The sequence below is a fragment of the Phacochoerus africanus genome, chromosome 6 (genome assembly GCF_016906955.1).
Source record: "Phacochoerus africanus isolate WHEZ1 chromosome 6, ROS_Pafr_v1, whole genome shotgun sequence".
NCBI classification, from domain to species: domain Eukaryota; kingdom Metazoa; phylum Chordata; class Mammalia; order Artiodactyla; family Suidae; genus Phacochoerus; species Phacochoerus africanus.
The window spans coordinates 17,516,281-17,584,565 of record NC_062549.1 but is presented as its reverse complement, the minus strand read 5'-3'; the positions used below and the strand labels follow the sequence as shown (position 1 = coordinate 17,584,565).

General features: G+C 41.0%; 1 protein-coding gene across 1 annotated transcript; it reads right to left on the bottom strand.

Moving 5' to 3' along the window:
• Nucleotides 1-28,219: 28,219 nt before the first annotated feature.
• LOC125129064 (hyaluronan synthase 2) lies at nt 28,220-58,506 on the bottom strand. The gene is made up of 4 exons (XM_047783342.1): nt 57,860-58,506; nt 44,459-45,085; nt 31,639-31,740; nt 28,220-29,889 (listed from the first exon to the last, which is right to left on the bottom strand). Exons 2-4 carry the CDS (start codon nt 45,083-45,085, stop codon nt 28,960-28,962), a joined length of 1,659 nt encoding a protein of 552 aa, XP_047639298.1. The 5' UTR covers nt 57,860-58,506; the 3' UTR covers nt 28,220-28,959.
• Between the last annotated feature and the right edge of the window lie 9,779 nt (nt 58,507-68,285).

Sequence of the window (68,285 nt, the reverse complement as noted above, 5' to 3'; positions counted from 1 at the left end):
CGCAGACATGGCTCAGATCTGGCGTTGCTGTGGCTGTGGCACAGGCCAGTGGCTATAGCTCCAATTTGACCCTTAGCCTGGAAACCTTCATATGCCACAGGTGTGGCCCTAAAAATACAAAAAAAAAGAATATTCCTCAACCACCAGTTCCATAATTTCTTGTCCAGGTATCTAAAGGTAATGGTTGTGGGGGTGACCAAACCAGCTCTAAAAGACCTTTTGTAACAAAGTTAGAGAAGATGAATAGAAGAAAACTAAAACACTAACTTCAAAAGATTTATGCACCCCCCTGTTCACTGCAGTATTACTTACAATAGCCAGTATAAGAAACAGCATGTGTTCAGAGATGGATGAATGAATAAAAACACTGTAATGGACATATACAGTGGAATTTTATTCCGACAGAGGACAGATGCCATTGATCTCTCTTGCATGTGGAATATGAATAAATAAATAAATTAATTAATTAAAACAACCTCACCAATACAGAGATTGGATTGGTGGTTGCTGGAGGAAGGGGATGGGGAGTGGAAGAAATGGGTAAACTGTTGGTTTTCATCTTAGAAATATTTCCATTTTAAAAAGTCATAATGTTACACCTCCATTCTGAAATAATTATAGTCAATATTTATTGAACACTATCTACCAGGTGCCTTGCTAAGCCCTTTAATACATTTCCTTTAATCTTCACAGCAAGCCTAGGAGGTCTTGTTGACCCCATTGCATAGATTAGTATTCGAAAGCTCAGAGAAAAATATATAACTGCTTACTTATGGAGCTGGTATTCACACAAAGGATGATTTGACCCTGGAGACTACGGCCTTGACCATTCCACCCTATTACATCTTTTAATTAAGATATTCTTACAAATGTGGGAGATGATACCACTTTACTGTTTTGGACGGAAGTAGTTTCCTCCAAGTTTCTAGGAAATGTGAAAACTAAAGCACGCCCTTGTCAGGTCCCAATAACGGAGAGAACAAAAGTTATCTTTTGGATTTTTTTTTTTTTTTTCTGTTTTTCAAAGTCCCCAGTAATAGAAAGCTAATGAGCACTAAATCTTAGCTTGTCGAATTTTTTATGTAATAAAAATGAGATTAAACTTAATAACTCCCTTGATACAGTGTAAATATCTTACTGGCCTCAGTGTTTCAAATTCAAATTCAAAGACCACATGACTCTGCTAGAAAACCACTACCACAGCCTTTTTTCCTCCCTCACAGAGTGGAAAAGGTGTATCCTTGGGCAGTTATCCAAGTGAAAAGTTTCTGTAGTGAAAAGCTGAATCATGTTACGTAAGAATATATCCTCAAACATAAATTTCCCCAAATACTTTTCAAAACATTTCTCATCCCTCCTTTAGTATCTTATCAGAACATTGAGGTTTTCATCTTGTGCATTTTATTGTTTTTGGTAAAGTTTTTATTTGAACTCTTTCAGCATGATCCTTCAGGACAGCCTTTTATAGAGCATCCGTTTGGCATCCGTGCACTGTCGATCATTGCTCTAAACCAATTGAAATAACCAGTTGGACTTTTTTTTTTCTAACAGAAAAACAAAATATTAAGTAAAACAACGCCTTTTTGATGTGTTCATGTCCATTTTTGTAAGTTCTAGGTATAAATAACTTAGAAAAAAAATGTTTACCTTGTTTAGAAACTCTACCTTCCAGTGGATTGCTAAGTAGTCTGTAAGAGTAAAGGTTAAATTCAAGTGTGTGATGGAAGGATTGTTATCGTAGTATGAGTCAGAGAGTAAAGTCTAAGATTCACTGGATTTTTTATCTAACTCATATCAAAGAAATGGTACTCAGGAATCCATTCTCAGTAAACTCCACCTAGGTTAGGGTGGTACAGACTTTAAAAGCCCAGGAATCAGCACATCCAGTTAAGATAATAAAATGGAGTAGCTAAGCAGTGAATTAGGGAAACAGTACGTTCTGGTTTTCATGCTATCCACTCCAGCCTTCACTATCAGCATGATTCAGGCAACTTCCCAGGATGGGATGTTATATATAGAACCGTATATATGTGTACCGTACCTAGTTCCAGTAAGCCCGCAAAAAGCTATTATTCCCATCATGAAAATGAGGCTCGGAGAGTAAATAGCAAAAGGGATTTGGCTCTTTGTACTAATCCTTCTTCAGGTAACTGTGATGAGGAGCCTGTGCACAGTGCCACCTTATAGCCATCCTTCTAGATACTCAGCTATGGATTAAGATCATTAAAGTGAATAAAGTTAACGAAACCCCTAAGCATTTGACGTTCAGAGATATTATTTTTCCAAGGACACAGGTCTCATTCTCTAGAACCCTCAAGTGGTTTTTCTAAAGTCAAACAGGTAACATGAGGTGGAGCTTGGGCTTGACTCCATTTCTCCCCTGCCCTGCTATTCATAGTAACCAGCAGAGAGCTAACATCACTGAGCTCTAACTCATGATAATTCGCTTTTAGGTATTTAACCAAGTTCCATTTTTAATCCAGTAATTAGGTGGTTAATGTAATTAGCTCAATTTTACAGATAAAGAAACTGAAGATGGCAAGTAGCTTGTTCAGGGTGACCCACCTTTAAAAGAGCCAGTAGTTTATTCTAACACGGTCTGGTTCCAGAGTCCAGTGCATGGTCCTGTGCACACACACATAACATACACACACACACACACAAACACACACAAGTCATTAAGATCAAAACCCAGGAGTTCCCGTCGTGGTGCAGGGGTTAACGAATCCGACTAGGAACCATGAGGATGCAGGTTCAATCCCTGGCCTTGCTCAGTGGGTTAAGGATCTGGCGTTGCCATGAGCTGTGGTGTAGGTCTTGGACGTGGCTCAGATCCTGCATTGCTGTTGCTGTGGCTGTGGCGTAGGCCGGCGGCTACAGCTCCGATTAGACCTCTGGCCTGGGAACCTCCATATGCCGAGGGAAGCGACCCTAGAAAAGCCAAAAAGACAAATAAATAAATAAATGTCTCTTTAAAAAAAAAAAAGACCAAAACCCAAAGCAGTGTGTGAATTAATGGAAAAGGAAATATTGTAATAATACTAGATATCAAATTGACAAAAATGATCTCATTATCACTCATGCCCCAAACAACACCTGAACTCATAAAAGTGCTCAGATTCCAACTTAATTTCTGGAAATGCTCTTGGGAGATTCTTGCCTTTTCTTTTCTTTCTCCCCCTCCCCCAGGTGATTAAAGCGTGGTCTTAGTATGTAGCACATGCATCCATGTGTGTGACAGGGAGAGAAAGAGGAAATACCCAATGATTATAATAGCAATATGTGGTATGATAACATAAGGGAGAGGCACTGCTAAGCTCTCCCCCATGGATTTCAGGGATCTTTATGAAAAATACTTTGCTTTGAAGCTGAGTTTGTGAAGCTTGGGTGTTCCAGCAATCAGCACCGCAATGAGAATTGTAGGTGTGGATAAACTATGACTTTGTGTGGCGTTATGGTTCTTTGCCACAGAACTCTTAGCACCCACGACAACCAGCAACACAACTTTCCTCACCTCTCTGCAGTAAACTGGACACGTTTGCTTAGTACATATGTACCAATAACAGAGAAAATGATATCTCCAACCTTCAAATGTTTAGGGGTATAATTAACTTTATTCATAATATACTTACTAAAATAGGTGACTTAAAGAGTTAGACTTTTATTGAAAGTATAAAAGGATAGGTAAAATACTAGGAAAAACTTTGATGGAGTAAGACAGCTTTTTAAAAAGAAAATAAGATGTTCCCATTATGGCACAGCAGAAATGAATCCAACTAGTATCCATGAGGATATGGGTTCGATTCCTGACCTCGCTCAGTGGGTCAGGGATCCCAGCGTTGCTGTGAGCTGTGGTGTAGGTCACAGACACGGCTCAGATCTGGCGTTGCTGTGACTATGGAGTAGGCTGGCAGCTGTAGCTCCCATTAGACACCTAACCTGGGAATTTCCATATGCTGCAGGTGCAGCACCTAAAAAAAAAAAAGAAAAAGAAAAAAAAATTGTATCTACAAACAATTTGATGGGCATAAATATTTGTTCTGGCCAATTGTATATTAAATACACATTTTAAGCCTTTCATCATTGGCGTGTTTGAATGTGTGCTGACATTTAAAAACTTTTGTTAAAATGACCTTTAAAAAAATCATTATTCTGTTTAAAACGTCCATAGGCACGTTATCATATGCCTTCAGTGCAATGGAGAAATCTGCAGGGGGAATAATAAAAAATAAAAAAATTTAAAAACAACCTTGAAATCTACAATGGGCAGTGAAGTTGTTTTGCCTCTCTTCCCTTCTTCAATTACCCACCCCTTGGCTTTAAGGCTGAGCTGAAAAATAGGGTATACTGAGGCCTCCAAGGTCAGGGAAGCCCTTGGTGGCCAATCAGGACTTCCAGGTCTATGGCATCACACCACCTCCCTGGGTGTTGCTCAAAGGCCATCCCCGGCCAACCCAGTGGATTAGAGCAGTGTAGCATTTCTGGGCAGCTGTTCAGGAGACTCTTGGCAGTCAGAGTCTCCAAGGGCTGTCAATTAATGGGGCAAAGAGTGATCTGAAGGGCTTCTACATTCCCTCCTGGGAACAGAGCTGTAGCAACTCACTTGACCTTGAGGCGCGTGAGAGTGGGAAGTCCAAGTTCACATCAAGGGCATTGAGAGTTGGAAGGAGAGGAATTGGACGAAGCTGGCACTTAAAGCTGGGTGTACTTAAAGCTGGGTAATAGGACCTAGGTCTTTTAAATCCTCTTCCCCAGTGTCATCTGCTCCCAGGCCTTCTTTCCAGCCTACGTACCCCTTCAAAGCCATCTTCCTTACATTGCGCTTAGATGGCCAGAGGAAAAGTTTGTCTCTCCTCCGCATTCTCATCCTCATGTCTACCTTCCATTCAGACCCTCCCTCCCATTCACAAGGACTCATTTCAGGGCCTCTTGCTCATGCTGGGCCAGAACCAGCAGACAAATTCTGCTCAATTTGAATCAATTTATTCCAGCCAGACTCTGGTGGGGGAAGGGAGGCCATGACTCTGAGACAAGACAAGGAGGAGGTACACTTACTCCCTAATTTTATGTGGTCAGTATGTCCCTCTCTTAATTTATATGTTTTAAGTATAAAAACACATTTTAGGGTGTTAGGGTGGACCCATTTCATATTGGGCCACATGAGTTGAGGCTTTAATGAACAAGCTTGTAGAGTTTCATTTAACCACATTTGTGCATCTGTTTCATGAGAACTTAGCATCATTGTGATTTCTTGGCAACTGAGCTCTTTTTACCTAGAGAGAAGTGAGGAGAAGCAGAAGGATATTTGAAACAACAAATTTCCAACTGTTGGAATGATGTCTGTGTGTTTGTGTAATATCTTCCTGGACAGCTGCCTCTGTTCTAACAGCCCTGGAGCCCTGCCTTCAACTGACCAGACACTCTCTGAAGCCCACTGTGTAGGGTCTGTAGAACCCATCAGGCAACCCACACCTCATATCTACAAGATGCTCATTTTATGTTTGTCAAATGAAAGATGCTCTAATTAGACAGGGGTGATTCTCACCCTGGGGACTCTCTGTAGTTTGTTTCAATTATTTTTCATGAACAATTACTGATTATCCTCACAGCTCATGGTTCCATGGGCCTGGATTAAACTCTGGCTCAGAGATTGTCTGTGGCATCTCAGCAGGTTTCTTAGCCTCTTTAATGTGCACATGTCTTCAGTGGTAAAATTGTAAAATGATACCCATCCAGCACATTTGTTGGGGGAGTCAGCTAGTAAGGATTTGAGGTATAAGCCACATTTAGAGAGGAGGATAGAGAAGTTCTTGCCTTGACTCTTTCCTTTTTCTCTGTCCCTTGTCTTCCCTCATCACCCAATGGCTGTGGGGCCCTAAATAGAGGTTTATTTCCCAAGAGATGGGAGCTTCATTCCATTTCCATCAGTTCAAGGTGATGAGAGATTCCACTGTCCCGGATACCTGTCCTCAAGAGAGTGATCTATGCTCAGGAAGGACAGTTGTATACACATTATTAGTGTCATCATCACATTCCCATAACTACCCTATTGTCATCACCTTAATCAGCAATTATGGCTAGCACTTATCAAGTGTGTTCTATGGTCAAGGGCCTGTCCTAAAGCCTGTTTTCATAGAACTCACTTGGGAATCACCATCAGCCTTTGAGTTAGGTACTGTTCTTCCTATCGGACTTGGAGAAGCAATACAGCATAATAACTGGACAATTATTCACTGGAGTTAAACTTTCTGGGTTTCATTCTTACCACTGAGGGCTGGCCTATGACCTGGGTCAGTCATTAATCACTCTGTGCTCTATAACTATTAATAAAATGGTGGTTATTAGTATGATAAGAGTACCTGCTTCGAACAGATACTGACTCATGGATCTTGAAAAACTTATGGTGTCCAAAGGAGACAGTTTGAGGGTGGGGAGATGGGCTGGGAGTTTGGGATGGAATGCTCTAAAATTGGGTTGTGGTGATCAACTATAAATGTAATAAAATGCATTGAGTTAAAAAATAGAATACAAAAAAAGAGTACTTGCTTCATAAGAACATATAAATTGGAATCATATATAGTGCTTGAGCATATTTTACAGAGTAAGAATTATACAAATGTTTACTATTTTTATCTCTGTGTATTAGACAGGGAAACAGACTTAGGGTTTAACTGGCTAGACTGAACCTATGCAATTTTTAAACACTGGCCCTGAGATTTTACCATGGGCAATCTGATTCTGCAGCTTCCATTCAAAACCTCTACCCTCTATGTCTAAATAGTTTGATCGCTAAACCCATAACCACCAGAGAACAAGTACCATGTCATCTAAACCTAAGGGCCTGAAACTGGCACAGAGACGCCATGGCCTCACACTTGCCCAGACTGGAGTGGAAGTGAAATTCAACTTGGTCTGGAGATTTCCACGGTGTTCTCTGAACAGGATAGAGACACCCTGGTGTAAACCCCTTCAAATCCTAGGGATTGAATTGCAGAAAAGGTCAAGGGCAGGGAGGTGGGACTCTCTCATTTGCCCTGTGAAGCCTGAGCTCAGATGGAGATGGAAAGGGCAGCCAAAGATCCCTCCTTGCCTTCCCTCTCCTCCTGGATCCAGTAGCCTGAGCCTCGGGACAGGCTGTTCTGAGTGTGGGTGGAGAGCAGAGGTTGGACACCCAGGGAGGCTTAAGTTACTAAACTGACGGTGGAATCCCATGCCTCTGGTGGAGGGAGCCAATGGTCTGGCTTCCCTGCCTGGGTACTTAGCCTGGGTGTTGAAATCCACAGCTTTGTCAAGCAGCGAGTCTCATAATCCTAAACTAGGCAGTCACCTGGCCGCTCTTTCCCAGATGCATTTAACAACAGCTGTGAGTGAAGTTTAACAGAGAACTTGGACTATGATTTAAATTACTGACTCTCTATTTTTTAAGAATAAGCATAAGCTGGAGTTCCTGTAATGGCGCAGTGGTTAACGAATCCGACTAGGAACCATGGCGTTGCGGGTTCAATCCCTGGCCTTGCTCAGTGGGTTAGGGATCCGGCGTTGCCGTAAGCTGTGGTGTAGGTTGCAGACATGGCTTGGATCCCACGTTGCTGTGGCTCTGCCGTAGACCGGTGGCTACAGCTCTGATTCGACCCCTAGCCTAGGAACCTCCATATGCCATGGGAGCGGCCCTAGAAAAGGCAAAAAGAGAAAAAAAAAAAGAGAGAGAGAGAATAAGCATAAGCTTTTTCCTTTTTGTTATTTTGTATTATGTCCTTGAGCCAAGATTTTCTGGACTTCAAGAGTGTTTCTTGGTTGGGTTTGGGGTTTGTTTGTTTGTTTGTTTGTTTTTTCTCAAATCTGGCATCCCAAGTATTGCATGGCAGAGTTCATTCAGAAGGAATCTCCAAGCCTTCTACTTGGGGGTCCAACCAGCCCTAAATGGAAATCTTGATGACCAGCCCTGGAATAGCCTAAAATTAAAACACAAGCTTTGTAATGGGGGCAGGTTGCCTGGGACGCTCTTCTTTTTTATAAGGAACTAAGTGTACTCACTTAGGTTTTCCAGAGTGCTGTGTTCTTGGCTGAACCTCTAGAAAGCAGTGTACATGGCATATGGCTCCTTAGTTTTCTTTTTTAATTTTTTTTTCTCAAAAACAAAGATAGGTATCTTTAAGAAATCTCTTTACCTAAGTAGTAACCTCTGAACAAATAAAAGTCCTGTCTTCAGGAGTTAAGTCAGAGACAGTCAGTGCCTCCCTGAGACCCTGCTTCTTAGCTTTCACTGGCTCCCTTTCCACAGGTCCTGGGCTGAGACCCACCTGGCTGTGGCTCTTTATTTGGGGCATGGGCTCGTGTTGATTTTTGTACACTGCTTCTCAAGTTCTGACCCTGATACACAACTCACTTTTAGGGTGTACAAGCCATGACTCAGGCTCAGAAAACACCTTGGCACACTTCCATGAATCTTTCTGAGAACTTTACATAATCTCATGAAGAAAGGATTTCCTATGTTACTTCATTCATTTGTCTTTTTATTCCCAAGCTCTCCATAAAATTGATAAAGAGCTATGATTATAAAATATTTTTTGGAAACTCCTTTTCTCATCTAAGCTTCAGATTTTTCTCAAATGTATGGGTTAGATCTAATTATGTCCAATGTTTTTTCACTTCAAAATTATGTTTCTATGATGGATATTTTAGTATCTACTTCCTATAAAGGAGTTTCTTTAAGCTCATGGAAGAAGTAGTAAAAATAAGAACACATGGGAGTTCCTGTTGTGACTTAGTGGGTTACAAACCCGACTAGTGTCCCATGAGGATGCAGGTTTGATCCCTGGCCTCGCTCAATGGGTTAACGATCCAGTGTTGCTGTGAGCTGTGGTATAGGTTGCAGATGGGGCTCAGATCCCGCATTGCTGTGGCTGTGGTGTAGGCCAGTGGCTGCAGAGATGATTTGACCTCTAGCCTGAGAATTTCCATATGCCATAAGTGTGGCTCTGAAAAGCAAATAATTAAAAAAAATATTTTTAAATAAGAACCCACAGCAGGCAAAGCAAACTTCTTACAATTCTTCCTTATGCTCAGCCAAATTTAGCTCATAGGACTTTTAAAATTCGAAAACTATCAGCACAATTCTCAGAAATATGAAGTGAGAAAACAATAATACCAATATTTAAGAACAGGAAAGAAGAATATTTGGAATTTTATCATGAAATCCTGCTCATTAACAGTGTTAAACCATCTACAGCTCCAGGACCACTGATCTCCTCCTTTCTCTTACCCTCCTTTCATTTCCCTCCCTCTTCTTCCTATTTCTTCCTCTCCTCTCTTTTCTTATGTTTCATTGCCTTCTTTTCTTTTCTTTTCTTTTCGTCTTTTTAGGGCCCGCAGGATATGCTGGTTCCCAGGCTAGGGGTCAAATCAGAGCTACAGCTGCCGGCTTATGCCACAGCTACAGCAACGTGGGATCCGAGCCACGTCTGCAACCTACACTGCAACTCCGGATCCTTGAACCACTGAGCGAGGCCAGGAGTTGAACCCACAACCTCATGGTTACTAGTCGGGTTCGTTAACCACTGAGTCATGACGGGAACCCTCATTGTCAATATTAAACAGTATTAACACTTAAATATTCATGTGTTCAGCATTGTACCCAAATAAAATACTATGATAAATACTGATTTATTGCCTCTCAGCTCTGAATGTGTCCATTTTTCCTGTTCTATGAAACCGTTGAAATCGATGCTCTTTGCCAGTGAGAATGCTGTTTAAGCTTCCTATGTCGGGAGAGCTGTGGTCGTCGGGTCTTTTCAGGAGGAAGGGAATTTGCTTCCTGGTGTGTGTTCTCCGCTTGGAAGGGCCTTTGTACAGCACGTCTCCAGTGTGGATGTCTGCCGTGAGCCTCTCTCCCGAGCTCAGCTCCTGCAGCCAAGGCAACCTCTCCAGGCTTTTGGTGCCACAGTGCAGTGGTTTCCCCAGCGCCACGTTCCCACATGATGGACTCAGCTTCTCCAGTGTCCAGCTCCTGGAGTGCACGACAGCAGGCCGTTCCCATCCGCTAGCAGCTTTCTGTGGCGTGCCTCTGGAGGGTTTTTTTAGTGGAGGGCCTTTGGCAAGATACTTCCCTAGGAAGGGCTTTTCAGAGACCCCTAGAGGACCGATTTCTGTCAAGTTCGAGAAAGGGGATTTCCGGCAAGTTGTGCGGCATGGCATCACAGGGACTTCTCAGCCTTCTGGTGGGACTCAGCCGTGTCCTCTCCAGCAAGATCAGGACCTCAGCCCAGTGCGTAAGGAGGGTTGTGAGCTTTCTTGGGGTCTCGATCTCAACTTTGCCGACGTGGCGATTGTCCACCAATTCTCCATCATTACAGTTTCATTTCGTCCTCATCTATCCACCCTTATACTCCGCTCTGACTTACAGTTAATAATTATTTACATTAAACTTTCCCTTTCAAGTATATAAATAATAAAGATAATCAAATGGAGAGCTGAGGAATTCCTGCCGTAATGAAATGGGATTGGTGGCCTCTCTGCAGTGCTGGGACACCAGTTTGATTTCACGGTTGGCACAGTGGGTTAATAAGGATCCAGTGTTGCCGCAGCTCTGATGTAGGTGGCAGCTGAAGCTCAGATCTGATCCCTTGGTCGGGTAACTCCATAAGCCCCAGGATAGTCAAAAAAGAAAAAAAAAATAGAGAACTTATTAATATAGTTAAGTCAGAAAGGGGAACAAACTCTGACTTCTTCCCTAATTACTCTTTTTTTTCTCTGAATTATTATCACTAGAAAGTTCTGGGACGGAGTTGTTTTTTGTTTTGTTTTGTTTCGTTTTTGTCTTTTTGTCTTTTCTAGGGCCACACCCATGGCATATGGAAGTTCCCAGGCTAGGGATCTAATCGGAGCTGTAGCTGCCAGCCCACACCACAGCCACATCAATGCCAGATCTGAGCCGCGTCAGCAACCTACACCACAACTCATAGCAACACCGGATTCTTAACCCACTGAGCGAGGCCAGGGATCAAACCCTCAACTTCATGATTCCTAGTCGGATTCGTTAACCACTGAGCCATGACAGGAACTCCTAGGACGGAGATCTTAATCCACTGTTCTCTGTCTATCCTGACTGCTTTGGTGATCTCATCAAGGCCTCTGGCTTTAAGGACAGTTCATGTGCTGGTAACTCTCAAACTGATGTTCCTAAATGTATGTTGTATTTGACTTATTTTCTAAACCCCCACTGCCCACTCATCTCTCTACCTGGATGTCTAATAGAAATATTAAAATCAACCTATCTGATCTTTTCTCCAAAGTCAAATCTACCCACAGTCTCCCCCCATCTCCATTGATAGCAGCTCCATCTTTTCATTTATGCAAAACAAAATCTTAGGATCACCCTTGACTCCTCTTTTCCTCTCACAGTCCTCATCCAGGAAATACTGTTTATTCAAAATCTAGCATTCTGGTACCAACATTCTAGTCTGACCGTTATCACTTGCGAGGGGAATTGCTGCATCAGCTTTCCAGCTTGTCTTCCCACTTCTATATTTGCCCTTCTGTGGTCTATTCTCTGTACAATACCCAGAATGGCTCCTAGGGTTTAGAGGAGTGGGGTGTGTGTGTGTGTGTGTGTGTGTGTGTGTGTGTGTGTGTGTGTGTGAGAGAGGATGAGTGTGGATATGAAAGGTCAACACAAGGGACTCTTGTCATGATGAACTCTGCTATATCTTGACTGAGGTGGTGGGCAAATGAACTCACACGTGTGGCAAAACCCTATCAAACTAAATACATAAATACGCATACACACAAAACTTATACACACGTGCACACACAAACAATCTGTGGGGATCTGAATAAGATCAATGTGTTGTATCAATGGCAATTTCCTTATTGTGAAATTATGCTGTAGTTTTGCAAGATATTACTATTGGGGGATGAGGAATACTGGGTAAAATGTATAACACCTCTCTCTCTATTCTTTCTTTTTCTTTTTTTTTTTTAACCTGTGGCATGTGGAAGTTCCCCAGTTGAATTGGAAGTGCAGCTGCGGCCTATGCCCCAGCCACAGTAACACTAGATCCAAGCCATATCTGTGACCTACACTGCAGCTTATGGCAACACTGGATCCTTAACCCACTGAGCCAGGCCAGGGATCGAACCTGTATCCTTAGGGACACTATGTCAGGTTCTTAACCTGCTGTGCCACAATGGGAACTCCTAGATCTCTCTTTATTCTTTTTTCTTTTTTAATTGGGGTTTAAAAAAAAAAGTGGCTAATTGAGTTTTTTCTTTAGTCTTCCTGTGATATAATTGACACACAGCACTGATATAAAGTGTACAGCATAACCATTTGACCTACATCCATGACAAAATAATTAGCACATTAAATTTAGACACAAAATAAAAGGAAGAGAAATACAATTTTTCCTTGTGAAGGGAACTCTTAAGATTCACTCTCTTCACAATTTTCACATGTAACACACAGCAGTGTTAATTATATTAACCACATCCTACACAATATTCCGTTGTATTTATTTATCTTATAACTGGAAGTTTGTGCCTTTTGACCTCCTTTATCCAGTTTTCCCTCTACCCTTTTTCCACCTCTGGTACCCACATATACAATCTCTCTTCCTATGAGTTCTCGTTTGTTTATTCATTTTTTGAAGTATGATTGACCTACAACACTATGTTAGTTCTTGGTTCACAGCATAGTGATCTGTTATTTCTACATAGTCAGAAACGGTCACCATGAGTATTGGAGTTACCGTCTGTCACCAGACAAAGATATTCCATTATTATCTACTACATTCCCCGTGCTGTACACTTCATCCCCATGACTCATTTATTTTGTAACTGGAAGTTTCTACCCCATTGATCTCCCTTACCTATTTGACTCATTCCCCCAACCCCTCCTGTCTGGCAACCACCTGTTTATTGTCTGTAACTATGACTTTGTTTCTATTTTGTTATGTTTGTTTATTTGTTTTGATTTGAGTCCACATATAAGTGAGATCATATGGCGCTTGTTCTGCTCTATCTGGCTTATTTCACTTAGTGTAATACCCTCTAGTTCGTTCCCTGTTGTTAAATATGGCATGATCTCACATTATCGTTGAGTAATATTCCATTGTATATAAATAGCACATCTTCTTTATCCACTGGTCTATTAATAAGCACTTAGGTTGCTTCTATATGTTGACTGCTGTAAATAATGCTATGATGACAGAGGCATGAATATATCTTTACTAATTATTATTTTTGTTTTCCTGGGAAAAATGCCCAGAAGTGGCACTGCTGGATCATATGGTAATTCCGTTTTTAATTTTTCGAGGAACCTCCATACTGTTTTCCATAGTGGCTGCATCGATTTACATTCCCATCAACTGTGCACAAGCTTTTCTTTTTCTTTACATCCTCACAAACACTCGTTATTTGTTGTTTATTTGGTAATAGCCCCTCTGACCGGTGTGAGGTGAAATTCCATTGTGGATTGATTTCCATTTCCCTGTTAATTAGTGATGTTGAGCATCTTTTCACCTGTCTTTTGGCCATCTGTATGTCTGCTTTAGAAAAATGTCCATTCAGACCTCCTGCCCATTTGCCTTCTTGACGTTGAGTTGCGTGAATTTTTGTATATTTTGGATAGTAACCTCTTATCAGAGATATCATTTACAAGTAACTTCTTCCATTGAGTAAGCAGGCTTTTATTTGTGTTAATAATTTCCTTCACGGTGCAAAGCTTTTTAGTCTTATGTATCCGCATTTATGTTTATTTGCTCTTGAGTCCCTTGTGTGAGGAACCCAACAAGTATCTCTAAGACTGATGTCAAAGAGAATACTGCCTGTGTTTGTTGTTTTTTCCTTTCTTCTTCTTTTTTTTTTTTTTTTTTGGTAGTTTTCTTCAGGTCTTAAAGTCTTTAATCCACTTTGAGTTTTTGTGTATAGTGTGAGAAATTAGACTAGTTTGATTCTTTTGCACACAGCTGTGTAGTTTTTCCAAAACCATTTATTGAAGATCTTGTCTTTCTCCCATTGTCATAGATTAATTGATGATATAAGCGTAAAGTGTGGGTTCATTTTGGGGCTCCCTATTCTGTTCTATTAAAATATGTCTTTTTTGTCCCAGTAGTATACTGTTTTGATTACTTTGCTTTGCAGTATACTTTGAAATCAGAGAGTGTGATACCGACAGCTTTGTTCTGCCTCAGAATTCTTTTGGCTGTTTGAAGTCTTTTGTGTTTCCATACAATTTCTAGAATTATTTGTTCTAGTTCTGTGAAAAACACCATTGGTGTTTTGGTCGAGTTCTGTTGAATCTGTAGATTTCCTTCATTTTCATTTGTATAGAACACCCTTTTTCCCATCCCCTCACTTCCAGTGTATACGTGTCTTTATATCTGAAGTAGATCTCTAGTAAGCAGGGGTCTTGTTTCTATATTCATTAAAATAGTCTACGTCTTTTGATTGTGTCATTTAGTCAATTTACATGTAAAACAATTGATAGGGGAGTTCCCGTCGTGGCGCAGTGGTTAACGAATCCAACTAGGAACCATAAGGTTGCGGGTTCGGTCCCTGCCCTTGCTCAGTGGGTTAACGATCCGGCGTTGCTGTGAGCTGTGGTGTAGGTTGCATACGCGGTTCGGATCCCGTGTTGCTGTGGCTCTGGTGTAGGCTGGTGGCTACAGCTCCAATTAGACCCCTAGCCTGGGAATCTCCATATGCCGCAAGAGCGGCAGAACAAATAGCAAAAAGACAAAAAAAAAAAAATGATAGGAATGTACTTATTGCCATTTTTTTAATTGTTTGGGGGTTGTTTTTTGTAGTTCTTTTTTGTTCCTTCTTCCTTTGGACTCTTCCTTTGTGACTTGATAGTTATCTTTAGTGTTATATTTGGATTATTTTTTCTTTTTTGTGTGTGTGTATTATTACTGTGTATTATTTATTTTGTGGTTACCATGGCATTTATATGCATGGCCTGCTGGTGTATGGAGCTCCTCAGGGCCTTGGGAGTTCTGGGCCTGGTGGGGGGGGGGGGGGGTGGGGGGAGGATAGTGTTCTGTGAATGAGGCCAGACACTAGCATGGCTAGCTTCAGTGCCCAGAGGGTCATGGTGCTGAAGCAGGCTGGCTGGTGAGTTGGTCTGTGTCCCAGAATATCTGGTTGTGGGGTCTGGGTATTCCAGGGCTGGTGCCGGTGCCTTGTGGCTAAGTAAGTTCATGGTGTTAATAGGCTAGAGGGAGGACTTCAAAAGGGAACTTGCTAACACCAGTGACCTCATGGCAGGACAGGCTTCCAAAAATGACTGCCACCCACTGTGGGAGTCCTGGTTGCTTTCGGATTCTCCAGGAGGTTCTCCCAAGTTCACCAAGTGAGCCTGTCCCAGGTTCTGTTCAAATCACTGCTTCTGAGCTTGTCTCAGAGCTTGTGAGCTTTTACCTGTGCCCTTTGAGAGGGAAGTTGCTGATTCCTGCAACTTTCTAGCTCTCCTATACCCAAGCCCATTTGCCTTGAAAACCAGAATTTCTGGAGTCTCATACTCCAGGAGCAGGACCCTGGGGCTGTAGAGCCCAGTGTGGGGCTCAGACTCCCCCCCCCACACACACACACAGACACCCTTTCGGATAACTTCTGATATTGTAATTATCCTCCCGTTTGTAGGTTGCCTGTGTGGAGGTGTGGATATTAACTATGCTCTGTCTCTATCCCTCTTACCTGTCTCATTATGGTTCCCTCTGTATGTCTTTAGTTGTGGAAAATCTCTCTTTTTTTTTTTTTTTTCCTAGTCTTCATTCATTCTCATTGATAGTTGCTCTGTAAATAGTTGTAGTTTTTGGTGTGCTTTGGAAGGAGGTGAGCTTAAGGCCTTCCTATTCTGCCACCTCGGCCACTCCTCTCTGACTATTTCTAACAACGGCATTAAGTCTACAATCATCTTAAAATGAAAAGTTTAATTTAAAAATGTTGGCTCTGGAGTTCCCACTGTAGTGCAGTGGATTAAGAATCCCACTGCAGTGGCTCAGTCACTGCAAAAGTGCAGATTTGATCCCTGGCCCAGCACAGTGTGTTAAAGGATCTAGCATTGCCTCAGGTGTAGTTCAGATCCAATCCCTAGCCTGGGAACTTTCAAATGCCATGGGTACTGCCATAAATAAATAAATAAATGCTTGAAAGAGAAACGCATTGTGGTTGACAGGTGCAGGTCATTTGAGTTTTATTACTCCAGTAAAAGGATTTATCTTATCTAGGAAACGATTATCTTGACTTTTTTTTTTTCTTTTTGCTATTTCTTGGGCCGCTCCCGCGGCATATGGAGGTTCCCAGGCTGGGGGTCGAATCGGAGCTGTAGCCACCGGCCTCCGCCAGAGCCACAGCAACTCGGGATCCGAGCCGTGTCTGTGACCTACACCACAGCTCACGGCAACGCCGGATCGTTAACCCACTGAGCAAGGGCAGGGACTGAACCCGCAAGCTCATGGTTCCTAGTCGGATTCGTGAACCACTGCACCACGACGAGAGCTCCTGGAATCTGCATTCTTAATAAGCAAACTATAATAGAAGCAGTTCTTATTTCTCTGCTTTAGGACAGAGGTACTTAGGCCCACAGATACTGATAGTATTGGCTGTTGGTGAACCACAGTTGAATCGCTCCCCAGGATTTTCCCAGTGCTGAAATGAGCCTCTTCTTGCCCATGGCTGAGTCTTTTCCCCTGTCTCCCATCCCAGAATACTCTTCACCCAATTGCTGGTTGATAGGGAAGGAGGAGGGGAATTAACAAAAATGTGGCCTCCTTGTCTAAATTTAGGACAAATCTGGAAGGCCATTCAATTTCCAGAAACTCTGAGGGATAGGCTGGGGCCCTAGATGCAGCCACATCTTAGGACAGCTTTTCCCCAATCCATTCCTATTTCTCACACTTACTTTTCATTTTTTTTTTTGTCCAAAAGTATACCCAATAAATGATCTGGAAAATAAAAGCCTTAATTTCAAGGTCTTTTTACTGAGGAACTAGATGGAAGACACACTGTAAATACTCGGCACTTTCCAAGCTCTTATCTCCAGACTTTAGGGAAAATCAAATACAACAAAAAGCCCTGGCCTGGACGATGGTGTAAACGTCCAGGAATCTTTTTTAATCTCCTTGGGTTGCCACTTACACTCTTACGTCATTCAAAAGGAGCAGCAGAGGACCATCTAGAAAGGGCCCTGTAAAGGGAGCATGTTGTTTGTGCAAGGGACAATAGAAATAATGTGCACAAGAAGCATCAGCAAGAACAAAGCCACAGAGGTGGTGCTAGGAGAAAACTACTACCAAGCAAGAGGACAGCTTCCGAGGTAGCTCGGCGGGGTGCCCAACATGCAGAGGCACATTGCACCCTCTCGTGGAAGGAAGGACTGGGTAGAAACTGCAGAGACCAGGTGTCCCATAAAAAGCAGAGATAGTGGAAGACAGAGGAAGTTAGCACTCCAGCAGTCACGTTCACCAGAGTTCACCAAGAGACTCGTTATCACTGACTTGTGGGTTTACTATTAGAATCTGAGACAATGTGTGTAATCGATACACACAAAATAGTCTGCTCTTCCTCCCTCGTCTTCCGAATTCTCTCCATGGTCTCCATGCAGAAGAGGGTGACCCCGAGTTCCCGTCGTGGCTCAGTGTTAACGAATCCGACTGGTATCCATGAGGACTCGGGTTCAATTCCCGGCCTTGCTCAGTGCATTAAGGATCCGGTGTTGCTGTGAGCTGTGGTGTAGGTTGCAGATATGGCTTGGATCTGGTGTTGCTGTGGCTGGGGTATAGGCCAGCAGCTACAGCTCTGATTTGACTTCCACACGCTGAGGGTGTGCTGCTAAAAAGCCAAAAGAAAAAAAAGAGAAGAGAGTGACCCTGCTTCACAAGCTGTATCTGTACAGATATATGAGAAAGCATAATGGGCTGAGGTGAGCCAATCACAATTTCTCCCTCAATGTCTTTATAATGAATTTCCTGCCACATTTTAGATACTCCAAAGCATTTATTTTGTCAGATGAGAATTGACTGTATTAAGTGTTCTTCTGGAAGTCAAAACACACTAGACAATTTCAGCAATTGACTTGCTCTGCGTCTAAAGGAGGCCACGCATGTATTTAGAGAAAATCTTAAGGCTGTATTGAAGCCCCAAATTGGGTGAATTTATATGTATTTTTGAGAAGTAAAGGTCCTTGGTATTTGAACTAAATGTTCCAACCCTTGGTCTAGTGGTTTGGTAAGTAAGGGGGTTTTAGAATGGAAGTGAACAGAGTTCCCGATGTGGCGCAGTGGAAATGAACCCAAACTAGGAACCATGAGGTTGCAGGTTCCATTCCCGGCCTCGCTCAAGGATCCGGCGTCTTCGTGAGCTGTGGTGTAGGTCACAGACACGGCTTGGTTCTGGCATTGCTGTGGTTGTGGTGTAGGTCGGCAGCTACAGCTCCACTCAGATCCCTAGCCTGGGAACCTCCATATCCTGCGGGTGTGGCTCTAAAAAAACAAACAAACAAAAAAAAAAAATAGAATGGAAGTAATGGTTGAGTGAAGGAAAAAAAGAAGAAAGAAACCCTAATGGAATTAGTAGGAAGTAGGAAGGAGAAAAGAAAATTTAGTTAAACTCCAATTATGTGGAAAGTATTTTCTCTAGGTACTTTTCATATGCCATCTCGATTAACAATAAATCTAAGAGATAAGTGTTGTTACCATTATCATTTAGATAAGGAAATAAGGCTCAAGTTTCTACAACTGCTAGGTAGCAATGCTATCAAATACAATAAATCTGTAACCTAAACCCACATATACCATGAGACGAAGCTCAAACCTCTTCTGGCCTTGTTCACTTCCAAAGTAGGTAATAAGGTAACCATTTGTTTGGGTGCAAGAATTTTAAATCTCCCTTTGGGACATGTTATGCTATTTCTTTTCTTTTTTTGGGGGGGGGGTTGTTTGTTTGTTTGTTTTTGTCTTTTTATCTCTGATCCCGTGGCATATGGAGGTTCCCAGGCTAGAGGTCCATTTGGAGCTGTAGCCACTGGCCTATGTCACAGCCACAGCAATGCCACATCTGAGCCCCCTTTGCGACCTACACCACAGATCATGGCAACACCGGATCCTTAACCCACTGAGCAAGCCCAGGGATCGAACCTGAATCCTCATGGTTACTAGTCAGATTTGTTTCCACTGAGCCACGACAGGAACTCCTGATGTTTCTTAATGGTGCTAAGAATTTCAGGTACTCTGGTAGATGACCCAGGGTGGCTTTTTCTTTAAAGTCTAAATATCAAAGACTCATAAGCCTTAGAGCTTATAGTTTACAATTCCTTTTAGCAGGAATGGGTTTCAGCAGGGTCTCAGTGTGTCAAGTTTAAGAGTAGAGTAGCTGCTCAGAAACTGCGGATTTGAGGTTTTCTGCATTATAAAGCAGGCCTAAAACATCTGGTGAAAGAGACCCAGATGTTAGCCTCAGGGGTTATAGCCAGCTGTGAAGTCTTGACCAAGGTGCTAAAATCACCTGAATTGTAGTTTATTTCTTTGAGAGAAGGATCCTGTAGTTTCTCCACTTTCCCTTTCTTTCTTTATACCAACAAAGATTCATTCCAACAAAGATTTGAGGCAGCTGCATTGTACTAAATGAACTTGACATTTCCTTTCTACATTGATTTTGCTACCAGCTTCATAAAACTGGCCATTCCATTCTGATTCTAAACTATCCTTCTTCCAGGATTTTTATTTCCCTAAAATTTTCCTATGTTTTTTGTTATTCTTGTTTTTTAATTAAAGAGAAACATTACATATTGACTGGGGGAGATTGTGTGATTATACAGCATTCCCCTGACTTTGTTCTAAGACAGAACATATACATACTGTGATCTTTCTTTGATCTGGTTAAAAATGACTGCATTTGATTTTGTGACTCAACACTCAGCTCAATCCAAGCCAGACAATCAAGTGCACCCTTTCCCTGAGTTTATAAAGCAACTGTCCCTTTTTTGAGTCACTGCTCTCAAACACTGCCAAATTTGTTCCAAAGATCAGGCTCACCCACTCACTATAATTTCTCCCCCCATCTCAGGATGGAAATCCATGTTGCCCTGAATAGCAGAGCTAAAACAAGTCACGTAGGTTTGTCTTAGCTACAGCATGGAGAGCTTTCTGACAGCAGATGGGTCAACCGAATGCTTTTGAGGAGAGTCTGTTTGTGTGGCTCAGAGGCTGAGCCAAAGGCACCTGCCAGCTCCTCCCCCTTCCCTCAGTGGTTCCACACCTGGAGCTGATAAACTCCAGTCATGAGCAGGGTCAGCTCTGAGTGCGATTTCCGGATCTTGAGTGAAAACCAACCCAACTTGGGATGCCAGGCATTCTATACCAGTATTGTCTAAACTATGTACTGCAGGATAATTGTATCAATTCAGAGGTTAACCACCATCCTTGTGGAAAGAATACCCTAGATGTCAAAGTGTAAAGATTTCTGTATGTGATTGGCCTGCCTTGCAGATTTGTAAAGCTCATCAGAATGTGAGAATTTCTGCAGTGAAGACTCGATGTTCTCAGTGTTTCCTAAACACACCTGAAGATAACACCCTTTTCCTCCATGGGAGATTTTTCAAGATCTCAGAGCACGGGTGTAGCAAGCACTTACTCCGTTAAAAGTCTTCCTAGCATATAGTAGACACCTAATAAATGTGTGTAGAAAGTCCAATAAGTACATGAATGGGTGAAATCCAATAAGGTGAGGACATATATTTCTAGGCACAGACTTGTCCTGGCAGTATGTTCTTGCTGACAGAAATACATTTAACACCACTTAACCCATGTTTATTGGGTTCCTGCTGGTTAAGAAGCTTTATGTTAGGTGTTGAGGACTGCAGATTCTAGAGCAAGATGATGGTACCATAATATCATAAGTGAAAGAGTGATAGTAAATATGTGGCCTAGGGAATATAGGTGGCAAGTGTGCGAGGAAGATTTCTGGAGAAGAGACTGAGTTGAGTCTTAAATGACAAGTGAGAGTTAGCCATGCAAAGAGATGACCACGAATATATCTGATGTGTATGCATAGGAAAGTAGTCACATGTGCTGTATTTAAGTAATTATTAATCATACATTTTATGTTTTGAAGACAAAACTTACTATCAGAAATGCTTTTATTGGGTAAGTGGACTAGCTTTATATGACAGGAAACCAGATAACCCAGGAACATGTGTCAAAAATACTTATCCCAAACACATCAAGGAAAACAGAAACCACAAACTCAAAATAGGAAGTGCAGCATTTAACACTTAACTTGTTAAGAATGTAACTTTTGTCAGTGTCTGCGCATCCTCATTATAGGAGTTCTAGTGAATTGCCACTCCAGCTTTCTCACAACTGAAAAAGAGGGAGTTCCCGTCGTGGTTAACGAATCTGACTAGGAACCATGAGGTTGTGGGTTCAGTCCCTGCCCTTGCTCAGTGGGTTAAGGATCCAGTGTTGCCGTGATCTGCGGTGTAGGTCGCAGACGCGGCTCGGATCCTGCGTTGCTGTGGCTCTGGCGTAGGCCGGTGGCTACAGCTCCAATTAGACCCCTAGCCTGGGAACCTCCATATGCCACGGAAGCGGCCCAAAGAAATAGCAAAAAGACACACAAAAAAATAATAATAATAAAAATAAAAAAGAGCCCCCTACCCATAAATGTTCCTTTGCCTAAAATGATGAAACTCTGTCTTCTCTTTCTGCCATAACCTATAAGTCTAGCCAGGGCTGCAGGAGTCCTTTGTAAGTGGAAAAGTTAGAGGCTTGACTATTTTATAGGACTTGGATCCTATGGCTGTTTCTCGAGCTGTACTGGGAGTTTCATTCGCTCACTCATTTATTCAGTCCACAGCTTTTTACTGAGTTCCTACCAAGTGACAAACTATATGCTGAGATCAGAAGATGGACTGCTTATATAGCCTCACACTGTTTTTTTTCCTCCATTGAGTTAACTGTCTAATCATAGAGATGAAAATTAAAAATTAAGCACTAAAATGTTCTATAAAGTAAAATAATAGGGGAATGGACTTGTTCATGGTAGTTGTGGAAGGTTTCCTTGAGGACGTGATGATTGAACTGGGGCTGAAGTATAGAGTAGAAGTTAAATAGTTCCCTTGTGGCTCAGTGGGTTATTGTCACTGCAACAGCTTGGATCGCTGCTGTTCTGTGGTCTGATCCCTGGCTAGGGAACTTCTACATGTTTCAGGCACGGCCAAAAGAAAAAAGAAAAAAATTAATCAAACAAAAGTGATAATGGGAAGGATGCTGGTTTAGGAAGAGCTTTTGAAAATGCCCAGGAGGGTAGGAGCCTGGCTTATTAGAGAAACTCAAAGAATTCCTTAAAGGCAGGAATAATTTATTATTTTTGAAATCCCAGCAAAGTCTAGCATGTAATCACACCCAAAATATGTTTGTTGAATGAATACCTTAACTTGGTAGATAATACCAAAATAATTCTCTGTCTGTTCACAGAGACATCAACCCCCTGCCTCAATCAAAAACAAAGTGCAGGATTTCCCCTTGTGGCACAGCTAAGGATCCAGTGCTGTTCATGAGACAGCATGGGTTTGATCCCGGGCCAGGTGCAATGGGTTAAGGATCCAGCTGTGGCTTGGATTCAATCCCTGGCCCTAAAATTCTGTGGTGCACCTGAAAAAGAAAAAAAAAAAAAGTGCAGCCCTCACCTCACAAAGTTTTTCCTGTAAGCAAAGTGAGAAGAATGCTGCCGATTTTCTTTCGAGAAAATCCATTACTTGAATCCATTCTTCTTTCCTTTTCCTTTCATGTATTCATTTGCTTATTCACCAAGTTTTATCAAGCACCTGACTCTGCCAGTTAGCAAAGAAGATTAAAAAAAGATGAAAATGTAGCCTCAGCCTCAAAAACATTTTCGTCTGCCCAGATAGTATGATATGCACCAACGTTCAGAACACAGGCAGAAGAAAAAGCCCGGGCTGCATGACAGAGATAAGATGAAATATTATGAGAGGGAGGGGGATGAGAGCTCCCTTTACGCTGAGATATTTGGGGAGCAAGATGGCAGTAGGCATTGAAAAAAGGATGTAGAAGAATGTTCACAAGTAGATAGGAGAGAAGGGAAAAGCCATTTCAGGTTGAGAGCAAAATGCAAAGATAAGGTCAAAGGGCAAAGTGTGTGCAAGAGGGAGGAAAAAAAACCTAGTTTTGTTGAACCATGAAAATAGAAGAAGGAAGACGTACACGAGAGGATATAAGTAGGTCATCATCAATCCTGAATCTTTCTTAAACATTTAATATTTTTATCTTTTTGACTTTGCGATGAAGTTCAAGCTTTGTGTTCAGAGTTAAGTCTTACAAAGATAATTTTGATAGAAATGTACAGAATCCATTGGAGGAAACTGAAGCGAGGAAAAATGAAGTAGTTGGGAGATGGGTTTGTTTATTTGTTTATTTATTTTGGCTTTTGTCTGTTTAGGGCTGCACCCCACGGCATACGGAGGTTCCCAGCCTAGGGGTCAATTGGAGCTATACCTGCCAGCCTATGCCACAGACACAGCAACTCCAGATCTGAGCCACATTTGCAACCTACACCACAGCTCACGACACGACAGACCCTTAACCCACTGAGCAAGGCTAAGAATGGAACCTGCGTGCTCATGGATACCAGTCGGCTTCGTTAACCACAGAGCCACCACAGGAACTCCAGGAAGTGTTTTTAACAGTTCAGATAGGAGATACAGAACATCTTTATCAGCGTGAGATGAATTTGAGCAATACAGCAAAGGTGGAATCAAACAGTTGTGGCGACTGCTGGCCACAGGGCATATAAAAGAAGTGGAAGATAGCATTTCAGCAACTGGTGGGAGGTGATGCCGCTCATTAACTAAGGATGTGAAACAAGAGGCAGATTTGGAGGGAATATGATGAAAGTAGCCCAGGGCCCTGAAGAAAAATACCCATTTATGTAACGCACATTTGAACCAACTAGGAGTCTAAGCATAACAGTTTACGTGGGATATTCAAATCCAAACCACCATAAAGTAGCTCACTTTACAATAATGTTAGCACCCCATTCAAAAACGATCTGCATGGACTAGGATCTTTCAAATTTAGTTTAATACCACCCTCTAGTTTTTCTCCCAGTTGGATTATTGTCTTCGAAGACCCACCTTGAAATTTACTTTCTGTAGTTGTCTCAACTCTTACTTCAACACAGCCTACAGCTTAAACTTGCTAATTGTTTTAAAGTCACATATCAAAATCACATCTCTATTGCCCATATTATTTTCCATATTATTGCTTTCATCTGAAAATTTTGTTCCCACCCAATTTTTTAGGAATCACCCCAGGACTATACTATGTTGAAGCCTATCTTCACAGAACTAATTGTCCATTTCATTCTTTCTTTTTTTTGTATCCCCACCCAACTGTTTATACACCTATTGTTTCATTTTTCATCAAATGCATGTGTGATTGTATCCCTCTTACTTAATTATAAGTGGTTTTTTTGGTATAGAGAAATGTACACCTCTTGATTTCTTGATGATGACAAGTGTTCAGAAAACTTAATTAAAACCAGATTTCTGCCAACATACATTCATGATACTAAAAGTAGTAAAATTCAGTAGGAAAATACCAATATTTGAATTCTCATAGGTTATATTTAGTCTAAAGGAAACAATATCAGACACTAAGTTAAAGCAGAGCTTCTCAGCTTGAACATGAGTAAAAATCATCCGGTTCTAGGGCCCAGCTTGAGATTTTGATTCAATAGATCTGGGGTGGGGCCATGAATTTACATTTCTAACAAATTCACATGTGATGCTGATGCTGCTAGACAGAGGAAGGTGTAGTGAGGAGCACTGGTTTCAAGAGTCAGTCTGACGTCAGAATGCCTGGACTTAAATTCCATCACCACAATTCAGTGGCTTTACGGTTTTAAGGTGTCAAATCTCCTTAAGCCACAGATTCCTTACCTCTAAAATGGCAATAGTAATGGACCCCCTTGGGACTGATGTGAGAACTAAAATAGCCCATCTGGAGTTCCCGTAGTGGCAAAATGGAAACGAATCTGACCAAGAACCATGAGGTTTCGGGTTTGATCCCTGGCCTCGCTCAGTGGGTTGAGCCGTGGTGTAGGTCACAGACGCAACTCGGATCTGGCGTTGCTGTGGCTGTGTCAATAGGCTGGCAGCAACAGCTCCGATTAGACTCCTAACCTGGGAACCTCCATATGCACCAGACAAAAAAATAAAAATAAAAATAAATAAAATAGCCCATCTATAAAATGTGCTTCTTGGATTATCTGATACATGGCATAGGCTCAAAAATTAGGTGTTGGTAAGAATACTTAATGATACAAAAAAGCCAACAGATTCCTAGAGAGCAGGGGTTATTAAACTGTGGCCTGAAGTTAGATCTATCTGTTTTGGTAATGCTAGCGAACTAAGAATAGTTTTAAATTTATTATTATTTATTATTATTATTGTTGTTGTTGTTGTTTTCAGGGTTGCACCTGTGGCACTTGGAGGTTCCTGGGCTAGGGGTCGAATCGGAACTGCAGTTGCTGGCCCTTGCCACAGCCACAGCAACGTCAAATCTGAGCCACATCTGTGACCTAACACCACAGCTTGCAGCAGCACTGGATACTTTAACCTGCTGAGCAAGGCCAGGGATTGAACCTGCATCCTCGTGGATGCTGGTAAGATTCTTAACCTGCTGAGCCACCATGGAAATTCCATGAGTAGTTTTAAATTTTTTAAATGATTGAAAAATACCAAAAGAAAAATATTTTCTAACATGGGAAATTATACAAAATTCAATTTTAGTGCCCATAAATAACGTGTTATTGAACACAGCCCCACAAATTTGTTCACATATTGCCTATGGGGGCTTTTGTGCTACAATAATGGAGTTGAGTAGTTACATGACGGAAACCATATGGCCAGGAAAGCCTGCATTGTATACTCACTCTCTGGCTCTTTACATTAAAAGGTTGCCAGTCTCTAATATGGCACAAAGTGACTTTATCAGTAAATTATTGAGGCTAGAATCATCACTATTTCTGGTCTCTAAAGTGGTAATAATATTCAGTGGCTGTAGTGTTTTGTTCTTTAATATAGTCGTACCAAGGTAATGAAGAATTCTGAGGAACCGAGTAAAGAGAATTGGGAGATAGGATGAATCTGAGGGAGAAGTGGTAAAATGAAATAATTACCATTAAAGCTCCTCAACCCAGGAAATGCTATCAGATGTCCCAACCCACTTTTTAAAGAAAGCAATATTTATTGTCCTTTTCTGATTATAAACGCAATACATGATTACGGTATTTGGAAAATACAAAAAAATGTACACAGAATATAAATCGGTCATATTCCCAAGAGTAGAGATAACCATGCTTAGACATTTTTGTTTTTACAAAACTGGGGTGTTACTGTACAAAATGGTTATATATTTCTAATGTAACATTTCTCCAACATCCTCATATTCTCTCAACACTGTCTGATGGGCAATGATATTCCATTGTTTGGAAATGTCATAGCTCATTTAATTATCGCCTCCTTATTGGGTCTTAAGACTGTGTGATGGTTTGTAAATAATGCTACAGCAAACTTGCCTATGACTTCCAAAAAAAAAAAAAAGAAATCTATGATTTTTTTCCCACGATGACAAAGTATTATAATAAAACAACTTCTGCCTAAATTTGGGCTGCTTTCCAGGAAAAGAAAGAGAAGATTGGAGACATGGGTTGTTAATCAGGACAGTCTCTCTCTCATTTTTCCAGATTTCTAACCATACCGAGATTTCCACATGAAGACCAGTAACATTAAACAACTTCTCTTATCTTTGACCAACTATGTTTATTTATTTTTCTCTACACCCCACTCTTAAATCCATACCCTTACAATCAAAATAAAACATTTTTTTTGTTTTGTTAATTCCCCCTTCCCTTAGAAAGAAAGGCAATAATCTTATCAAAAATATTTTATTTACAAAAAATTCAATTATACTATACATCCTATACTGGAAATACATTGAATAATTGCTAAAATAAATACAGGCAATTAATTCAATCTTTTATAAGAATGAGAGAATTTTGACATTTGAATGTTATCAAAGCTTAACTTAGAACATAAATAGTTAAAAAGGCAAACTCAAGTTTTAGTCTCATTAAATGGCATGATGTGTTTTCCACAAGCTCTCCAATCAGTGAAGAGTCTGAGCTGAAGAATGTGATGTACCTTTTTGTACTCTGAAGGTAGAACGTGCAGTTTTTTCTTAGGCAGAATAGATGGAACATAGAAGTCTGCATAAAAAGAAAGCAGAAAGGCAGGGAGCACATGGTTGAACACCTCTCCCCATTTCTGCTTCATCACAATACTTTTTATGCAACTATTCATGTGTTCAATTGTTTTTAACACAGGTCTACACAGCACCAGCTACAAGGCAAGATGGGTCATGTCAAAAATCAAAAATGAATAACAGGCCTTGGCGTATCTAAATTAACCAGACTCATGGTACCTGTCTATCAGGTTTTTTTTTTATGTGCCAATACTGGATACAACTCTTAAATCCTTGATATCACATCATCTAGGTAAACACACTTATGTCGGCCAAGAACAGGAGAGGGGAAGAATTGTCTGTGTAATTCAGAAAAAAATGTTCCCTAGAAAGTAAAAGAGCATGCTTAGAGCTTGATTCTGCCAATTCTGAATCTGTATGCTTTATCCAGATTATAATGTATCCCATTCACCCGTATAAACCTCATACTAACAAGTAAAGTGACTTGACAAGCTGGAAAAAAAAAAAAAAGTAGGTAGCATATACCTACAGGGCAGGATTCCGTGAATACAGGTCATGGAACAAAATGATGAACTGCATCGTATCTGTCGAAATTATACAGATAATTTTTCCACTCTCCGATTTTACTTAGCCTGAGAAAACGGTGTGAGAACACACTGTGTGAATCTGCAAATCTTACTTATTTTCAATACTCAGGTTTTGTCCAGTGCTGGATGCTTAGTGATTAGAACTAGCATTCCCTTTTCTTACTATTATGAAAAAATTGCACTTTTCTACCCCTTTGGCCTTGATTTTTCAATGGTTTCTTTTTTTGTACACAAAAGTATGAATTTCTACTCCTGAAGGGTGACAGGTATATTGACCTTCTCTAAAAGAAATGAAAAAGGTAAAATATTGAAAGTTTAAATACTTTTTCACAGAAATAAACTATTCCATTTTAAAGGTAGAGAGAGAGAGACACACATTTTATTCTTTCTATCATGAACAACATCAGTCAACCAAGCTTCACATTTTGGGCAGGATTTTTTTAAGTATGAATTTTTTCAGAACCTATTTTATTTCTTTTTTTTTTTAAAAAAGGAAGAACAGGTGTATTTTGGCAAAGAAGTAAAATATAAAATATGCAAAATTTGTTTTAAAATTGGCATACAAAATTTTAAAACACAGTACAATTATATAAAAATACAGCACAGCCAATGGCCTGTAAAATTTCCTTTGGCATTTCATTTGGTAGAGTTAAACAGAAAAACCTTTCTTTAAAAAAAAAAAAAAAATTAGCTATCGACACAGTCCATAAGTTAGGTTGTATATGTTGAAAGAACTTTTCCTTGAGTTTCCGAAATCCTTTTCTTCCATGATAACCCACATAAAGCATGACTAGTGAGGTATATAGGGCAAAACACTGTTAGGCGGATGTACAGTAAGGAAAAAGTGCATAAACAAAGAATTCTTCCCATTTTCCTAGAAATAACAGGTTAAATCTGAGTTCTTCTTGATGTATCATTTGACTTTGGCAGAATTAAAATAAACCCATAAAATGTCTTTGTTCAAGTCCCAGCAGCAGTGATATGTCTCCTTGGGTGGCATTATCTGATGCCACAATACTGTACAGTCCCTAGAGGAACTAAGGTTTTGTGTGTGTCTGCAAGTGTAACTGCAAACATCAAACAATGTAAGATCATACATCAAGCACCATGTCGTACTGTTGTCCCTTCTTCCGCCGGCCACATTTATTGATGAGAACCACATACAGTGTCAAAAGCATGACCCAATAGCATGCATAGAGCAACGTTCCAACAATTAAAACTGTCTGTTTGGATTCTGAGAATGGCTTTTTAGATTCCTTATAAATGGTGAAAATCACACCACCCAGGAGGATTGTAAACCAAACTGACACTGGAATGAGTCCTATGAAATTCACAACGATGGTTTTCCTTCCAGATGTGCCCCAGCCAGCTTTGTTTATCGTTGCAATGGCAAACATCTTGGCGGGAAGTAAACTTGACATGTACAACACCGAGTAGAGGGACATGAAGACCATGACGATATTTCCTCTAAGGCAGCTGGCAAAGGATGATTTTATGAGACCTACTAACTGGACAGTTAACAAGAAGAGGAGGATGTTCCAAATTTTACCCCTGTAGAAGAGCTGGATTACTGTGGCAATGAGGAAGAAAGGGAAGAACCCGGTGATAACTGCCTCATAGGTCATCCACAAGTGATGCTTATGAAACCACATCGCATTGTACAGCCACTCTCGGAAGTAGGACTTGCTCCAACGGGTCTGCTGGTTTAACCATCTGAGATATTCTATCGGCGTCTCAGTAAGGCACTTGGACCGAGCTGTGTATTTTGTTGCATAGCCCAGACTCAGCACTCGGTTCGTTAGATGCCTGTCATCTCCAAAACTACATTGGCTGCCCATAAACTCTTGATTGTACCAGTCTTCCACAAATTCATGCAGTAAGGAGTTTCTGTACATCCCCAGAGGTCCACTAATGCACTGGACACATCCAAAATAAGACTGGCAGGCCCTTTCTATGTTAAAAGCCATCCAGTATCTCACACTGCTGAGGAAGGAGATCCAGGAATCATACTTGTTTAAAATCTGCAGGAAGAAAAAAATAAGTAAATGAAGGTCAACCTCAGCTAAAAATGCCACCCAAATCTGCTCCATTGTGAGTTTAGTGCCTGGAATGATGTTTCTTTAGCCTTCAGTGTGGCTTCTTTCTTCTTTTTCACATGATTTTACTTTACTTTATGTACCACTGGATTAATTTGTTAAGCTGTGTGTTATATGTTAAGACTCACTGACAATGTTTTTTCCATTTCATCACTCTGTACTCTTTTTGCTGTGTGTTTTACTTCTTGCGTTTGTTGTTACGTTAAAATATTGAGTCTTTTTAGGCATTAGTTCTCAGCTCTTACGTTCTTCTCCCCCTCTTTCTTACCATCCAATATTTGAAAAATTTTAAGTCCTATTCTCTTCTGCTCTGTTAATTTTTTACTCATCCAGAGTTAAAATTTTTAACTCTGGTTAAAATTTTTCTCATAATTTCATGCTATGAAATTTGGAATGAGTAAAAAATTAGTAATGAGTAAAAACAGTATTGTTCTCCTTCATCTCCTTCATCCCCATCTTTAGCAATGCCAGTGATAAAAGGGTTTGCTATGGCTTCACCCCAAAACTTGAAAATCCCGAAATAATGTTCTATATAAGGGCTATTAAAAATCATCAGCTTTCGGGGCAGTATTTCTTAATTCTCTCCCCTGTTTCAATTTTGTTCAGTTTTTATCTGGGTTTTGCATGCTTCTTGTTCGTCACCCAAGTATTCCTTTGTCCATCTAGTGCATTTTCTTTGCCTTCACTCGTACCATGCAGTTACAAAAGGGGTCATACAGCAGCATGATGCCTAAATTCCATGCGCTTCTCACCTTTTACTAAAGTTTAATTGCACTTTTGCACAAGACTCACTTTATTATTCATATATTTGTTGTCCTATTCCACAAAGTTCAAATCACTTTCATTGCTATTTACTTCACTAATTTTTTTTCTCCATTGAGGGCACATAATGGGAAATAAGTAATAATTGGAAAACTCAGGTTAATTAATTGTTTCTTTAACTTTCTTTTTAGGGCTGCACCTGTAGCATATGGAAGTTCCTGGGCTAGGGGTCAAATCACAGCTGCAGCTGCCAACCTACACCACAGTGGCAAAACTGGATCCGAGCCACATCTGCAACCTATACCACAGCTCACAGCATTGCAGATCCTTAACCCACTGCATGAGGCCAGGGATAGAACCCCCATCCTCACGGAGACTATGTTGGGTTTTTAACTGGCTGAGCCCAGGGAGCTCCTCTTTGACTTTTTCACAATTGCAAATCTGAGTTGCCACTTCCCTTTTTTCCTTTGTTTTCTAATTTGGATTTTTGACCAACCACACATTGCTCAGCTTTTAAATACATAGGTACACAATATAGAATCCATTCTCTACCATACTTCCATTTTTTTAACCCTCATACTAAATGAGTTCCGACATCTTTTTATCAGAACGTTAAGTTGTAGCTCAAGAAGATATGGGAGATATCATTACATATTTATATCATATTTTATATAGCTTTTCAGCCACTACATACATGTGTTATAGGATTAAGCAAAGAAATCCTAGATTATTTCAATTTAGATGGCAGAAGAGAAAGCAAAGCAGATCAAAGGCACATTCTAGTGTTTCTTCAGCACCAGAAATAATACCTGGCATAGAGTTTAATGTGTGATAATAAATGTATGTTCAAGGAGGCAGTGAGTGAGGGGGTTCCTAAAAACGACTCCTGCGAAAAAGGGAAGCCATATGCACCTGGACATCTCCTCCAACACCTCCAACCATGGGGTCTTCTTCTAAAACTTTCACCATCTCCACAGATGAGGCAGGGTCAAGCATGGTGTCTGAATCGCAAACCTGCATGGAAGGTAAGAAGTGAGTTAAAGGAAAGAAGATGATGAGTGTGCTCCATACAGTCAAAACGGGGCATATTCATTATGTTTTCAGCCTTATTGTCACCAGGCCTCAACAAGCAAGTACAATGGGGACTATAATGGGGACGATAGAGTTTGTTATATTACAGCCCATACAGAGAGCTTGCAAGCTCAGTAGTTCAGTTAACAACACTTCAGAAGAGCTGAAGTGATGAGGCAGGCATGTCATGTTGATGACCAGCGTTGCCCAGTTTGCCAAGGATGTTCCCAAGTAATATCCTAGGTTTCCAGGAGGTGAAAATGTGTTCACTGATCACCACAGATGTCTCTCCTTTTTTAATTGCCTAAGACAAAGCTTTCAAATATCTTATCCCTCAGGTCTGAATGATGACCAGAAATTCCTATGATAATACAGAAAAGGAAGCACTTTTAACAGTGATTATATTTTAATGTGGTGAATATACTTCTACAGCTGGTTGCGTAATTCTGAAGCAAGATGTCCATTCTATCAGAATGAAAATTAGCTTGATGGTCAGACCACTTTTTTATTCTAGCATGTTCAATAGTCACCTAGCTCTTTATATACAAAAGCACATACAAGTTACCTTAAACTATTCCAGAAATGCTACTTGTTATTCTTAAAAATAAACTTTATATAGGCCAGATAGGCAATCTGGAAACCAAACCAGCTACAACTTCAAGAAGACTATTAGGATTGGTCTATACCCATGAACTGCTCACAGAAATTTCTACTAGAGGCCAAAGGTGCAGGGTTATAAATTGTAGTTTTCTTTCCACGCTGATTTATAAACTTACTGGAAAATGAAAAAGAATAAAGGAGATGAGAAACCAGAATATTACTGTGTACTCATAAAGCTTACGTGGAGAATAGGGCTTAAATCTATGGAGTAGCAGCCTTTGTAAGTATGTCCCCCAGAATGAGTCAGATGCATTAGTTCCAAATAGCATTTAAGTGGGCCAGCCTCCTAAGGACACCTTTAAAAGGTATGCAGATGCCTACTCCTTCCACATTCAACAATCAGATTTTTTTTTTTTTTTTTTTTGCTTTTTAGGGCTGCACCTGAGGCATATGGAAGTTTCCAGGCTAGGGTTCAAATCAGAGCTGCAGTTGCCAACGTATGCCACAGCCACAGCCTCAGCCTCAGCAGTGCAGGAGCGGAGCAGTGTCTGTGACCTTCACCACAGCTCAAGGCAACGCCGGATCCTTAACCCACTGAATGAGCCTGGGCTCGAGCGTACATCCTCATGGATGCTAGTCAGATTCGTTTCCACTGAGCCACAATGGGAGCTCTACCAATCAGATTAAGTCACTTCTTTTAAGGAGAAATTAGGTAGGTTATACCTATGGATGGAGTTTAATCAAAGAAAATCAGAAGTGGGAAAAGAACAGCCATCTCATTATCCTGACTAATACTCATAGCATTGTATTCTTTTCTGGAGAATGCAGCCAGGCCCTAATAGATAGAAACTGATCAAAGCTGACATGTAATGAAACAGGTTCACAGCCACATGCAAGCAAAAAGTGATATGATCAGTAGAGATAGGAGCGTTATCTCCAATTCCATTATTTTCCTATGTAGTCTGGCTATATGTATGAATTTAATCAACATTTAGTCTATTTATATCACGAGTAAATATTTTTACATTTCTCCAAATGACTTTATAAAAATAGAGATTTGATATATCAGTTTGGAATGAAAAAAATATGAAAATAATGTTTAGAAGCATGAACTCTCAGAGTTGATGGGAGCTTTATATATGTATATGGCGTGAGTCCCTCACATATATTGTAGGACATCCCAACATTTAAAAAAAAAAGTCTGTCTTAAAAAATGTGTCTGTCTTAATTTTATTAATAGTTCTTTTTTCTGAAAAGCTATTAATATATATTAAGGAGGAATGTTGATGAAAACAGTAATTCAAGTGCATTCCTACAACTTATGACTTAAAAAGTATATAGGGTACGGCACTAATGAACCTATCTACAGAAAAGAAACAAACTCATGGACTTGGAGAACAGACTTACGGTTGCCAAGGGAGAGGGGGAGGAAGTGGGATGGACTGGGATTTGGGGGTTAGTAGGTGCAAACTCTTGCATTTGGAGTGGATAAGCAATGAGATCCTACTGTGCATATAGCACAGGGAACTATATCTAAACACTTGTGCTGGAACATGACGGAGGATAATGTGAGAAAAAGAATGTGTGCATATATATATATATATGTACGATATATGTATGACTTGGTCACTTTGCTATACAGCAGAAACTGACATAACTATATCTAACCACTTGTGTTGAAACATGATGGAGGATAACGTGAGAAAAAGAATGTGTGCATATATATATATGTACGATATATGTATGACTTGGTCACTTTGCTATACAGCAGAAACTGACATAACTTTGTAAATCAACTATAATAGAAAAAATAAAAATCTTATTAAAAAGTATATAGGGTATCCAATTAAAAAATGAATTCATCACCTCCCTGAACCTGAACTTATAATTTTAAAATTAATTTCTGAATTGTTTATTTTGCTTATTTAGAAACATGTATTTTCTAAATAACTTCCTGGCCCTTTGGGGGGAGCATTCTGTTTTGGCCTAGCATGGTCTTACTTTAGAGGAAGAAAATTAGACAGCCGCTAGGGATTAGTATTCCATTCAGCAAAATAGAATTTTACTAGTACTAGGATTTGTGCCTGAGCAATCCCAAAGCCTCAGAAACCTAAACAAATTCCCCCAGTAGCATGTTTTGCCTCTCTTGCCTGTTGATCACTGTTTTGTGTACACGGCACAAGCCTGGCAGCCCAGTAACTAGCAGAGTAAAAAGTGAAGGCAGAAGTTCAACCCACCTTTCAACCTCTCAGCATCCTGAGAAGTTATGGCCACACCCACCTCTATTGACTCAAGCTGGAAAAGGGAAAACCAGCAAGCTAAAATAAGACTAAAAACAACAGGAAGGGGGCAATCTAGAATTAATGTTCAAGTAACTCCGCCTGCTAGCCAGCAGAAGCAGGCCAAGGGAACTGCCTCTTTGCAATGACTAAACTTGAACCAAACTTCTACATATGTAAATTGGTGCCACCCCTCCCAGTTTCCAACAGCAAAGTGCCAGAAATTCTCTGAGAGAGATTGTTGACATGGAGAGTTTAACTGTCAGAAGAGAAAGCTCTCAGGAACCTCCTGGGAGGGGTTGGTTGTAGTGGGATTCATGCGTTTTCAAGAAGTTCAGTTTCTGGATGTTATTTGGTGATAGAATGCCAACTAGAAAGTCGCCCTCTATGACAGTCTGTGAAGGTGTCTAGTTCATGGACAGAACGGTACTGATTTACAAGTGTGTTAAAAAGTGTAACTTTAGCCCTTCTGAAAAACAGCCTAATAGAAACAGGGTTTCTAGTTCTCTCCTCCCCAATTAATGACAAGTGTGTAACTTCATAAATGTTGGCTATTTAGCTCTAGGCTAGAAGCTGTGAGAGACATACATCAGTTCACAAAGAGCTTAACCTCACACTGAGAAAAACCACAGGACATGATTTGCACAGGAAACGATTAGAGAACAAATCAAAACATCTTTCTGTCCACACTGAATGTATCACTCTAATTTGTTTAAACTACATGATCGCTGGTCGTAGGACTTCTCACTGGGAGATATAAGGGAAGCAAACTCATCAAATTTTGATTAACATGAATGCAAAATGTAAAGACAAAAAGATGTTCATGGGAGGAACCAGCCTGCTCCGTCTTAACCACAGAATCATCAACTAAAGTGCAAATGACCATGGCTCTTCCTTCTTCCCTATTCTAGGCAAGATTTAATGCTCACCCCTTTCTCCCTAAAACAGGAGTTAGCAAACTAAGGTCTACACGCCAATTTCAACCTGCTACCTGTTGATATAGCCTGCAGACTAAACATGGCTTTTACCTATTAAAGTAGTTGAAAAAAAAAAATCAAAGAAGTGGCACATGGAAATTATAGGACCAAATTTCTGAGTCCAAAAATAAAGCTTTATTGGAACCCAGCCATGAAAATTCATTTCGATATTATCTATGGCTGCTTCCACACTGAAAACAGTAAAGTTCAATAGCTGCAACAAAGGCCATATGCCAGGCAAAGCCTACATTTACTATCAGGGATTTGGCAAAAGCAAAGTTTACCAATCCTGGGCTGGGTCTAAAATTACTGATTGTGGGGAGAAGGGTTCTCTTTTATAAAATTTAATTAAAAAGTTAAAATATCTTCTAAGCCCCAATTTTAATTCAAGCAGATTTTTTAAAAGATTCCCTCTTTCTCCATGGGTTATAAGTAAGCGTTATTGCATTAAAAGTATAAAACATTAACAAACTAGATTTTTTTTTCTTTCGCCAAGATTTGCTTATTATAATCCTCAGAATCCAAAAGACTCAAGTCATGAGTCCAGTATCTCACTACTTCTATGACCTTGAATAAGTCATTCACTATCACCATGATACTGGAGTGAGACATGGAATATAAAAGTCCTTTGTAATTACAAAGGATCATAGGGAAGTCCACCATTAGTATAGGGTAATAATCTTTAGATTTTTATACTGTAAGTAAAAGCCCACACGTAAAAGATAATGACGATCGTTACCACAAATAGATGACACAGTAGAGAGAATTACTAAAAGGAATATGGGAATTGATTATATATCAAGAATCTCTTGGAGTTCCCGTCGTGGCTCAGTGGCTAAGGAATCTGACTAGGAACCATGAGGTTGCGGGTTCGATCCCTGGCCTTGCTCAGTGGGTTAAGGCTCTGGCGTTGCCAGGAGCTGTGGTGTCAGGTCGCAGATGCGGCTTGGATCTGGCATTGCTGTGGCTCTGGCGTAGGCCGGTGGCTACAGCTCCGATTCAACCCCTAGCCTGGGAACCTCCATATGCCGCGGGAGTGGCCCTAGGAAAAAGACAAGAAAAAAAAAGAATCTCTTGGATTTCCCATTGTGGTGGAGCAGTAACGAACCCAACTAGTACCCATAAGGAATCGAGTTCAATCCCTGGCCTAACTCAGTAGGTTAAGGATCTGGTCTTGCTGTGAGCTGTGGTGTAATTTGCTGATGTGGCGCAGATCTGGTGTTGCTATGGCTATAGTGTAAGCCCGCAGCTATAGCTCCAATTCTACCCCTAGCCTTCCATATGCTGTGGGTGTGGCCCTAAAAAAAAAAGAGAAAAGAAAAAGAATCTCTTACCACAATGAAAAAATTCAAATATGTCTGAAACTATCTATGACAGTTAAATATAGACTATCATTGCCTATTACATTACTTATTAGACTAAATTCACTCCAACTTACCTCACTCATCAAGTTAATCTACCTTACCGTAGTTTAAATAAAAATCTCCCATTACTTATTCTACCAAAGGCCTTTCAAATTCTAAGACCCAAATCTAAAATGCCAAGTTCTCCATATTTCACTTTTTTAAACATATTTCCTTTCAGACCGACTGGTAGCTTCTTCATCTCTGCCTTCCCCACACTGCTTCAAAGGGCATGGAGAGCTACACAACAAGAGGAAATCTTAATTACTCTGAATGCCTTCAGGGCGCAAACAGGTTGAAAATAAATCATGACTCCTTCTGTTGCTACTGCCTTCATCCTTTGCTGGCTTGTAAAGCTCAACCCTTTCTTAACCTTGACCTTTCCTCTTAACCTAGTAAGACTCTTCCTTCTATGTTTGAAATTTACTTTTAGTCATGATCCCACTACCTGTTTCCCTTCCACAACTTAATTACATAGTAAATGGAAATTCCCCCCTAACTCTTCCTTCCCCCCAGATATTTCCTTTGTGAAAAGAGGTTGGCCAGAATTTAAAAATTCACCAATAGTTATTTACTAGCAAACATAGGATGGTGCAAGCCCCGTAAACACCTCACAGTACCATGCCAGTAAACACACTACTGAAAGGAAAGAGAGCATCATGCCAAGCCTTGGAGTCAGACAGATCTGAGCCCCAGTCTAGCACTGACCAGTTATGTTCACTTGAACTAACTTCTTAATCTTAGACTCCTTATCTCACCTTTCTAGATCTCCATCTCTCAGGTGAAAATGAGGATAATTATATCTCCCTCATAAGTTTATTGTCTGAGGAATTAATTAGACAATGTATGTATAGCACTTATGAGAGCTAGCTTGTAGTAAATGCTCAACTAAAGGAAGATAAATATACTAAGTGATCAATGAAAATCAGAGGTACAAACTAAGAACACTAGTCCAATGAAAAAAGGGGTCCTTTCTCTCATTACTGTAAATGAACTATGACTCATTCAACAGAAACTAATGCCTAGTCTAATGCCCAACAAAGTTAAATGAAAAAGTTGAATGATTAAGCATGCACTGTAAAAGTTCTTCATTTGGGCTCTCTACCAGGGAAAAATATTAGAGAATGGTTTTTCGGAGATTGAGTGGTAAAAACAAAATCATAAAATCTAAGAATTTAATTGGATTAAAAAAAACTTTTGAAGTTTATCAGTAAAATCATCACAGGAAAAATCAAATGCCCTCAAATAAAAAGCAAGAAACTTTGGGGAGATGGGGGATAGGGAGGATGGTCCTCTCTTATAGTAATTTGGTTTATGATGACATAGGATCTCAAATCTAGCCAATAGAAAGCCTGTAAATCACAGACATCAAAACAATGTAGCCCTTTGTTGTCACTCTAAAGAGAATTAGGAAGATATATGCCTTCCTTAGTAGAATGTGTTACCCAAATGGTTAAAAAATATTGTTTTCCTTCAGGCAACCTAGAATTCTTTTGAGACATTCGGGTGAAAAAGGAGTCAGTTGTTTAGTCTTCGTTCTTTTTCAGGCAGGCTTATACATGAATGAGAGTTATAGAAGGTGACAAAGGCAGCAAAGCAAAGCAAAGGTGACAAGGCAGCTGGAAAAATGAGAAAAACAAATGTTGTCTCCTCTAAAGTTTAAGCCAGGAAACGCTCTTATTCCAATGATTAGAGTTCTCATACTAGAGAAGGGAATAAGGAAATTGCATTATGGTGGCCTTGAATCAAGGTTTACTTTCAAGACCCCAACTTTTGGGGAAAGGAGAGATAAAAATGAAAAGAAGATTCTGATGATATACTCCTTTTTGGTTTGCTTGTTTTGATCCCACTCTTGCAAAGCATAGGTATGTTGCTAGAAAGAAATGGAAACAGTCCTCAATTAAGGTCTTGAGCTAGAAGTGATCTCAAAAATCATCTGTTCTACCAGTGGAGGCCCATAGCAAATAAACAGAGTTAAATCAAGAAATTCGATTTCCTCATTCTTATTTCAATCCTCTAAAAAATGCTCTTAATTTCATCCTCTGAAATGAGGGATAAGAAGTCACATTACCATTCTCAACATGACACTTCAGAAATTTTCAGAAAATAAAAACCAATCAAATGTTACATAGTCAATTCTCATTATTCATGGTAGCACTAAAGTTTCCATAAACCAGGAATTAGCAAATATCAAAAAATTGCTTCGAGCAGAAATACGGAGTTAGCTTCCTCAAAGCCTCTGGTCACATTTTTGTCTAGTGATCAAGGCTTAACCTTGTTTTATTTGTGTTTACTTATTTAACAGATATTGTTAATTAATTAACACTGAATTCATATACAACAGCCCTGTAACTCATGCCTCATCTAATAAACTCTGCCATAAGGCAATCACAGCCTTTTTGTATTAAGAACAATATGTAGCACTTCAGTGCTACACTTGTAGACCATTTAAAAAGGTACATCAGCAACAAAAGGCACAAAAACATGAAAAACATGAGGAGTTATTTACAATATAAAAGCTAGAACAAAAAGGCAAAGCATAAATCTTCTTTGACCTCAACTGGGAACATGCACATCAGGCAACTCTGTACATGTCTGCAAATAATCGCAAAAGCACTGCAATTATAGATTTTGGATTATTAAATGCATTTTAGTCAGTAGGTTAATTTGCAAATACAGATTCCATGAATGAGGGTCAACTCTATTATTATGAATGACTCAGTCTTACATTTATTTCTCCTGCTCAATGATAGCTACAGTAGTGCTAGTTTAAATTCACAATAAATTTGCCTCCTATAATATTCCCATTTCTAAAATATTCATACTTATTTATATTTTTTACCTGGGGAATTTTTAATGCACACATCAGACAATACTGTTTTTTTCCCTTGTAATATCAACATTCAATGAAGAGATATGAATAAAGCAATTATGTAATCTACATATTAAAAGATACTAGTTCCTGAGCCAGGGATGGAATCCAAGCCACAGCTGTCACCTATGCTGCAGCTGCAGCAACGCTGGATCCTTTAACCCTCTCCTCCTCCAAAGCGACCCAAGATGCTCTACAGTCAGGTTCTTAACCCACTGCACCACAGTGGAACTCCTCAGATGATTTAAATTTTTTTTTTTCTTTTTATGGCTGTGCTTGCAGCATATGGAAACTCCCCGAGCTAGGGGTCAAATTGGAGCTGGAGCTGCCAGCCTATACCACAACCAAGCAAAGCAGGATTCGAGCCACATCTGCAACCTACACTGCAGCTTGTGGCAATGCCAGATCTTTAACCCACTGAGTGAGGCCAGGTATTGAATCCATATCCTCATGACACTATTAGGTTCTTAACCCACTGAGCCACAAGGGGAACTCCCAGATGGTTTTTTTTTAATTGAATTATAATTGATCTACAATGTTTCAGATGAACAGCAAAGTGACTCAGTTATACCCATGCTTCTATTCTTTTTCAGATTATCTTCTGTTATAGATTATTTGAAGATATTGACTAGAGTTCCCTTGTGGCACAGCAGGTTAAGGATGCAGCATTGTTACTGCAGTTGCTTGGGTTGTGGCTATGGTGCAGATTCGATTCCACTGCAGTTGCTTGGGTTGTGGCTATGGTGCAGATTCGATTCCTGGCCCAGGAACTTGCACATGCTGTGGCCACAGAAAAACAAAAACAAGATATTGACTATAGTTCCCTGTGCTATTTTATATATAGTAGTTTGTATCTCTTAACCTAGTTTATCCGTCCCACTGCTGCTGCAGATGATTTTAATTTCGCTCATTTATTTTGTACATCTTTAAAAAGTTTCTCCAGAAAAACTGATTCACAATGAAGAAAATCTTCCTCATCCTCCCCCCTTCTTTCTTCTCATTCCCTATATCATATTTTCTCACTTTATCTTTCTTCTGTTTTTACATCTTTATTTCTAGAAGCAGCCACTCACATCATGTATGAATTTCCTACACTAGCTTTGTCTTAGACTAAAGCTTCCCTCCAGAGTCTGTGTCAGCATTTATTGAGTGGCTACAAGGTTGAAATAGTAGTTACTAAAGAAGACTAGGGATGAGAGGGGAGAGAGAGGTGGTAATTGATAAAGGCTTGTTCAGCAAGAGATCAGAGGGAGCCATCCCAGAAAGCACAGAAGTGTGTGTAGCCATAGATGCAAACTATTGCATTTGGAGTAGATAAGCAGTGAGATCCTGCTGTATAGCACAGTGAACTATATCTAGTCACTTATGATGCAACATGATGGAGGATAATGTGAGAAAAAGAATGTATATATATATATATATGTGTGTGTGTGTGTGTGTGTGTGTGTGTGTGTGTGTGTGTGTGTGTGTGTGACTTGGTCACTTTGCTGTACAGTAGAAATTGACAGAACACTGTAAACCAACTATACTGGAAAAAAAATCATTAAAAAAAAAGAAGTGTACGTAGAAAGGCTAAAACCTTGAGATGGGAAGTGAGGTTGGGTTCCCTTGAAACTATAAGCAGAAGAGTCAGATCATGACAGCCTTCAGAGCTCTACTTTTGCTGTTCTCTTTTATGAGATGCAAGGTCATCTGTTAGCAGTTAAGCAGGGAAGATTTTGGGTTAAGGTCCCAGGAGAGTGGTGAAGATATGAAATAATAGACATGAGAGGAATAAGCAAGATATCTATTCAAGATCAAGTGAGGAGTTCCCGTCGTGGCTCAGCAGTTAATGAACCTGACTAGTAACCATGATGTTGCAGGTTCGATCCCCGGCTTTGCTCAGTGGGTTAAGGATACGGCATTTCCGGGAGCTGTGGTGTAGGTTGCAGACGAGGCTTGGATCTTGCGTTGCTGTGGCTGTGGTGTAGGCCTGGGAACCTTCATATGCCGTACGGGTATGGCTCTAAAAAGACAAAAAGAAAAAAAAAGATCAAGTGAAAAAAGCACTGACTATCGCAGAGGACCCAGCTGCAACTGGAAACCAATCCTTCTGGCCATCTTTGTGAACAGTTAAGCAGTGGTCTCCAACCAGGTTAGCAAGGATGAGCAGATGGTTAATTTCATCCCCATCCCCCACTGTCTTGGGTATTAGCAGCTGAATTTTGCTTCTTTCTATCCCTAATCGACTTGAACTCCATGTCGAATCACTTGTAATGCTCAGGAGCCAGTATCCTCAACCACCTCCCCCCTGTCTTTCTGTTGGACCCTGTGTCAGTCAGAATGATGAGAGTACTATATTAGATTGGACCTTATGAAATTTGTTTTTATATATGACACGAATGGTTAGATATCAAGGGGTGTAATAAGACGTTGCAGGAAAGTATTTACTGGTTTTAGAATGCCAAAAGATTTTTTTTTCTACCCTTGCTTTGAGTGCTCTGAATGGACTGAGAGTCTCAAAAGTATTCGGGGCCCAGTTAACAGCTATTACTAGGGTCCCTCTATCTGGAGGCTTCATCCTGAAGGAAAGAAAGTTCTCAAGCCTCATTAGAGCACTAGCAAAAAGCCTACTCCAACATTTCATATTTTGTATTAATTTTTTTCCTGGATAGGCACAAGCCAAGTTGTCAAGGAAACAAACAAAATTCAAAACAAGATGATGGGAGAAGGGGCTTTGGGAGAATCGGGTTAGAAAAAAAGGAAGAAAAACCACACAATGACGTCTTGATTAGAAATGACAAACATAGCAATTGTTTTAATTGGAATTAAAGGCAAAACATGAAAACAGATGTTTTCTCATTTCAGACCCAGAACTTCATTCTTCAATCCTTTGTAAGTTCCCTAGCCATCCCTTTAAAAGTTTCATTTTATCCTCTCATCAGGGCCTATGTAAATATGTAAAAGTGTCCTGAGTTAACTGAAACAACCTTCTTCATGAAAGTTCTAGAAATGAGGAGACACTTGGGGGGCAAAACTCTAATCAACTCCCTCAAAGGAAGATTAGTAGGCATATGGTATAAACTGAAGAAATGTCAAAATTCTGTACATATTAGCTAAATTACCCTGTGGCGGCAATTGACAGGTACTAGTTTTTAAGCAAGAACCAGATAATTATATTTTTAAAAAATCATACTATTAACAGCAATCACCTTCAAAATATTAACAGTGACATCATTATCAACATCTTTTGGTTAAGTCCCTTTGGATACATAATTTGAAATAACTATCTCAAACTCCTTGTGAGCTTTGTTTCTTCTAACCAGGTAACCAAAGTTTGGAAGGTAGTCATGCTCAAGGTCCACCAGCTAGTAATACCTGTGATTAGAGCCTCAGTCAACTGACTGTGAAGCCAGTGTCTATTCCTGTGCCATTACACAAAGACCCACTGGGCATCACTGTGTTGATAAATGCCCCTAAAACATACAATGGGTCTTCTGAACAATGACGTCACATTTAAGAGGAAGAGAGCCCAGCAGATATACAAAGATAGAGACATTTCTCCCTTCTTGATATTTCATGAACAAAATCTAACTAAAGTATCTGCAGAAAATTACAACTAGCAAACTCACGGGAACCTAAGTTCTAAAGAAGAAAGCCTCCCTGAAGTTCCTGCTGTGGCATTGTGAGTTAGGGATCTGTCATTGTCTCTGCTGTGGCTCAGATTCAATCCCTGACCTGGAAACCTCTATATGATGCAGGGGCAGCAAAAAGAGAAGGAAGGAAGGAAGGGAGAAAGAAAAGCAGCAGTGAACACTAGAAGAGGAGAAACCCTAGCGTTAGCTGTCAGGGAACTAATGAGAGACATGGCCTGTCAAATTTTCATGCAAGCAAACAGCATCACAAATGCTTTCAAAGGTCAAGTTGCAGGGAGTGAGGTAATGCAGTTTGGGGAGTGAAATAAACATTACTTAGATTTTGTTCTGGGGAGGTTTTTTTCCTTGTTTTTGTAGTTTTTGTTTTTGTTTCCCTTTTTTTCTTTTTCTTTGTGTCTCAGGTTTGAATTCCTACACTTTTAAATCAAAATTGTTTTCACCACCCTGATTTTGCCCAGTCTCTGTGAAAAATATTTTGTAGGCTTCTCTCAGTCCTGCAGATTTTCTCAAGCGCCTTCTGCTGGGGCAGATACTATTTTCATACAACGCTGGAGATTTTGAGTGTGGAAAATGACGTTGGAATTGATTTGGCAGAACCAAGGGGGCAGAGGAGGTAAGGAAGGGGAAAAGAAGGGTCTCCAGTTCAAAATGACCTTAATTCCCAACCAGTAGCACTGTACACGTTAAGCATTTTCATAGACAGTTTAAACCGTTTTACAAGATTTTTTTTTCCCTCTCTTTCAGAATGTGCTTTCAACAGTCGTACTGTTTTCAAATGAACTGAAAGGAGTACTGTGTCCAGAAGGGACAAGGATGGGCCATAGCATATGACTGGAGAGATACAAAAGGTTCTTTATTTAAATGTATGTTTGTCCTGGCAGATTTGGAAACCTACCTGTACATAATCCACACTTCGTCCCAGAGCTCTGAAGGCCGTGTACATGACTTCTCTTTTTCCACCCCATTTTTGCATGATGCAAATACTTCTGTTGGACAAGACCAGTTGGGTGACATGTTGGGAGCTTTCTTTATGTGACTCATCCGTCTCACCAGGACCTTTCTCGTGGAAGTTGTTCTTCCAGATATAAGTGGCTGAATTGTCCCTGCCCATGACTTCACTGAAGATGTCCATCATGTAAAGGTCATCTTCCGAGTTCCCATCTATGACCATGACCACTTTAATTCCAGGGTAGGTTAGCCTTTTCACAGACTGCAAACACTTTCGCAAGTAGTCTGGATCTTCTTGATAGGCCGCGATGCAAAGAGCGACAGTTTTGTTCAACTTAATGGGGGTTTCTAGAGATTTTTTCATTTTCCGGTGCTCCAAAAAGGCAAACAAGCTTTGGATGATGAGGTGTGATGCTAAAAAGGCACCATATAGCCCAAAAGAGAAATAGTAATTATCTGTTTGGATAAATTGGTAGCCAACGATATAAGCAGCTGTAATTCCAAGGAGGAGAGAAACTCCAAAAAGTGTGGTTCCAATTATTCTCAGGATACATAGAAACCTCTCACAATGCATCTGTAAAATAATCACATGACACACTCGGTTAATCTCTCTTGTCCCATACTTGTCATACTCACAGTATCACAGGTAGAGCACTGGACTAGAAGCATTCCAGTAGCTCTAACCCTGAGCTTCTCACTTAAATAGCTGTGTGAGCTTCTGCACCTCGGTTGGTTCATATGCAAAAGAGAGATAAATAAGGACCCATTTTCCCCCCCTTTTTTTTTGTCTTTTTGTCTCTTTAGGGCTGCCCCACGGCATATGGAGGTTCCCAGGCTAGGGGTTCAAATGGAGCTGTGGCCACCAGCCTATGCCACAGCCACAGCAATGTGAGATTTGAGCCGTATCTGTGACCTACGCCACAGCTCATGGCAACGCCAGATCCTTAACCCACTGAGTGAGGCCAGGGATCGAACCCAAGTCCTCATGGATGCTAGTCAGGTTCTTTAAAGGCTGAGCCAAGACAAGAACTTCAAGGGTGCCCTTTGGACACACCTCTGAAGACTCAAGAATCAAATGAGATGGTGCAACAGTATCACTGAAAAGCATAAGGCATCAAACAAATACACACGTGCATTCTTTTTAGTGTGTTAGATCGTGTCTAAGGATGTACTCTATATATGTGATCATGGCTAAGCATAGAATCTAAATTTTTTGGTGAGCAATGCACTGGTTTTTTTTTGCACCAGAACCCCAATGCCAGTGAAAAATCCGCAGGTTTTGCTACATTTCTTAGGTGTAATTTTATCTCATCTCCAATGCAAATCCCTCACCTCACACCTTTCCCATGCAGCTAGCTGAGATCGAACATAAGAACACATAGATTCTACTCCTCTAGCTCTTCCATCAGTGAGCTGTGGGACCTTGAGCCAGTCACATTTCCCTCTCTGGGCTGCAGTTTTAAAAATCTGTTAAATGAGGGTGTGTAGACTCAATTGTTTCCTAAGACTCTGTTGCCATTAAAACTTCTTTGTACATAAATATTCTACACAAACATGTATCAAAGCCCTTGAAATGCTCAACTGCATTCCTTTGCTCATCTGGCCGTCTCCCTCATTCACCACCAGTAACAGCAGCCAGGAAGAACCTGGTGACCAGGAACTTTATTGGAACACAGTAAGGACACAATAGATGTTTGCAGAAATAAATCATAATTAAAGATGAGGGAGTTCTTGTTGTGGCTCAGTGGAAATGAATCTGACTAGTATCTTGCAAGGATGTGGGTTCAATCTCTGGCCTTGCTCAATGGGTTAAGGATCTGGCGATGCCACGAAGTGTGATGTAGGTTGCAGACACGGCTTGGATCCCGCGTTGCTGTGGCTGGGATTTACCTCAGCAGCTACAGCTCCAATTCGACCCCTAGCCTGAGAATTTCTATATACCATGGATGTGGCCCTAAAAAGAAAGAAAATTTAAGGATGAAATAGCATCATGCCTAATTTCAACAGGTAAGTTTTCCATTGTCTTAAGAGCTTAACATATTAGACATAAAACATATTTCAGTTCTTAACAATGGCCAGTTCTGTACTCCTCCATACAGTTCGGGAATCCCCTAAAAATATTTTAAACTAAGTATAGGAGGATCGTAATTTTTCTATTTCCCAAAGTATCTCCAAATGTGAGCACAGTAGAGGTGCCTTGGTAGAGCTTTTAATTTTGTTTTCTTTTCGGTTTCCTGGATCCAATTCCAACATGTACAGGGAAGGGGATTTCCTACCCATGCCACAAACAATTCTCTGGACACCTACTGGGTGTCCTAGAATTAAAACAAATTTTGACATCATATACCTGACAGCGTCAGGTTGAGAGTTCAGTCCTAAAAGACTGTCCCCTACTCCCCCCTCCACACACATAATTTTCAGATTCCAGTTGCAAGCCCAGGTTGTTATCTGTAATTCTGACACACTGGTTAAAAATGGGAGGTTTGAAAGATCCCCTCCTGTATTCAGTAAACTTGCTAGAATGGCTCACAGAGCCAAGGAACATGTCTACTCCCAAGATTACTGGTTTGTTATCAAAGAATGTTACTCAGGAACAGCCAGACGAAACAGATGCAGATGCAAAGGGCAAGGAATGGTGGAAGAGCATGAGTTGCATGCTCTCTCCGAGAGCAACTACTCTCCCCATTAACTCCACATGGTCCTTAATCCTTAAGCTCTTTGAACCCTCTCCTTTGGAGCTTTTTATGGAGACTTCATTACCGAGACACAATTGTTGTATCATTGACCATTGGCAGTTGAACTCCATCTCCAGCCTGTCTGGAAATGGAAGTTGGCAGGGAAACGGAAGTTCCAACCCTCCAATCGCATGGTTGTCTCCACTGACAACCAGTCTCAACTTGAGGTGTGTTCTAAAAGTCACCTCATGAACGCAACGAAAGACATCCCTAAATTTATAGGAGATTCTAAGGGTTTTGAGAGCCAAAGACCAAACACATATTTCTTATTATAATTAATCACAAAGTCACAGGTTTTCTGCTCTAAAGTTTTTTTTCTTCCTTGTCTAAGAATGAACTCTAATAAGGAACATAATTGGTAGAGTGGCAGTCTCCCCATCTTCATTCACATCAACTTGAGGGGTTTTGTCACATTTACATGTAATTAATACTTCACCTTTACCTTAAATTCAACTAGCTTTTGAAAATGATGTAAACATATTTTCTCCCCTTTTTAGGGCCACACCTGTGGCATATGGAGGTTCCCAGGCTAGGGGTTGAATCGGAGCTATAATCACCAGCCTACTTGACAGCCACAGCCATGAGGGATCCAAATGCAACCTACACCACAGTTCATGACAATGCGGGATCCTTAACCCACTGAGCGAGGCCAGGGATAGCACCTACGTCCTCGTGGATACTAGTCGGATTTGTTTCTGCTGACCCATGATGGGAGCTCCAGTACATGTATTTCATGTATTTTAAACGGTAACTTGAGCTAAGCAATTATCTCTGCAAAATCTCTTGCTGGACGTTTTTATTTTTCTATTCCACAGGAAGACTTAAAATTGAATGTTCACTGGACACCTATTAATATCTTGGTTGTTATTACAGCCATGTCTGCAGCATACAGAAGTTCCCAGGGCTGGGGAGCAAACCTTCACCACAGGAGTGACCTGAGCCACAGCAGTGACAGCGTCCGATCCTTAACCTGATGAGCCACTAGGGAACTCTTCTCTCCACAGTCTTGATGTATATATCAACAGGTCCTTGGGGATTGCAAAACCCAAAAACGGAGGGAAATTTATGCTTAAACTCCTACATGGAAGGCAGCCAGCCACCAATGCAACCAATCAGGATACCTGCCCTGGATTCTTAAGTTAACAAGAAATATATATATATTTTTTGGCTTTTTAGGGCCTCACCCATGGCATATGGAAATTCTCAAGCTAGGGGTTGAATCAGAGCCACAGCTGCCAGCTTACACTACAGCCACAGCAACACAGGATCTGAGCCACATCTGCGACCTATATACCACAGCTCAGGCAACGCCAGATCCTTAACCCACTGAGTGAGGCCAGGGATAGAACCTGCGTCCTCATGGATACTAGGCAGGTTCATTAACTGCTAAGCCAGGAAGGGAACTCCCAAGAAGTAATTTCTGAGTTTGTGTTTGTGTGCCCATTATGCATTTGGGGTTTAGTTTATCTAACTCATAATCTAATCAATGCAATGCAGGCTGGACACCAGGACTTGAGGTTGTGGATATTATTTTCCTTGTTAAATGCAGATGATAGTACTTGTCAATGACTCTTGACAGGACCATAGGGAGGAACAAAATCAAATTGTTTCCAAAAGTATTTTAAAAAACCAGAAACATAATACAGTTGAAAGTATTAGCTAACATAGAAGCTAAAACAAACAAGCAAACAAAAAACAAATGTGCGTTCCACTTCTAGCACTTTATGGGACACAGTAGTGTGTATGTGTCATGTGAGCATCAAAACATGACACAAATGACAAGGTCAAGGTGCTGGATAGTAGTGATATACTGAGTTTTCAGTGAAAGGCAAGAAACAACAACATCCCTCGTTAATTAAAATTGCTGACCGGATGCTGTGAGCTCCCAAATTGTACATAAACCAATTCCTAAAGCTGCTGGGAGCACCAGACTTGGAGCTTGTCCTTTCCAAGACATGAGTCATTCTCACAGGAGTGAAAAATTTCAAGGGGACTAAAGCACTCTGCCTGGGAGAAGCTTAAAAGTGTGTTTCAAATCACCATAGCCAGCAAAAGAAGGGCCTGCCATTCCTTTCCATTATTCACATTTTCCTTGCTTTTATCAGCATATGTGGACACAGAGAGTGCTTGCACAGCATCTGCTGGCCGCTGCTGAAGTGGGAACACCCTCTTACATCATAAGAGTCTACAGAAGGTCCTTCTGAAGCCTGGGAAAAATTGCTAGGAAACTGTAGCTGTAGAAGCTTTCTAATTCTGCGAGGTATTGCACTGTTGCCTAGCACGACACAGGCAGCATCTCAGCACAGGCCAAAGGGTAAGGTACATGCAGAACCAGCTTTACTGAGGGACTGGATTGATCTTGGGGACTGACACGCAGGATAGGTTTCTTTATAATTTCAGCGATATGGGTGCCATATGTGTGAGAACTTCTGAGACAATCCCCAATTCAGCTACTCTCCTTCATGAGCAAACTCTCCTTGTTCATTGTTAAACTGGAGGGAAATATGTTTTGTTTCATCCCAGACCCTAAGCACTTACTACTAGATAGTATGATGATTTAGAAATCTGCCTTCCATAAGTATTTAAAACATAAAACTTAGGTTTTTTTGCCCATTATTTTTAAGTTGCTATTGACCCTGATGCCATTTATTCACTAAGTTCTAGTCTTCACAGACTTCTGGGCCAAACCAAGTGTTAAAATAGCTCGGTGCATCAGAATGTAAACTCCACAAAGTCAATAGATTATATATGACAAATAAATAGCATCTTTTGTGTCTGGCTAATAACACATGATGTGTAAGGAAAGATAAGAAAAGAACTTTGAAGAGTTCCCATCATGGTGTGGTGGAAACGAATCCGACTAGGAACCATGAGGTTGTGGGTTCGATCCCTGGCCTCGTTCCGTGGGTTACAGATCCTGTAGCTCAGATTGGACCCCTAGCCTAGGAATCTTCATATGCCATGGGTGCGGCCCTAAAAAGCAAAACAAAAAATGAAAAACTTTGAAGGAAGACTATTTTCCTGCTGTTACAGAAAAATGGATATGATATACTCAGGTACAGATACAACACTAGCCATTACTCAGAGATTTCTGGGCTCACGTACATTCCGTGTGAGTACAGCTGAAAGGGACCTGAAGTGGTGTTGTCTCTAAGGGATCCGACTGGTGGTTCCATCTACACAACGGCGGTGCTGCTCTTAATGCCAACAGCCAAAATCCTGTTGAACAACTAACAAGGCACTTCACTTTCCACTGGTTCTACCAGTAGAACAGATAGAAGCCTTGCTCTTAGCTTGTGTCCCCAAAACGGGATTCAGGTCGTTGGGCATCAGAGCCTTTTCCTCCCCCTTGTCCCTTCTGTATTAATCAGAGAGCAAATGTTGGGCATGAGAGAGAATTACAGCTGCTCTCCCAGCCCTGGTGCAGTGGTAAGAACTGAGTTCCCACAGCCTTTGTGAAGGGGTCCTTCTGTTGGGATCTGGGAGAAGCTCAAGTGAACGCAAATGAGTCAGGTCAGCCTCTGGGACAGGCTGCAGACACGGGCCACAGGAGACATCTTGGGAGAGGCCTTTGCTTACGACTCCTTCTAAAGGCACTCTCTACCCTGCCTTCTCTTGACTCCCTGTCACTCTGTCTCCACTCACTCTGCTTGATTTCCTAAGTAGCACTAAGTGCCTTCTAGGGCTATAGGGGCTTGTGTGTCTCAATCAGTTGTCCATTCCTGTACCAAATGACGGGGCCTGGCACATAGTAGGTATTTACCTTTTAAATAAGTGAATATATGCATGTGGACTCAAGTAATCAATGCAGAGTGACAGAGCACAGGTCCCTCCCCTCTTTGCTGCAGGGGCAGTGACTTTATGCTGAGCCCTTAAGGGCATTCCTCAAGAAGCAGGGTTTTTTTTCCTTTTTTCTTTTTTTAAAACAAACCAGTTCCATAATTTCCTGCCCAGCTATCTAAAGGTAATAGTTGTGAGAGTATCATACCAGCTCTAGAAATCTTTGCATATCAAAGTTAGAAAGAACAAATGGTTCCCTACAGTGGTTCCTGAAAATGTCAGTTGCAATCAGAGGTCAAGGTTGGGACATGAGGGGTAATGAGATGAACTTTTTTCAATTTAAACTCTAGTAGTCTTTCAATATTTATTGTCTATTAATCACACACTGCTTTGTGGTTTGGGAACTAATGACTTGTGAGTGTGTGTGTGTATGTGTGTGTGTGTGTGTGTGTGTGTGTGTGTGTGTGTGTGCGCACCCACATATATTGGTCTCAGGAACCAGTCCGAATTGGGAAAGAATCTTGACTATGGTCTCTTTAAATGGTTGAGCCACTCTGAACAAGTTGTATACTATTTGCCTTCTTTGGTTTCTTCAGCTATAAAATTGAGCTAATTATATTGACTTCCCCTAATTATGAGATTAAAAGATGGAACTCATTTGAATACCTAAAAGGAAATTATCAACAATTAGAGCTCAGTGATGTTAGCTCTCTGCCAGTTACCATCCTGCCAGTAACCACCTAATCAGCCCGACTTTGCTTCCCCTCAATCTGTCATTCATTATTTAACAAGGGATAATTCTGGCATAGCGGAAAGAATAGCAGGGCAGGGAAGCAGTGGGTTCAAGCTCAAGCTATGTTTCCCATTAGCTCTCTGACTTCAGACAAATCACTTAAGTGTTCTATGAATGAGCACGTGTCCTTGGACAATTAATATCTCTGAACTTTAGGAGTAGGATTGAGACTTTATTCATTTTATTATTTCTACCACGCATAGCTGGGGTCTAGAAGAAGGACCGATGTGGGTCACACTCTGGGCAGGCTCCTCATCATAGTCACCTGAAGAAGGATGAGTACAAAAAGCAAATTCCTTTTGGTATCTACTCTCTGAGCTTCATTTTGTCTGAGTCTCCATGCCTGTCTACAAAGTGGGAATGATACCTTCTTGCAGGCTCACCATAAGTAGGTAAGGAATCTGTCTGTCTATCTGTCTATCTATCTAATCTATCTATCTACTTACCTATCTATCTGTATCTTTGCTTTTTAAGGCCACACCTGCAACATATGGAAGTTCCCAGGCCAGGGGTCAAATAGTCGCTGCAGCTGCTGGCCTATGACACAGCCAGAGCAACTCCAGATCCAAGCCTTGTCTATGACCTTCACCATAGCTGAAGGCAATGCCAGATCCTTAACCCATTGAGCAGGGCCAGGGATCGAACCTGCATCCTCATGGATACTAGTTGGGTTCTTTACTGCTGAGCCACAACAGGAACTCCAAGGAATACATATATTAATTTCCGCTTCAATGGAGATTAATGGTTTCAGTGTCTTAAGAGAAAGGAATAGTAACTTAAGTTATAAAGAGCATTTGTACTTCCTATTTCTGCAAGGCATTGGATTTTTGCCTAGTATGACACACAACCTCTCAGTACAGGCCAAAGTGTTAGAAGACATATTTTGAGTCAGCTGTACTGAAGGAATAAATTGATCTATTGATCTACTAATCACACAAGATGTGTGCCATTAGAGTCCAAGATCTAATAAAGATCAGGTCAGTGTCCTTTTACTTATAGCCAATATTTAAACCCACAAAGACACAAAGGACAATAAGAGATAAGTTTTAAATGTTGGTTTAGTGAATGCATTGCTCTAGATCACACCTGATAAGTGGCAGAAATATTAGAATATAGGAATTTTTTTAATCCCTAAACTGGTATTGTTTTGGAGGAGGGATTCTAGGGCTCAGATCATATGTAGAATGAGTAGAATTAGGAATAATAACTTAGGCAGGTGACATATGCAAGGTATAAGGAGACTGCTTCTTCATAATAAGATCCATCCATTCTACTTGTGGCTATTTGCCTGCTAACAGTGGATTAGAAAGCACGGTGAACAAAGGGTCCAAAGCGTTGGTTCACAAAAATTGATGTACATCCAAACACCAGGAAATCTGTACAAATTACTGATGCGTGGTTCCTACAACGCTCTGAGTTATTTGGGATGGAGTGCTACAAGAGTATCAGGCTTAAACTCTTCTGAAGCTATTCTAATTACAACAAATTTCCACACTTACTGGGATGAAGTCTAACAAAACATTCATGATCTGGTTTGCATGGTTGCAGATTCTTTAGGTGTATTACCTCTGCTACCATCCTCAACTGGAAATCCAAGCAGAAGTACCCAAATGAAGACTCCCAGTTGGTTTCACTTTGGAGCACATGACCCTCCTCTTCTCTCTCTCTGACCTTCTTTACCTCTCTGGCTTGAAGGTGGCCTTTTTCTTTCCAGTCCCACAGCAATTGTTCTAGCAGAGACCCTGAAGTGAAGTTTGCAGGGTTGGGTATTATGCCTTTCACTCAAAGACCTTGAAACTGGAGCTCTGTCAGGATGCAGAGCCTCCGGGTTCAGATTTCTCTTCCCTTGCACCATCAATATTGATCAATGACTTCCTAAAATGCCCAAGTGCCTTATCAGTTCCAGAAATTGCTATTCTAAACTTCATCCTAAAGTTCACTGCACCAAAGGGGAAAATTACGGAAAGACTGGGCATGACATCAGAGTTTTACATGTTCCCCCATTAGCTTTGGGGCACTGTCTCTATAGGTCATGTCCTGGGTGGCCATAGGAACCACAAGGCCAGGTTTCTTCATGAAATCTTTCTTGATCTCTCTCCATCAGATGGGATTTCTCCTCAATTTGAGCCTTCAGAAAACTTGACTAATCCAGCTGCAGCACAGCCCAGCATAGTCTAGGCTCAAGGGTATTAGAAAGCGAAGAAATCTTGGGTTACATTCCATCCACTCTCCTTATTCACACTGTGACTTTGAGTAGGTTGCTTATCCTTTCTGAGACAAGGTTCTTTTTTTTTTTTCCACAGTTTTCCTTGTTGAGGGGGGTGGGGTACTACACATGGTGCATGTCCGGTATGCACCTCAGTGCCTGGGACATATTAGACATGTGATAAATAATACCAATTCTTTTACTTTTTTATGGGCCAGATTACATTTTGCCTTATCCTATGGTCAAAGACTTCCTGGAGTTCCCACTGTGGCACAGTGGGTTAGGAATCTGACTGCAGCAGCTCAGGTAGCTGCGGAAGCCACAGCTTTGGCTCAGATTTGATCCCTGGCACAGGAACTTCCATATGCCATGGGTACAGCCATTAGACAGACAAACACACACCTCTTTGATATGCTTTTTGTATGATGAATTCCACTAAGAAATGCACTACATCTTCATTTTTTAAAATAAACTGCAGTACAGACCTAGGCATTTAGGAGACATTCATTTATAAATATCCTATTTATTTAAATTAAAGAAATATTGACGAGTGTAACCTTGTTGGGTTGATTTTGACATATCAGTGATACCTTTCTAGATTGCGGGCAACGCAGTATATATATGAATCCCACACAGATGACGCTCAAGTATTATTGAAAAATTTAAGGTATATACAGTGGGATGATACTTAGATTGCTGCTACAGAGGAAAGAACTGAAACCAAGTTGGGGTGATAGTAATGATATTTCTGCAGGGAGCTGTCCCCCCTTTCAGCTGTCATACCAGCCTCTTAGAGAACAAAGCTTCTGTCCTTACAGCCTCTTAGGGAACAAAGCATGGGCATGCAAGGACAAAGAGAAAAGTGACAGGGGGCTAGGCTCTAATTCTCCAGTTACCTTAACTCATAGCTCCCACATTATATAAAAGTCAAGAAGTTAGTAACAGGCTACTCATTCTTAGATTAAAAATGTAACTGTGTAATAGAGCTTTGCCAAAGGGGATCTCCACATTGTTCTATAGATAAGGCCTTTCCCCACAGTGCCACTAATAGAAAATAAATGAATCGGTGAAAGGTATGAGTTTAAAAATTCAAGAAATATTGCTTCAAAAAAATCTTAGCTGAGAAGGAAACGCTGTGTGAAAAAATATATATGAAATCCAATAGTATGGAACTTTTCCACGGACTTAACCATAATGATTAGCTTCAATATAATTTACTTTCTAGTAAGACTCTTACCCATTTGTTGCACAATTCTTGTTTTCCAGGAAGGTAGCTGACTAAATATCATCTTTGTTTCATGGAGAATGACACTCATATTTGATGCTAGTCACCGACTTAAGACCTTGAATTTTTATAAGCACCATAGCTTTTGTTTGGAAAGTAACGATTCAGTTCTAGGTACGATACAAGCAACTCCAGTAATTTATATTTGTCAGTACTTGCACATTATGTTTTTCTATTGACCCAACTCAGGTATTACATGAGAAAAAGAAAGCAGTAAAAATGCTATCCTCATTAGAATGCTGTAATCTAGACTTGTCAGTACCTAGAATTCTAAATTATTTGTCCCAATATTGCTTCATGCATAATACGCATAGTAAAATAGGTACTTTAAAGAGTTTAAAACTATTGAATAGAATAGCCGAAAATACTAGGAAGACCTTTGGTGGAATACGATAAGTATTAAAAACAACCAACCCCCCAAATCAGTATCTCAGCTGGCTCAGTAAACTTATCTAACCTCTAGAAAAATGCACTGAAAACGAATTTAATGAATGGTCCACTTGCACGTATTCGAATGAAAGGAAAAAAAGTTTAGAATTTAAGAGTTCTTTACAACCCTATTCTGTAAAACTTTAAACTGTATTTACAAATAGCTTGATGGGCATAACTATTTGTTCTAGCCAATTCCATAAAAATACACAGTTTAATTTTAAGCCTTTCATTATTGGCATGTTTGTGTGCTGATCTTTACACTACATTGTTAAAAATGACCTTTTAAAAAGATCATAATCCTGTTTTAAACCTCCAAAAGTACATTATCACATGCCTTCACTCAAAAGAAACCTGCCGGAGAAACCTTGAAATCTACAATGAGCAGTTAAGCTGTTCTCCTCTGTCGCCTCCCTTTTCCACCAAAGCTCAGCTACCAGCTTCCTTGGTTTTAAGGCTGAGCTGAAAGTTTATATATACTAAAGCCTCCAGTTGGGAAAGCCCTCGGTGGCCAATCAGGACTCCCCGATCTATTGCGTCACTACTCCCCCCTGGGTGTGACGTCAAAGGCAATCCCAGGCCAACCACGTGGGTTGGAGGCGTGTACGGGAGACACCCAGCAGCAAGGGTCCCCAAGGGCGTGGAACCCGGCAGGGTGGAGCTAACAGAGCTCCTACACCCACCTTCTGGGATCAGGGCTTTAGCAGCTCGCTAGAGCCAGAGGCGCGTGAGGTCGGTGACTCTCAAGTACTTAGCGCGGGGGTTTGGCGGATGGAGGGAGTGGCCGCGGGAAGCTGGCACCTAAAGCTCTGTAATAGGACCCGGGTCTTGTAAACCCTCCTTCCCAGGCACCGCCTCTCAGCTCCCAGCCCCTCTTTCCAGACTTAATTATCCCTTCAGAGCCATTTCCCCTCGGCTGCGTATCCTTGGCCGGAGGAAAAGCCTCTCGCCTCCCAGTCCTCGCCCTCACACAGACCCTCCTTTCAGACCCGCCCTCCAGTTCACAGGGACCCATTTCGTAGCCCTCGCTCACGCAGGGCGGGAACCACCGTGACGAATTCCGCCCAAGGTGTTGATTATCCATCCCAACCTAGCCTCTGGCTCGCCTCCCGCAGTCTCCCTGGCTCCTGCAGCGCCCCCCAACACACACATCCCCACTCCCCGCTGGGCGTTTGGGACAGCACCCCCAAATCTCCCGCCACTGATGCCCGGCTCTGCAGCTGCAGAAAAGAGGCGCCAGCGTGCTCGGTGCCACGTCGGAATTGGCTCCTGGGACGCTGCAGCTGCCTGCGCGACCTCGTGGTCCCCACGCACGCCCTGCCCGCGGGCGGCCCGCGAGCCGCGGAGGAGCCAAGAGCAGGGATGCGCGCCCTCCCCTCCCGCTCGGGTCTCCAAGGGTCAGGGACCCCTGGCCACAGTAAGGCTTCCGGAGCTGGGCTGAGCAGGGACAGACCCAGCTGACACTTTAATGGGGTGCAAGGAGTGCAAAGAAGGGGAGGCCAGGGAAAGAAGAGGAGTGGCGGAGCGAGGCCGGTAGCTGCAAGGAGGTGGCGAAGGACCCTCCTTCCCTGGGGCCGGAGTTGGGACCCCGGATCGCCTTAACCCTTTGCATTCCAAGTAAGAAAGGGGTTTCCCAAAGAGAAGGAAAACTCTCTAGGCTGTCCAGGGTTTTCCTCCCCAGTCTGTGTATGGGGGCAAAAAGAATAATGATGGGAATGGAAGGGGTAAGGGGGCGGCTGTGTGGAATGCATTTTCCTTTCACAGTGGAAATTCTTGTCTCCCAACGCGTGAGCCTCGCTGCAGCTCCGGAAGATGTGGGATGGAAAAGTACATCCCGGGCCGGGCAGCCTTTCCCAGGCAAAGAAGTTACCTGTGTTCCCAGAAAGGCAACGGATTTCTGGGCGAGCGCGCAGGGCTGGGAGAAGACAGCGGATATGTTGCTAAGGCTGACAGCGATGTGAAATGTCGTCTGGTTTTCAGGGTGATGGAAATTTTCAGACCTCAAACTTTTCTGTCGAAAGCTGACTTAAATGTTTTTAACACATGTGAATAATGTCCTCCCTGTCCCTGGCCTGTTCGAGGACCCTCAGCGTTCACCGAATCGCGCCAGTGCAACGTACCTTGTTCAGTTCTTGGTCATAAAGTTGTCCTCAGCCTGTCTGTGTGGTCCCGGAGGGTCGGTGGCGGGCAGTTTCCAAAACTGAGGTAATAGGAGATCAGATGAATTTGAGGCGACCGGCCAAAAAAAATAAAAAATTTAAAAACAACATTTAAAATGAATAGGGGAATCTTAAATCTTTAGGTTCCCCCCAATTAAAAAAAAAATCACTGGTATGTTTTCTTAATATTTCCGTTGCACTTCAGTCTTCTAACTCTTAAAAGAAAATTTTGTCTGTGCTTTAAAAATAAATGAACTTTATTTTTTGCTCTTGTTCCCCTCTTCTAATATCGGAAAGTCTCTTTTTGTATTTAAAAAAAAAAGCAGAAGAAAGAGGGGGTGAAAAAAGGCCTGGTGAAAACTCAGCAGAACCCAGGAAGCGTAGAATCGAGAGAAAGTCTTTGGCTGGGGCTGGTTCAAGTCCCTGGTTCAATGGGCTGCTGGAAGCCAGGACTGGGTAATTCTTTCCAGACGTCTTGACTTCTCCTTCCTCGCGGTTGTTGCCTTTCTGCCTCCTCTAACTTAAGGGGGTCTTAACAAGTGAGCTGGTGGGTGTTTTAATAGGGCGGAGGAGGGAGTGGGGGGTGAGGGGAGTGGAGAAGGGAGGTGCGGACTGGGGAACCCGGAGGGGAGGGAACTGGGAGCGCGGGCGGCCGGGCGGGCGGGAGGCGGGGAGGGGGAGAGGGAGAGAGAAATTGGCCATTCAAAGCTCTCTCTGAGCTAGAGGCCGCTTCTGAACTCCAATGAATTCAATTAACTTGATTGCTAACGTGTGCAGAGAAGTGCACGCATGCTGGCCACCACCTGATTAGCCCCTTCCTCCCGCGGTGCAGCCGGGAGGCCAAGCTTTGTAGACATCCCTGACTCGTCCGAGTTACAAGGATTCCCTCTTCGCGAGGAACTGCCAGTACTATTTAAATAATTTGCTTTAAGACCAAATGGTGCCCTTAGGCTGTGTGTGTGTGTGTTTGTGTGTGTGTGTGTGTGTGTGTACACCTGGAGCCTCCGAAAAGTCGGCTGAAACTGAAAAAAAATCAGCGACCGGTCTCACTTGTTAACCCTTTCTTCCCGCCAACCCGAAAGTTTCGGAGCTGATGGCACATGTCAAAAGTCCCCTTCACTCAGAAGTTTTTTTCTTAACCTGATCCTCTAACATAAAAATATTCAAATAGCGAGCATTATAAAATATAACAAAATAAAAATCATCCTCTAGAGAACTCCAAAATAGCGCGCTCAAGAAAAGCAATTTCGAAGGGAATGGATTAAGTGGCTTCGGCTTCTTGCGAGCCGTTTAAGAAGATAACGAGTCAAAATACTTGTTGCTTCATGATGGCCAGTTCTCATCTTTCTTCCCATGTTAGTTTTCTCTGTTCCTTTTTCCCCTTTTTCTTTGGTCCTTGCCAACAAGCCTCCCGATGACTTCAAATGGACAGTAGGTGGCACTGTTTAGGAAAAAATGAAAGAGCTTACAAATTAACTATTTCGGCTTTTGGAGATTCTGCCAAAGTTAGGACGAAAGAAATTTCCTTTCTTTTCTTTTCTTTTCTTTTCTCTTTTTCTTTCCCTTCCAAGCTTCCTCTGAGGTGTGGCCTTCCTTCGAACTCGACTAGGCCTTGAAAACTGGGTTCTTACTCCTTATCATATATCTTGTACAATAAGAAACAAGTCAAAACAGAAACGTCAGTAAACTGGGAGCGATGCTTTTCAACACGTTGCACAGAAAGCGGTGTTAGGGGCTGCGATTCGAGGTCAAGAATTTTACTGCAATACCAGGCGTCAGCCAACCCAGCCCCCAGGGGCCGACCTGCAAAGTACCATGCATTTCTGTCTCCCCATCGCCCCCCCCCCCCCGCCCCCCTCCACAGCGGTTACACCTCTGGGAAGTATTACCTTGGCCTGATGACTTCACACCGCTCTGGGGAAACCCACTTACTCATTTTCTCCTTGAAGCCTTCAGCCTTTGTTTGAACCCTGCCTTAGGTGGTCAATTCTTGAGAAACTGGCTTAAATTTCAGAGTCCGGTTTCATCCAACTGAATCAGATTCCTGCTTCTTGATTTTCAGTGGTATGACGGTTTTTAAATGCTACGTCATAACTTAAAATATATTACCTAACGTGTGAATTAAACTAAATGTGGACAAGGGTGGAAATGGAGGTATGTCAAGTGCCTAGCTGTGGGACCTCTCAGGGACACTTAACCTCAGCTCTAAATTTCCAGGAATACTGTATGTAATGCAGGATTGCCTTTTTGCTTGGCAGCATTTAACTCTTTCTGTGCTAACAGTTCAAGCAATGAAATTGTTTTGCAAAGCTGGGTGTCTTTATTAAACAAAAACACATGTGTTGTCTCCTAATGCTTGTGCATAAAGCAAAAAAAAACCCCTGAGTATAGATGAGTGTAAAAGCTACACATCCATACATTTCTATCTGTTTCTTCTCACCACCTCCACTCCCTTAAAGAAGGGGGGAAGAAGCTAGCACAATTTAAAGCCAGAGGTGAAAGTTCCTGGATAGCAGAATATTTTATCTACCAGATTTTCTTAGGGAGAGGATTCATAATAACGAAAGCCTTGAATTCAAATCCCATCTTTTGGAATTCCCATTGTGGCTCAGTGGGTTAAGAACCCAGACATCGTCTCCATGAGGATACAGTTACGAACCCTGGCCTCTCTGGGTGTTGCCTTGAAGCTACCCAGATGTGGCTCAGGTCTGGGATGGCCATGGCTGTGGCAGAGGCCACACCCACGGCATATAGAAATTCCCAGGCCAGGGATCAAATCCAAGCCACAGCTATGTCAATGTCAGATCCTTAACCCACTGCGCCACAGTGGGAAGTCACAAATCCCGCCTTTGATGCGAAATTGTATGATGTGGGATCCATCTGGGTTATCCTGGAATCGTATTTCAGGTCTCTAGACCTTTATTTCCTAGTTGATAAATGGAGAAAATACTTGCTTTACAGAGTTTGTATGATTATATTAAAATATAATGTCATATGTAAAATTATATTAAGATGTTATTGTGGTGCCTGAACTCTGCTTTAAGTAGAGCTTCCTAATGTTACCCAGTGGTTCCCAATATGACCACTGTGGGCATTCAAAAAACATTAGTGTCCTTCTCCTGGCTTTCTAGTCTTTCGGTTCTTCTTGAGAAGCATGAACTAAAGTGTCATCCTTTGCTCACTTATTTGACATACTTCGGCTTTCATCTGTCCCCGTCACTGACTCGCATAGATTAAATGATCCCCTGTGCTCATGGATACACGCCGCGACGTCACATTTAACTGAAATCGTTTTCTGAGTCCCAAGCCTGAATTATGGCTATCAGCCGTCTAGCCCTGACTCGTAAGCCATAAGAGACGTGAGGTCCAATTTCACAAACAAGCTAGGGCACCAACCAACTGAACAACATGTGATCATTAATTGAAAATTTAACTTTGTATTTCAAACATGGGCTGTTTGGAACAGAAGATGACAGATATTTCAAGTTTTGACATTCTAAGACCTACCTTGTCCAACCTGTATCTCTTATGTTTTCAACTATTTCAAGACATGTAGCAAAGAACCTCAGAAGCAGATTTAGAGGAGTCAGTGTGAGCTGTGGCTGGTCCCACGACCACAACACAGAGTGTGTATGTGTCTGAGAGAAAAAGTTTCCAGAACAAGTAGTTCGTACCTTCCTAATTCTCTGCATAAGTGGTTTTTGAACTATTTGGTGTAAAGGATCTCTGTACACTCTTTTTTTTTTTTCTTTCTTTTTTTAGGGCCACACCTGGAGCATATGGAAGTTCCCAGGCTAGGGGTCGAATCGGAGCTGTAGCCACCAGCCTACACCACAGCCTCAGCCACAGCAATGCCAGATCCGAGCGGCGTCTGCGACCTACACCACAGCTCACGGCAATGCCAGATCCTTAACCCACTGAGCAAGGCCAGGGATTGAACCTGCACCTCATGGTTCCTAGTTGGCTTCGTTTGTGTTCTACCACGAGGGGAATTCCAGATCTCTATACACTCTTAAAAATTATTGAGGACTTCAAAAAACTTGTGTATGTGACTTATAGGCATCAATATTTAGCATAATAAAAATAACAGTTTAAAATATTTATTAATTCATTCAAAATAATAATACATACAATGACTCATCCACTTAATAACATATTCTTGTGAAATGAGGCATTGCTTCCCATGTCTTCAAATCTCTACTATCTGACTTAATAGAAAGAAGAAGGATGCTCATATCTACTTCACTGTTCAATTGCTTGGTCGTTCCCAGGCCAGGGGTTGAATTGGAGCTGAAGCTGAGGCTTATGCCACGGCCATAGCAACACTGGATACAAGCTGCTTTTGTGACCTATGCCACAGCTTGTGGAAACACTGGATCCTTAACCCACTGAGCAAGGGCAGGGATTGAAGCCACTTGCTCACAGAGAAAACATTGGATCCTCAAAAACAGGAACCCCTGGAGTTCCTGTTATGGCTTAGTGGTTAACGAATCTGACTAGGAAGCATGAGGTTTTCGGGTTCGATTCCTGGCCTCCCTCAGTGGGTTGGGGATCCGGCATCGCTGTGAGCTGTGGTGTAGTTCGGCAGATGTGGCTCGGATCTGGTGTTGCTGTGGCTCTGGCATAGGCTGGTGGCTACAGCTTTGATTAGACCCCTAGCCTGGGAACCTCCATATGCCGCGGGTATGGCCCTAGAAATGACAATAAAACCAAACAAACCAGGAACTCCCAATTGCTGTTTTGATAGATGTATATTTAAAAATATATATGTGGCTTCAAACAGATATGTAATTGAGAAATGGAGAAGTATTTTAATAGCCTTTTTAGATTTTATTCCCTGATGCTACATCAACATGACAAATACTAATTTTTAAAGGTAAGTTTCAATGTTGAATCTAAAACAATAGGAATGAACTTTGTGTGCTCTGTCATATTACAATCTGTTGATTTATCTTATACTTTAAATATATCTTTTACAACTCTTCATGAATTTTTGATATCATGTATCAACCATTTAAAAGATATTTGTTCACTAAGTTATGCAGATTTTCCAACTGTTGGTATATTTCATTACTTCATATTTTTAAATCACAATTATTAGGAGTTCCTGCTCTGGTACAGTGGTTAAGGACTAGTGTCTCATCAGGTGGCTAGGGTCACTGCTGAGGTGCAGGTTCCGTCCCTGGCCCAGGAACATCCAATGCCAGAGGCGCAGTCAAAAAAACCCAAAATAGTATTCCAGGATAAAAGTGGACAGCTCGGCTCATGACTCAATCACATGAAAGCTTTCCTCCAGACAAACATGGCAATTTATTGTATAGCAAGCTGAGTGTTTTCCATTTCTTCACACAGAACATTAAAAAGACTCAGGGATTGATATTTAATGAAATTAATAATTGTCACTGCTTTATCAAGGATTTTCTTTCTTCTTTTCTTTTCTTTTTTCTTTTGGCTGTGTCTGTGGCATGCCAGGGATCAAACCTGAGCCACAGCAGTGACTATGCCAAATCCTTAACCTCTAAGCTCCAAGGGAATTCCAATCAAGCACATTCTTTTTCAAAATGTGCCTTTTATTTCCTGTAAGTGCAGTGAATGGGGTAAAGAATACAAAAATGATAGTACAGTTTAATGCCACTCTGCCCTGTTTCATGCTAAGTTATTAGCTGCTTTATTCACCATTATTTTTGCACCATCAGTGTAAATGTCAACAACATGAAAGATGTTTTGACTTGTTCTCTAATTGATACAAATAATTTCTTAGTCTTTTTTTTTTTTTGGCCATGCCCCAGGCTGGCGGAAGTTCCCAGGCCAAGGATGGAACATATACCACAGCAGTGACTGGAGCCAGTGCAGTAATGTCAGATCCTTAAGCCACTGAGCCACCACAGAACTCTAATTTCTTAATCTTCTTACAAAAATAGTGCTGATCTTGCTGGTCTCCTGACAGCGTCTTGGGGTCCCCAAGTGTCTAGAACTACACTTCGGAAAATACCGGTTTGTATTAAGCAAAACCAAGTGTAGCAGTGTACAGATTTGTGTGTTTTACTCTAAGACAGACAAACGGTTTCACATTGAGATGGGGTCTAACAGGGGGAAGAGGAATATTGATAGAAATCCTGTCGTATGAAGCCTGACTATAGGAAATAGAAATGCTTAGAATGACGAAAAAAATTCATAGACCCTAACAGACATTGGAAACCTTTTACAGTGCTGGCACAGACATGCGAGATTTAACATAGTCTCAGTGAGCCTCAGATCGTATGCAGTGGGGATTCAAACAGACTATATCCTTCACAAAAGGAAGCATTTTGTAAGAGTCCGAGTTGTGCAACAATGGAAAGACGTTGCTCTGGCGTTTACTCTCCCAGTTCGCAGTTTGGATGATGTGCAGGTTTCCAGGAGCACATAGAACTTGGACTACTTGTTTTTAATGTTAATTCCAAGGCTGAACTCTTGACACTTTAGGGTTAATTCAGACCAAATTTTGAAGAAGGTATGGCTGTGTTTTTCATTTATGGGTAGAAGGAGGTCATGAAGCCTCTATCAGACACCCAAGAAATGAGAATGAACAGGTTGGGAGAGATCCAAATACTTATATATTGATTCACTGATATGGTAGAAAGAGGATGATTTTATATCTCATTATAGCTTTTGAAGATCTCACCATATCAGAATAATAATGTATCAATTGCTGATGATTTCGAATTAGATTCTGAACATTATTAGAGCTGTGCTTTCATGATTACCCAAATGAAAGGGACAAAAAATTCTTTTCCTCACCAGGTGCTTTATAATCAACTTTTTTTCTTTTATGGCCATACCTGCAGCATGTGGAAGTTCCCAGGCTAGCAGGCGAATGGGAGCTACCACTGCAGCAATGCAGGGTCCAAGGCGCATCTGTGACCTATGCCACAGCTTGCTGCAAAGCTGGATCTTAACCCACTGAGCAAGGCCTGGGATTGAACCCTCACCTTCAGAGAGACAGTGTTGAGTTCTTAACCCCCTGAGCCACCACACAAATTCTTACAATAGTCTTTCAAAATCCCTTTCCATGGGTGAGAAAATGAGCTTTAAAAAAAGTATATGACTTCGTCTAAACCCTAAAAGATGGATACTTTAAATTATCTGAGACTAATGATTGTAATTTGATTGACATTAAAATCCCCAAATACAACCATCTGAATGAATTATTTATTTTTTAAAAAGAAGCGGAAAGAAAACCTTATACTTTAAAACTTTACCTTAAAGCACTGAATACGTGAGAGCTTTGCTTTCATGTTATTGCACTATTTAACTTTTAAGAATAATCCCCAAGTTTATAGATGTTTCAGATTAGTGAGGGACAAAATTATTTCACATAGCTTAAATAATAAGTTTGTCATTTGCATTTTTCTGATCCAGATTATAGAAAAAGACAGAACTACTTATTCTCGGTTTAAAAGCCAACATTTTCTGTCAGTAAAGGTTTATATTTTACATGACAAATCAATAAAAGCAGAAGGTGCTACTAGAGGGGAAATCTGAAATCTAATTGTCCTTTGATATTTTAATAGTCTTAATTGTAATGACTAAGAAGAAAATTTTGAAGTGGAAGTGCCCACAAGCAATTGCTAATAGCTGTAATTGTGAAAATAAAAATATATTATTTAAATCATCTCCTTTGAAGATTAGGTGGCATTTAACCTTTTACCTGCAAAGCCTAACAAGATTTCTCGCTTTTAAGGACCTTAAAGATGTATTAATTTCTGGAAACTAATGTATTTCTTATTAGCGCAGGTAGGTGGAATTTTTCTAGGTAGAGGAACTTTTTTTGATAGGGAGAAAATGACTCTGTTCTCAGAAAAGCACAATCAAAAATGTCCTTCAATTTCAAGAGGTTCACAGATTGCTTTCAAATTAGAAGGTTTTTAAAGAATCCATCCATTTCCCTTTCCTCGGGTGTGGACACTTGGTTTTATACTTTCAGGAGAACAAGAAAATCCAAACTTCAAGCTTTCTGGATAAGAAGCCTGACTTCAAATACAGGTGGCTGAAATCCTTGGGAGGAAAATCCTGAACCAGTTCAGTAAAGTGAGACTTCCTACCTTTGTCCAAGCGAGGTGTTAGCTCCAAAACCCGATTAGCAGAATTACCATTCCAAAGGCACCTGAGGGCTGGTACCACTGCTCTCTGTCTTCAAAATGCCATTATGAAGTGTGACTGCCTGCATTGCCTTAGTCACATCCTGCCTACTGTCGACTTCAGGATAACCTGAAGATGAAAGCAAGCCATTGTCACACTAGTCAAAGGAATTTACATTCTCCTGGATTATAGCAAGGTTCTCTCCTTTAGCCTTGCTTTCTATTATTTGAAAGTTTCAAAGTTCAAGGCAGATCTGCGTGGATTTGAGAACTTAGTAAGCAATGGTGCCATCTGTATATTATGCTTCAGTCAAGAACCAGGACATATTTTGATATTGAGTCACCTCTTTCAGATAGCACCTGTTGTTTGTTTGCACCCAATTAAGCAATTTGGGAAGTTGCCTCTTTGTTTATCATGAAAATCCATGCAGCTCCAAGAGTCAGAGATGAAAAACTTAAAGACTTCTCAAAACCTGACTGCTTTTAAAAACATGGATTCCTAGACCAAACCCCAGATCTAGTTCACCAGAATTTATAGTGATGAGTGTTGGGAATATACCTGTCTTGAAAGCTTCCTCAGGTGATTCCATGAAGCTTGGGAACTTTTGCTTTAAGGATGTTGTAGATGAAGACATCAGTTCCTTGGGCTTTTGACACATAGCTCTTTAACGTTAGATGTTTGGTCTCGACTTGGAAAACAAAAGAGTAAAAACTCTTGCAAAATGTAAATGAATTGTGAATTCCAAATAATTTCTCTGTTTAATAATGATGTTTGTCTTAAGCATAACGAGGTTAATTTAACCAATGAGGTATCAGCTGGCACATCAATCTAGGAATTTCTAGCATAAGTAAGGCGCTATAAAGTGTACAAGTGGGGGCTCTAGACTCAAACCACCTGTTTTGGGCACCCACACAATTACGACCTGTGTGGTCTCAGGCAGATTGCCTTATCTAAGTTTCATTTTCTATGTAACCTGGGATAGTAGTAAAACCACTACTATCCCAGTTTACACAGTAAGATAGTAGGAAAACTTTACCTTGGAAGTTCATGTTGGGCGCTAATAAAATTATCCATGATAAGTGTGCAATGAATATTAACCATAATTACTGGTGGTGTGGAAAAGAAAGTGCCTGAGAACTTGTTCCTCCCATGTCATTGGGATGTTTAGTTTCTCCTGTTCTGGTAGGCTTCCTGCTACTGTATGTCTAGAATAGGCTCCACATTCAAAAACTTTAAAAACTGGTCCGAGATTTAAAAGCTACCGATTTGGTTTTCAGTTCCTCAAGAAAATCCTTTCAGAGTACTCATCAGGTACCAGGAGTAAATATATAGTTCTGAAGTTATTTTATTGATATATGGGCATTTACTAAGTTTACCTAAATTATAAAAAGCCCATGTTTAGGAATTCAAAGCCAAATTTAAAATACTTCTTTGAAAAGAGTCGAATGTTCCTTTTCTTGCAAAATGTATTTACCCAGGGAAGCTCACTTAGATGGAGCATCTGGTTTTTAGTACATTCTTGCTTTACATCTATGTTTCCAGCTCAAAGCTCTGAGGTGAAGAGAGGTCAAGGAATTGCCCCAGGTCATACACAATGAGTCAGTGATTCAGGCCAGATCGAATCAAGGATTTCTTTACCGGGGCTTCTGGCAGCAAGCTTCTTTGGTAGGAGTGTCCAAAAATAAATGGTTCACTGAAAATAAATCCTTATGCCTCTGTTTTTAGAGCAAAGAGAAGGGATGTATTTGCTATTTTTTCATGCTTTTATTTAATTTAAATTTCTAAATAAAATAAAAGATATTTCTAAATAGAACAACTTGGACATGACTTCCCAATTCTTTTCCAAATAACTGGATTTGGTTCAATTATGCTGTTTAACTGACTGAATTGAAAGGATAGCAGATGAGCTTATCTCAGAAATTCTGGGAGTTCCCATTGTGGCGTGGGGAAGTGAATCCGACTCGTATCCATGAGGACGTGGGTTGGATCCCTGGCCTCGCTCCGTGAGTTAAGGATCTGGCGTAACTGTGAGCTGTGGTGTAGGTCATAGACATGGCTTGTACTGAAGGCCAGCGGCTACAACTCTGATTCAACCCCTATCCTGGGAACCTCCATATGCCACAGGTGTAGCCCTAAAAAGACAAAAGAAAGAAAAAAAAGAAAAGAAAAGAAATTCTAGTCAGTTTGGTCTACTCTCTGTCATCTCTCTTCGTCTGGAGTCATTGTGTTCATCGTTGCCAGTATCTATTCACCAAATGTTTATTGA

Bases quoted from the DNA above. Each gene is read 5' to 3' on its own strand.
- LOC125129064 (XM_047783342.1), bottom strand. From the start codon at position 45,085: ATGCATTGTGAGAGGTTTCTATGTATCCTGAGAATAATTGGAACCACA. The intron at 31,741-44,458 runs GTAGGTTTCCAA...CCTTCCATGCAG, and splicing joins GAAGTGTGGATTATGTACAG to GTTTGCGATTCAGACACCAT. The intron at 29,890-31,638 runs GTGCATATGGCT...TTCTTCCTGCAG, and splicing joins GTGTTGGAGGAGATGTCCAG to ATTTTAAACAAGTATGATTC.